Source organism: Lissotriton helveticus, chromosome 8, assembly GCF_964261635.1.
Source record: "Lissotriton helveticus chromosome 8, aLisHel1.1, whole genome shotgun sequence".
Classification (NCBI taxonomy): Eukaryota; Metazoa; Chordata; class Amphibia; order Caudata; family Salamandridae; genus Lissotriton; species Lissotriton helveticus.
This window is the reverse complement of record NC_136069.1, coordinates 367877126-367949214: the sequence shown is the minus strand read 5'-3', so window position 1 is coordinate 367949214 and position 72089 is coordinate 367877126.

The window sequence follows — 72089 nt, the reverse complement described above, 5'->3', positions numbered from 1 at the left end:
TGCACCCCAAGAACTTTGCTCGAGCTGAAAGACGGAGGTTGCACGAGAACCCACCTGCTGCTACACCAAGCACATCAACTGCGGCAGCATTTTCAGCAAGCAGTCCACACCCACATATTGATTCTGACTTTGCTAAAGTTAAAAGTCTTTGCATTTATTGCGATAAACTTTTGTGTTATGGGGAACAGTCTATAGACCTGATGAAACGCAAGATGCAGGATCATTGCTGTCCTCGACATTAGTTGTTCTTTTTTTCATTCTTTTGTTCCGCTTGGAATTTGTTGAGAAAACACAAAAAAAATACAAAACAAAAAAAACAGTTCTTTTTAGAACTACCTTCACTGGTCAAAGAAAGAACTATATTTCTATGTTAGTGTGTAAAAGTTTGTCAGAATGAATGTGTAGTTCATAAATGAATGAATGAATATATTACTAGTGTATGGAGAATGTGAAAGTGCAGAGCTATAAGGAAGTGCTACAGCATAAATCTATAAGGTGTTTACCTATAGTATACTGTAGTATGTGCGAAGCACTTGAATGTAACATATGTACATAAATATGTTAGAAGTCTATGCTTCAATTTGCGTTGCTGGTGAAACTGCCTGGGTGAATTTGTATGTGTTAGGGGCGGATTTACAATCCCATTGTGCCTCTTTTACACAGCCATTGCGTCACTTTTGAGACACAGCGGTGGTGCAAAAGATGTGCCATGGTGTGTGCTATTAACAATGTGATGCATCTGGAGGGTGCATTACATTGTAAAGCCCTGCTCCAGAAGAGGGTTTCCTGTGCAGAAGGGGGTGCAGCAACGCCTCCTAAAAGTGACTGAGTGAAATGTATAACATTTCATTCAGTCACTTTTGAGGTTATGCTGCGTCAAAACCTTGCACATGCTTGAAGCAGGTCTAAGGATTGATACAGCTTTGTGAGCATAGGGCCCCAGAGCATTGTTGGAGTTGTGTTACACTTGCAACCGAAGTCAAGCAATAATTAATCCAAAAATTACTTTGCAATTTAGTTTTGTTATTATTTTATAATAAGAATATGAAACATAATCTAAAAAATTAAATACATATCAATATTTATATTAAAAATATAAGAAATTAGTATAAAAAGAAAGACATAATAATTAATACATTTATAACTTATCATTTACAAAACCTCTGAAATTCACTGAAAAAACCATAGGTTTCACAAACGTTATAGTTAGGAATTAGCATTTAAAAAACCTTGCAAATTCATTAAAAAAACCATAGGTTTCACACACGTTATAATTAGGAATTAGCATTTAAAAAACCATGCAAATTCATTGAAAAAACCCTAGTTTTCACACGTTATAGTTAGCTGAACATTTCTCTCATACAAAACCTTTGAAATTCCTCCGTTATAGTTAGCTCAGCTAACTGTAACTTGCGTGCCCGCAATGCACTGCTGATGACGTCACATATAACATCACTCATGACATGGTCAGTGACATCACTCATGACATTACTGATGACATCTCAAATGACATCACTGATGACATCACTGATGATATCATCCTTGTGAAAGAATGGCAGACCTCCTTTTGGCGTAATATAATCTTTGATACACACCTTCAAAAATAGAAAGTAAAAAAAAAAAAAAATGGAGATACCAATACCACTTACCAACAACCTATTCAGTAATTCTGCCATCTACATACCCATGCACTCATTCACCAACAGTTCTATATAGTCACTTATACATGTACTCACTCATCATATGTACTCATATACTTATAAATACTGTTACACACCGACAGTCATCCATACAGTTACTCACACACATACTCACACATGCAAATAAACAATCAAACATCCATTTGTTTGCATATACAGCTATGCACACACCACTAAACTTACTTTTACAGAAACATACACATACCTACTCTTCTAAACAATCAGTGAATGAAGCACATACTTATTTATACAGGAACTTTTTGAATCTGTCACTGTCATATATCCTTACTTATATACATCAATACTCACACATACGTTTTTAAAACATATGTACTTACTCATAAAGACACTATTGAGGCAGTCATTCACTCACTAGCACACCCATACACACATTCATCCACCCGTGCAGTCCTGCACACATGCTGTCTTCAAAACACATACAACAGTGAGTCAGTCATTCATGCATCTGTGCCCTAAATAATACCCGCCACCAAACCATACAGGCACTCATTCTGATACTCAAAAAACCAACGAATAACCCATATAGACACTTGTGTAGCTACTCACCAACCCATGCAGCCACTTATGCACAAAGTGAGACACTGATACAGATATTTACATATTTAAACATTACTCGCTAATACATGTATTCACTAAGATACACTTAATAAGTCAGTTATACAATGAAATTTACAAAAAAAACATCCATTTAGACACTTATTTGCCCATTTATTCTTCCATTGGCCTTTAGATATACATATATAAAGTATTTTTTTTTTCAGAAAGACACACATTCAGTGGATGATGTCATCAGTGATGTCATTTGAGATGTCATCAGTGATGTCATGAGTGATGTCACTGACCATGTCATGAGTGATGTTATATGTGACGTCATCAGCAGTGCATTGCGGGCGCGCAAGTTATAGCTAGCTGAGCTAACTATAACGGAGTAATTTCAAAGGTTTTGTATGAGAGAAATGTTCAGCTAACCATAACGTGTGAAAACTAGGATTTTTTCAATGAATTTGCGTGGTTTTTTAAATGCTAATTCCTAACTATAACGTGTGTGAAACTTATGGTTTATTCAATTAATATATATTTATATATATATATATATATATATATATATATATATATATATATATATATATATATATATATATATATATATATATATATATATATATATATATATATATATATATATATCCAACCCTGTTTGCCTGGAAGAAAGAGGAGCCCACGAGCAAGGTCAAGATTTCAGCATTTAATTCTTTGTGGGAGCGCAGCTTGCGAAATGGATGCAAAAACAGCAAGTTCAATGAAAGTCAGCCTGACGCGTTTCGTATTGCTACTTCTTCAGAGGCACTGACTCAGGCTTCAAGGCAGACATATTTTAGGCAAAACCACGACAGTAGTACCCACCCCAGTGGGCGTGGCCGGTCGCAGGGCCTCATGGTACCTGTAGTGTGATGTCCTGTCCTCCTTCAGTGAGTAGTCTGCCTTGGAGCACACCGTTGAATGAACAGCTACGGTGTTGTGATGTGACACTGCATACCCCACTGTGGTTTCATCCCTTCATTCAAAGATGTGCTCCAAGGCAGACTACTCACTGAAGGAGGACAGGACATCACACTACAGGTACCATGAGGCCCTGCGACCGGCCACGCCCACTGGGGCGGGTACTACTGCTGTGGTTGTGTCTAAAATATGTCTGCCTTGAAGCCCGAGTCAGTGCCTCTGAAGAAGTAGCAATACGAAACGCGTCAGGCTGACTTTCATTGAACTTGCTGTTTTTGCATCCATTTCGCAAGTTCATAGAACTTGCTGTTTTTGCATCCATTTCGCAAGCTGCGCTCCCACAAAGAATTAAATGCTGAAATCTTCACCTTGCTCGTGGGCTCCTCTTTCTTCCAGGCAAACAGGGTTGGATATTTTAGCGGCGTGCCTGAGCCACGGAGGTTAGCCCTGGGCTGTTTCAGCCCCCCACGGAGACGCCTAACAACGCCACCGATTTGGGAGCATGGAGCGTTTGTTGGGGGATTATGGACAGCTGCGGTGTTGTGATGTGACACTGCATACCCCACTGTGGTTTCATCCCTTCATTCAACGATGTGCTCCAAGGCAGACTACTCACTGAAGGAGGACAGGACATCACACTACAGGTACCATGAGGCCCTGCGACCGGCCACGCCCACTAGGGCGGGTACTACTGCCGTGGTTGTGCCTAAAATATGTCTGCCTTGAAGCCCGAGTCAGTGCCTCTGAAGAAGTAGCAATACGAAACGCGTCAGGCTGACTTTCATTGAACTTGCTGTTTTTGCATCCATTTCGCAAGCTGCGCTCCCACAAAGAATTAAATGCTGAAATCTTCACCTTGCTCGTGGGCTCCTCTTTCTTCCAGGCAAACAGGGTTGGATATTTTAGCGGAGTGCCTGAGGCTGTTTCAGCCCCCCACGGAGACGCTTAACAACGCCACCGATTTGGGAGCAAGGAGCGTTTGTTGGGGGATTATGGACAGCTGCGGTGTTGTGATGTGACACTGCATACCCCACTGTGGTTTCATCCCTTCATTCAACGATGTGCTCCAAGGCAGACTACTCACTGAAGGAGGACAGGACATCACACTACAGGTACCATGAGGCCCTGCGACCGGCCACGCCCACTGGGGCGGGTACTACTGCCGTTGTTGTGCCTAAAATATGTCTGCCTTGAAGCCCGAGTCAGTGCCTCTGAAGAAGTAGCAATGCGAAACGCGTCAGGCTGACTTTCATTGAACTTGCTGTTTTTGCATCCATTTCGCAAGCTGCGCTCCCACAAAGAATTAAATGCTGAAATCTTCACCCTGCTCGTGGGCTCCTCTTTCTTCCAGGCAAACAGGGTTGGATATATATATATATATATATATATATATATATATATATATATATATATATATATATATATATATATATATATATATATATATATATATATATATATATATATATATATATATATATATATATATATTACCTACTGGCGGTCGCCAGTAGGTATATATAGTTAGGATTTTTTCTCTATGGGTTTTTTGAAAATTCTATGTCTAATAACTTTGGCGTTTGTGGACGGAATTGGCTGAAATTTTCAGGAAAATGACACATTTTGTTTCTGAGCAGCCCTTGAAAATTTGGGGGGGGTTCGTCAAGGGGGGGCTGAGAAAAAAGGGGGGTCCCAAAACGTGTTTTTAACATTGAGTTTTCCATAGGGCGGTTGGCCTCACTTTTAGCCCGAACGGCTGAATGGATTTGCACGAAACTTGGCAAAATTGTAGGGACTGGTAGCCCGATGTGCCTTTTGTAGGTCTCAATATATGTGCTACAGTGGATTTTGAGAAATTAACGTTTAAAAAAAGATATATATCTGTAACAGCGGACCGGGCAGCGCTCCAGGACGCGTACTTTTCGCGCAACGGAGCTTTGTGAAGCGAAGCTGATTGGTTCTCCGGCGTCTGTCAACATTCCAAACAGTCCGTAGCGGCCGCCATCTTGTCTCTCGGTAGGATCGAGAGACAAGAGGAGGCCAAAGCGAAGGGGCAAATGACCATAAGGGGGCATAGTACATTGTCGCTCACCCCCTAGGTTTGATGTGGAGGTTTTAAAAGGGCCCCGCGGGGCAAAAAAAAAAAAAAATAATAATAATCGAACAGCTGAATGGATTTGCACGAAACTTGGCAAAATTGTAGGGACTGGTAGCCCGATGTGCCTTTGCTAGATCTCAATATATGTGCTCCAGTGGATTTTGAGAAATTAACGTTCAAAAAAAGATATATATCTGTAACAGCGCACCGCTTCGCGTACTTTTCGCATTACGGAGCTTTGCGAAGCGAAGCTGATTGGCTCTCCGGTGTCTGTAAACATTCCAAACAGTCCGTAGCGGCCGCCATCTTGTCTCTCGGTAGGATCGAACAGCTGAATGGATTTGCACGAAACTTGGCAAAATTGTAGGGACTGGTAGCCCGATGTGCCTTTGCTAGGTCTCAATATATGTGCTTCAGTGCATTTTGAGAAATTAACGTTCAGAAACAAGATATATATCTGTAACAGCGCTCCGCCACGCGGAGATAATATTATATGTGTATTACCTAGCTGTTGCTAACACCAGTTAGCGACGGCTAGTAGAAGATAGCGACCATCTTGGGCCCCACTTTGCATGTGAGTGATATTTATCACTAATGACATGCAAAGTGGGCATGCCAAGATGTTAGCGACTGGAAACAGTCGCTAACATCGCTATCTCCTATTATCAACTTTTGGAAATATTCGAGATAAGCGCGAATATCTCCAAAAGCTACCACCTGCCCTGAGCAGTTCTTAGCCATGTTATCCAATGGGAGGTGGATAACATGGCTAAGAGCATTAGCTCGGTAATGCATGAATATCGCTGAGTTTTCAGCGATATTAATGCATTGCGGTCGTTTTTTATCGTATTTCCGATAAACCTTGATAATAGCAAGGTTTATCTGCGATAATTTCTGACGGTAAAAAAATCGTTGCTAAGCATCGTTAGGGATAAATATCGCTTAACTTTGGTAATATGCCCCAACGTCTGTTAACGTTCGATTCGAAGGAAATCAGGAAGTGTTGAAAAACATTGTCTGCGCCATCTTGTCTTTTTTCAAATGCCACACTTTTGTCGTGCACGGCAGCCATTTTAGATGCCTTGACCAGACCCACTCTGTGCACGCTGTCGATCCTTAGCATGGCTCCCCACCCTCGCAAGCATCTCCCCCAGGCAGTGGTCACCCCCGCTCTCTGTCTTATGCATGGGTAATAAACCTCCCCCCATCTGCGCTGCTCTTCCCTGAGAATCACACCCTGTGCCCGCCCGACACCTCCCTTTCGCCCTATTCACTACCGCACCCTCTGATACTCCTTTTCCTCTGTGTCCGATTGTCCAGGCTGGTCCTAGGGTATCAGCTAGCCCTGCAGATGTAGTTTATGGCCACAGCTGTAAAGAATCACCCCTCTTCAAAGGAGTTATAGTAGATCAAGGCCCACACTCGATGAGATCCGTCACAGCAGAAGCGTTGCTATTATCTGAAAACCATCCTGTATTGTGATTGGGGAGGGGACCGAGCCTGAAGCGGAAGATTCCAGGGATGACTCTTTGTACATCAAAGTTTTTACAATTATGTGTCACATTAAAAATATATAGCACTCCGACAAAGTAGTAAGATTATAAAACTTTAATAATTTATAAATATATACAAGAAAACAAAAATAGTAATAACATATAAACATTTTTAGGGAAAAACAACGAAGTAGCGGTCGGCCGTGCGAATAGTCCCAACGCAGCACAACGTCCAGATTTCCGGCGTGGGGCGTCGCGGGGGGTGGGTCATCAGTAGCAAACTGTTGTGCGAATAGTTCCAAGGCAGCAGAACGCGCTGAAATCTAGATGACACTAAAGTGATGTCTAGTAAGTTGCCACCCAGCAAATAACGGCATGGGGCGTCGCGGGGGGTGGGTCATCAGTAGCAAACTGTTGCGCGAATAGTTCCAAGGCAGCAGAACGATGGCACCAAGGTGATGTCCAGTAAGTTGCCGCACTGGTTTTGGTATCCTACAATGCTGCTCCGAATAACGGCGCGGGGCGCCCCGGGGGAGGCGGTGAACGGGCCTGTCCAGGTGGAGTGTCATCTGTTGTAGTGGGGCGCCCCTTTACCGTTTCAGTTGCCATTCCGTCCGTTTTTGGTCCACTGTGTCAAAAGCCGCAATTCAGCTGAGTTGCGCCCACTCTTGCAGTGCAGCGATAGGCGGCTGTCACAGGACTCTCAAAATGGCGGCAGGCTGTTTCCTTTTTGGGCCTGGTCCACTGAAATGGCCCTGGGACACCTTGGAAATCGGACGCTTGTCTGCTAGGTCTTGGACCCCATTCTCGAAAGCGTCCCCTCCGCCTTGAGAATTCATCAAAAGTTTTGGGGGCTCCGACTCCTGCAGGCTTCTGGTGGGGAGCGGCTGCCATGATTGCTCGCGGAATGACCACGACTGAGCTACGAGATGGTGGTGCTTTCATGCTGACGCCAGCTTCAGTCTGAAACATCCAGAAACAAGGTGGGGCTTTCATCGTTTGGGAAAAAAAAAAAAGTTTTCATCCTATGAAAAGTGTTGTTTTTAGGTCACATGATCATGCCTTCCATCATTAGGAAACCAAAAGTAAAATGAACCAATGAAAAGTTTTATAAACAAGTCACATGACCTGTTATGCGGCATAGGGTGTAAAATGCGGAGAAAATACGTTGGCACGTGAGGCGGCGTCAATGTGGAGGCTTTAAAAGGGCCCCGCGGGGCAAAAAAACAAAAAAAAAATTTTGTTTTTTTTGCGTGGGTAGCGCCCGGTACGCGTACCGGGAAGCGGTCGGAGGAGCGTACTATGAGGAGAAAAGAAAGACAGGGTATAAACATTTTGGCAATTTTGTTATAAATGGAAGGTAGTTCTGAAAAGAACTGTTTTTTTATTCTTTTTCTTTTTTTTCTTTTTTTTAATGAATTTTCTGAACAATTTTTTGATTTTTTTTTGGATTTTTGAAAACTATTTTGTGTTTTTTTTGTGTTTTGTAAGGGGGAAATAACAAAAAAGCAGGGTTAGAACATGTCTCAACAGGAGCAAAAAAAAATAAAAAGGATTCATTGTTTTCTCATCTTGTAGCATTTATGATTTTCTCCAGCTCGGTTAATCAAAGTAATACTCTTCTCTCCATAAGCAATAGTTCCTCCACAATATATACAAACTATTTTGTAGTGTGCAAAAGGAGCTTGAATATTGGGGATTATTTCTCGGCCTTCTGGTCCGGCGAATGAGCTTTGACCCCTGTTGGTGCTGGGGATGACATCTGGGGGGTTGGCAGCAAGATCCCTTACTTGTGCTTGGGAAAGATTATTGGGATGCCATCGCTCCATGTGGCGAATCATTGTATGATTGCCAAAGCTGTATTTCTTGTTGGGGTTGCCACGAGAAAGTATATTTTTGCAAATCAAACAAGACACCTGGGGTGCATTGACCTTCTTTTGTCCAGGTGGAATTTTAAAGAATTGCCATATGTAGTGGTCTTTAATATGGCTCTGCCTTGGTGTTTCTGGCAGGAACTGCCTTACTTGCTCTTCCTCCTCCTCCTCCTCTTCGTCCTCATTATCTTCCTCTCTACCAAAGTCCAGTGTTGGTGGTGGTCCTTTTGGTGGTGGTGGTGGTGGTGGTTGCTGAGAAGCACCAGCTGCAGCTATTACAGAAGCCATTGTGAAAAATAGGTCTTGCTCTCTGGAAATAGAAAGTAAGAATGAGGTAAAAAGAAGGAGGGGTTTTCATCATTTGAGAAAAAAAAATAGTTCTAAACCAATGAAAAGTGTTATTTTTAGGTCACATGACCAAGCCTAACAACATTATGAAACCAAAAGTGAAATGAACCAATGAAAAGTGTTATTAACAAGTCACATGACCTCTCACGCTTATGTTACGCGCTGCGGAACGCGCCCCGGATAGCTTCCGGGTCGCTGCGCTTCGCGCCTTGGTCCGCGCCCCGGAGCACTTCCGGGTGCGCTAACGCGGTACGTCATAAGACGCATTACGCGGTAACGCGATACGTCGCGCTTACGCGACGCGCCGCGGATCGCTTCCGGGGAGCTGCGTTTCGCGCCTCGGTCCGCGCCCAGGAGCACTTCCGGGTGCGCTAACGCGGCGCGTCATAAGACGCATTACACGACAACGTGATACGTCACGCTTCCGCGACGCGTCACGATAATGATTTCTAACGTGGCAGTTGCGCTAACGGAACGTTTACCGGTTCGCGGACCGGGTCGCGGCATCAAATTGAGCTAACGGGAAGCTTCTTACATCATTAGGAAACCAAAAGTGAAATGAACCAATGAAAAGTGTTATTACCAAGTCACATGACCTGCTGTGTTTACGTTACGCGCTTTGCAGGGCCTCCCGGTTTGCTTCCAGAAACCTGTGCTTTGCGACTCGGTAAGCGTACCAGTTCGCTAACGTAGCACGTCATATGACGTATCACACGACAACGCGAAACGTCATGCGGACGGGAGGCGTGATGATGTTGTTTTCTAACGCGGCAGTTGCGGTAAAGAAACGTTTATATGCTCGCGGTCTATTTCGCGGCATCAAGGTCAGCTAACGGGAAGCTTCCCGATTCGCGAAGCGGGAACGAAGAAAAAAAAATATTAAAAAAAAAAGTTATTAATAAACATATAAAATATATTTTTGGATTTAAAGAAGAATACATTTTACAGGTATAGATATTAGCTTTTAAAAAACCAATGAAATTCACTGAAAAAACCATAGGTTATAGACCATATATAGTTAGGAATTAGCATTTACAAAACCTTGAAAATTCACTGAAAAAACCATAGGTTATAGACCATATATAGTTAGGAATTAGCATTTACAAAACCTTATTTTACTCACACAAAACCATTGAAATTCCATATATAGTTAGTTGCACTAACTATATATCGCGCACCCGCAATCCACTGCTGATGATGTCACATATTACATCATTCATGACATGGTCAGTGACATCACTGATGACATCACTGATGACATCTCAAATGACATCACTGATGACATCACTGATGACATCTCATTTGACATCAATGACCACATCACTGATGATATCATTCATGTGACAATACAATGCATCTCCTCACATTTTAATATAACCTCTGTTTCACCCAGTGTTAAAAAGAGTATAATTTTTGAAACCATTGACACACCAATACTAGTTACTACATACGCACTCACTGATTGCTACGTCTACACACACCTTCACTCATTCACCCATACAATCATTCATACATACAATCACTCATCTTTACAACACTATCATATGCACTCATACACCTATACAGACACTCACAGTCTGCCACTCATCCATGGAGTTACTCACACACCTAGTCAGTCCTGTAAAGAATCAATCACACTTCCATTTTCTTGTCTATACAGTTAAACATAGAGCACCTTACATTTTCAAACATATACTAACACATACTTACTTTCTTATACAATCATTGATACAAGTACACATTGATCTGCACAGAGTCACACACCTCCCAGCCAGCCACACACACACTCAGTCTCCCATACAAATACTTGGACAATCAATCAATAACCCATATAGTTAATCATATAGCTACTGATCAACACATGCAGCAGTTTACAGAACAACAGACATAATGATGCACAAATTAAGACAGTTTAGTCACTAACCCATGCACTCAGTGAGACACATTTAATCACTCACTCATACATTCAGTCATGCACCTACTAAATCCTTCGTCCAGACACTTATACATCTACTCATTCTTCAATATGTAAAACATATTTAAACTTTACAAAAACACACAGTCACTGGATGATGTCATCAGTGATCTCATCAGTGATGTCATTTGAGATGTCATCAGTGATGTCATCAGTGATGTCACTGACCATGTCATGAATGATGTAATATGTGACATCATCAGCAGTGGATTGCGGGTGCGCGATGTATAGTTAGTGCAACTAACTATATATGGAATTTCAATGGTTTTGTGTGAGTAAAATAAGGTTTTGTAAATGCTAATTCCTAACTATATATGGTCTATAACCTATGGTTTTTTCAGTGAATTTTCAAGGTTTTGTAAATGCTAATTCCTAACTATATATGGTCTATAACCTATGGTTTTTTCAGTGAATATATATATATATATATATATATATATATATATATATATATATATATATATATATATATATATATATATATATATATATATATATATATATATTACCTACTGGCGGTCGCCAGTAGGTATATATAGTTAGGATTTTTTCTCTATGGGTTTTTTGAAAATTCTATGTCTAATAACTTTGGCGTTTGTGGACGGAATTGGCTGACATTTTCAGGAAAATGGCACATTTTGTTTCTGAGCAGCCCTTGAAAATTTGGGGGGGGTTCGTCCAGTGGGGGCCGAGAAAAAAGGGGGGTCCCAAAACGTGTTTTTAACATTGAGTTTTCCATAGGGCGGTTGGCCTCACTTTTAGCCCGAACGGCTGAATGGATTTGCACGAAACTTGGCAAAATTGTAGGGACTGGTAGCCCGATGTGCCTTTTGTAGGTCTCAATATATGTGCTCCAGTGGATTTTGAGAAATTAACGTTTAAAAAAAGATATATATCTGTAACAGCGGACCGGGCAGCGCTCTGGTTCGCGGACTTTTCGCGCAACGGAGCTTTGTGAAGCGAAGCTGATTGGTTCTCCGGCGTCTGTCAACATTCCAAACAGTCCGTAGCGGCCGCCATCTTGTCTCTCGGTAGGATCGAGAGACAAGAGGAGGTCAAAACAAAGGGGGAAATAACTATAAGGGGGCATAGTAGATCCTCGCTGACCCCCTAGGTTTGATGTGGAGGTTTTAAAAGGGCCCCGCGGGGCAAAAAAAAATAATAATAATAATAATTGAACGGCTGAATGGATTTGCACGAAACTTGGCAAAATATTAGGGACTGGTAGCCCGATGTGCCTTTGCTAGGTCTCAATATATGTGCTCCAGTGGATTTTGAGAAATTAACGTTCAAAAAAAGATATATATCTGTAACAGCGCTCCGCTTCGCGTAACGGAGGTTTGCGAAGCTGATTGGTCATTCTGTCACTGGGCTATAGTTGGGCTACATCTGGCTGATATTTGGGCTACATTTGTTTTTTTGTGTGTCTGGCGGCCATCTTTGGGCTACATTGGGCTACATTGGGCTTCATTGGGCTACATTCGGCTAATTAGCAAATAGCTCATCGCAAACTAGGAATGGTAAAGAATCGCTATTTATTCCTTAAAGTTCGCTATTTAGGAAATGCAAAAAACTTTGATGATATATATGGCGGTTCATCTCTAACAAGATAAGAAGCATAGGGATACATTTATGATGACTGGCGCATCACCAGGGATGTGTTAGTCATTCTGTGCCGCTGTTCCGTCACCTATGGTGTGCTGCATTTACAATGCGGCGCATCATGGGGCAAAAACAGCACAGATGCGTGATGTATCTGTGCCGTAAAGGTGGCGCATTGCTGGAGTTGTATCGCAAGTGTGATGAAGCTCCAGCAAGGGTCGGGGGTGCCCCTGTCGCAGGGTTTCTGTTCTCACACAGAACTGTGGACAGAGGATTGGAACCTCGGCGAATGCATTGCTGGAGTTGTATCGCAAGTGTGATGAAGCTCCAGCAAGGGTCGGGGGTGCCCCTGTCGCAGGGTTTCTGTTGTCACACAGAACTGTGGACAGAGGATTGGAACCTCGGCGAATTAGGGTGTCCCAAAACTCACGTTAGTAATCAAAAACTACTTAGCAAGCTAGGTACAGTGTCACATTGGATATAACAAACTCTCAATGTTTAGACAATCCAGAATATGAACTTATAGTACCTCAGGATACGTGGAACTCATGAACAGTCGGTCGTTATAGATTTCTTAGAAACCAGAACATGGAGTTAAGAAGAACAGATGTGTATTTGAAATGTTTATTTACTAATGCCGTCTTCTCAGGCGTAGTACCTTAGATAATAAAAGTACACATATTATCAGTAGCAAAATTACCAGCATAGTTACTAGTACATAAAAAGTGAATGGTGATAGTATGTTAACATGCTGTAAATGAATAAGAGTTAGCAACACTTATAAGCAGCCGCGGGCCGTGGAGGGAGTTACGGTGAGGCAGGGAGGCGGGGAGGGGGAGAAGCAGGGTGGAGAATACAAGTACACATATTATCAGTAGCAAAATTACCAGCATAGTTACTAGTACATAAAAAGCGAATGGTGACAGTATGTTAACATGCTGTAAATGAATAAGAGTTAGCAACACTTATAAGCAGCCGCGGGCCGTGGAGGGAGTTACGGTGGGGCAGGGAGGCGGGGAGGGGGAGGGGCAAGGTAGAGAGGGCTCCACCCTGCTTCTCCCCCTCCCCGCCTCCCTGCCCCATCGTAACTCCCTCCACGGCCCGCGGCTGCTTATATCTCACCCTCCCTAATACACATATTATATTATTTGCTAAGAAGGTCTCTTTGTGTTGGTTTAGGGCGTGCCCATACTTTAGTGTCTTAGATTTGAAGGAATCACATCACCATACACCAGCTCTCTCTTCATGTGAACCGCATCAACTGTTGTGTATGTGTGTTCGGCAAAGCAATATAAAACCCGCCTCATGCCCAGAATTGGCAGAAGTTGCACTTATGTTATGAGTATGAAGTCGTGGAGATCAGACCTCATAACAATTCTGTATCGTGTTGTTCTTGAAACTTTAGCACTCGCTGTACAGATATAGTTTAACAAGTAAAGCAGATAGTAGACCAATAACATATTATTCTCATGTAAACCACGATGAACTACTAGGTGGAAAGCTAAAGCAACAACTAAGTGTCGTGTGCAGAAGTTGCAAAAAAGGAAAAATGGCGTTTAAACCGGTAATGAGCCCATGCTAACTTAACACGGTGTAAAGATATCCAGGACCTAGATGACACCTCCTCATGATCCGGAAACGAACTGAATAAGATAATAGAAGTGCCATCTCATGAGAGCAGATTGCAAGTTTATATGTGGACGGTCCGCAAGGTAAAGCATTAAAAACTAGGAAAATTTAATGCTAAAGAAAAATAAAACAGCCAAGTACTTTATCGAGTCTTAAGCCAATAGGCAAGGTAAATAATAAAAACTTGACAAATAAGTCAATGAATTGTCAATGAAATGCTAGTACTCAGCATATCAAACATGAAAAAGGTCTATGACATAACTGTGTATGCAAAATAAGCTGCAACAGCCTCCAATAGGAAGTCACCGTCTTCATCCGAAAACAGTTCAGCCATCCAATTTAAAAGCGGAAAAGAACATACGTGCTCTCCCAGCACCGGATCCTCTATCACCATCAGAGGACAGCTCGGCGGGTTTTCAAGAAAGCTCTCTTCCAAGAAAGACTGTGCTGCCGCCAGTAAATTCCAGGGACCAAGTAGTCCATGCATCAATGCCACAGCCATAATCCTTTCGCCAGGACAAACCAACTCGTGAGTAATGATAGGAGTCATCAGCTGATTAAAGTCGACGTCAGGAGAAACCGGTCCGCAGAGACACAAATCAATGGCCCAATCGAAATCACAGGTCAGGCAGTGAAATACAGGCTGGACACAGGTGAAGTAGGAGAACCGAAAAGATAATCCATATGCCGTGCTTAATATCGCCAACGGCATTGTGCCATAATATTCTAGCATGCGATTGCGGAACAGTGTCAGCAGCTGCAGGGTCGGAGGTTGCATAGGAGGGACATCCATATTTAAAAATGTAAAAAAGCACAAGAGCGTCCGCTGGTAATGCAAGTAAAAATGCCAATCCACGAACCAGAGTGCAGAAAATACAATGAAAGGAAGCAGGGATGACTCCAAAGATTTTCTCAAATGAAGTCACGAGACCACTGGTAACAACTTTAAAAAAGTGTGTCAGGGACTTTGTGGAGGATGCGTTAAAGATAGTCGGAAACATGTTGCTGAAATTGAAAGGCAAATCTTAATTGAAAAGGGTGTGCACCTCTGTACGGGTGTTCGCTATGTGAAGTACGAAAGTTTCACGGGCCGAACTCAAGGCCACCTCTCTCTGAGACAAAAGAGCTCTTATTCTTGCCATGCCGTTGAAACGTGTCCCAAGGTTGGTATTTGTGGCCAGATTGAAAACTCCCTATGTTCATGTGTGGGAGGAAATAGAACATTTCTGCAGCAAATAACCCGTTCACTTACTGTTACGATAAAAGGAATACTTTTAATTAACTCAGAACAATCTTCATTATTGAGCATCAAATAACTACCATTTTCCAACAACTTGAACGTGGGGATGATAGCAGGAACTGGCGTGCCTTGCAACACGCAAGCCATATTTGGTCGGTGTTTGTTGCATGAACCGTGTAACTGTATGTGCCTACACATTAGTGAATGATCTGGCGTCTCAGTGCATTCCTCTCCATTCAGATAAACTTCTTGATCATCTTTGAAACATCTGTATGTGTATGGAAGCGACCAGACCTCATGAAGAAAAGCACTACCTAAAGGTTCATAACGACCTATTGGTATATATTTCATACAATTTGAAAACTTATATAAAGCAAAAGGCAGCGTTATTAAACCGTGGATAAGGCATGTTGTCAAAAAACCCGCAATCCTCTGCTGATGATGTCACTGAGCATGTCATGAATGATGTAATATGTGACATCATCAGCAGTGGATTACGGGTAATAGTATCTCTAGTTTACTCCCCTATAGCTGTCTTTATTTTAACATAAGTGTGTGTTTCCCTCCCTTATACTTACTGTTTTTGGTTCGCTTCCAGTTCGCGTACCGGCGAGCGAACTAGGAAGCGAACTAAGAGAAATAGAGGTTGGCACAGTTCCAAATATTGTACCAATTTTTTAATAACGGGGAGGTAGTTCTGAAAAGAACTTTTTTTTTTATTTTTCTGAACATTTTTTTACTGTTTTTGAATTTTTCGGAACAGTTTTATATTTTTTGGGGTTTTTCTTGGAGGGGGCAATGAAAACGATTCATTGTAAAGGGCTCAACAGGAGCAACAAAACAAAAAAAAGAAGTATTTATTATTTTGGGCGTTTCGGACAAACTTGCATATGATAGTCAATAGCTCTGTTGATCAGAGTGATGCTTCTTTCTCCGTAGGAAATGAATCCATCGCAAAATACGCAGGTGTGTTTTACTTCACCAAATCTCATTTGTATATTTGGCACCATCTCCCTGCCCTCTGGTCCCGTTACTTCCGGTACAACAGATCTTCTGGCCATAATAGGGAGATTATCTAGGTCGTTCCGAAACTGTGCAGCACTGTAGTTGTTAGGATGCCACCTAGTCATATGGCGATGCATTGTGTAGTTTCCGAAACTGTATTTTTTGTCGGTCCCTCTGGACAGTCTATCTTGACATATAAGGCAAGTTACGTATCTTGCATTTACTTTTTTCTGACCTTTGGGAATTTTAAAAAATTGCCAAATGAAGTTTTCTTTCCGGTGAGACGTCCTGGGCTGCTCAGGCAAAAACTGCCTCTCTTCGTGCTCGTCCTGCTGTTCCTCTTCTTCTTCTTCTTCTTGAATTATAACTTGAGCAGGTGGTCCACTCTTCCTTGGATGTGGTGGAGGTGGCGGGGAAGCACCAGCTGAAGCTACTAAAGAAGCCATTGCTCAGTGATCACAAAGGGTCTTTCTCTCACAATGATGAAAGTCAGAGTGAGGAAAGAAGGAGGGATTTTCATCATTTGGGAAAAACAAGAGTTCTCAACCAATCAAAAGTGTTCATTTTAGATTATATGACCTAGTCTTACATCATTAGGAAACCAAAAGTGAAATGAACCAATGAAAAGTGTTATTACCAAGTCACATGACTTGCTGTGTTTACGTTAAGCGCTTTGCAGGGCCTCCCGGTTTGCTTCCAGAAACCTGCGCTTTGCGACTCGCTTCGCGTACCAGTTCGCTAACGTAGTACGTCATATGACGTATCACGCGACAACGTGAAACGTCATGCGGACGGGAGGCGTCACGATGTTGTTTTGTAACGCGGCACTTGCGGTAAAGAAACGTTTACCGGCTCGCGGTCTATTTCGCGGCATCAAGGTCAGCTAACGGGAAGCTTCCCTATTTGCGAAGCGGGAACGAAGAAAAAAAAATATTTAAAAAAAAAATTATTCATAAACATATAAAATATATTTTTGGATTTAAAGAAGAATACATTTTACAGCTACAGATATTAGCTGTTAAAAAACCAATGAAATTCACAGAAAAAAACCATAGGTTATAGAGCATATATAGTTAGGAATTAGCATTTACAAAACCTTGAAAATTCACTGAAAAAACCATAGGTTATAGACCATATATAGTTAGGAATTAGCATTTAAAAAACCTTATTTTACTCACACAAAACCATTGAAATTCCATATATAGTTAGTTGCACTAACTATATATCGCGCACCCGCAATCCACTGCTGATCATGTCACATATTACATCATTCATGACATGGTCAGTGACATCACTGATGACATCACTGATGACATCTCAAATGACATCACTGATGACATCACTGATGACATCTCATTTGACATCATTCTTGTGCTAATACGATAAACCTCTTCAGACTCTAATATAACCTTAGATACACTCAGTGTATACAGACACTCACACACTGCCACTCATCCATGGAGTTACTCACACACCCAGTCAGTCATGCAAAGAAACAATCTCACCTCCATTTCTTCAACTATACAGTTAAACACACCTTACTTATTGAAACATATACTAACACATATTTACTCTCTTATACAATCCCTGATACAAGTTCACAATGATCGATACAACCACTCACTCATTCAGTGGCTCTCATGCACAGTTATTTATATATGCCAACTCTCACATGTACTGTGTTTTACATATGTACTTACTATGACATGTAGCATTGAGATATCCATTCACTCATCAATACACTCATGCACACAGTCAACTGCCCATGTAGCTGTTTCCACATGCACTCTTGAACTCATACACCTAGTGAATAAACTGCTCACACATCTATGCATAGAGTCTCACACCTTCCAGCCACCCCCACACAAACTCAATCTCCCATAGAAATACTTGGGCAACCAATTAATAACACATATAGCCTCTCGTATAGCTAATGATCAACACATGCAGCAGTTTACAGAACAACAGACATAATGATGCACAAATTAAGACAGTTTAGTCACTAACCCATGCATTCAGTGAGACACATTTAATCACTCACTCATACAGTCAGTCATGCACCTACTAAATCCTTCATCCAGACACTTATACATCCACTCAAGACATATTTTAACTTTACAGAAAAATACAGTCACTGGATGTTGTCATCAGTGATGTCATCAGTGATGTCATTTGAGATGTCATCAGTGATGTCATCAGTGATGTCACTGACCATGTCATGAATGATGTAATATGTGACATGATCAGCAGTGGATTGCGGGTGCGCGATATATAGTTAGTGCAACTAACTATATATGGAATTTCAATGGTTTTGTGTGAGTAAAATAAGGTTTTTTAAATGCTAATTCCTAACTATATATGGTCTATAACCTATGGTTTTTTCAGTGAATATATATATATATATATACATATCAAAAATATTGGTTCACTCATAATGAGGGCCTGAATACCCATGTTTTTCACATAAAAAACTGCTCTTTGTCTGCCATAGTGTACATAGTAAGGCTTGGAAGAAAAAAATCGAAATACACCTGCATTTTTTTTTCTCTGTACATATACCGCTAGTTCATTAAGTATAATGCGAGGCTGGCAATAGCGGCATGTGATGTAACATCGTATATTGTTAAATACTGTGGACATTTTTTTTACTTTGTTTGAGGTGGAAAGGGCCGAAGTATTACATCACCTTTGCTTATGTAGGCTTGTTGGAAAATATAGTATTATTTAAAAAAAATCATTTTAACTTACACATTAGGTAATTAAAGTACACAAGTAGTGTACAATTGATCAGTCCTAGCACAGATCTAACATAACTGTTTTTAGTGCCTCAGCCTCATCTGTCCTACTCGTTCATTTAGCACTAATTCCTGGCAAGTACCCCCATGCGTAGGTCTTAGCCCCCACCTCTACTACCTTTTCTGTGCAGATATCTATGCTGGACTGCGGTGATCTCCACACAAGAACGGATACGTTTTTTTGTCGTAAATATGGGAGGGATGGGGGAGTGGTGTGAAAATGGGGAATACTTACTATAAATCAGAATGGATTTAGGGAGAAGTAAGGAGGGCTCTAAGGAGGGACAAAGACACATGTACAAAAGAGTAGCACCATTGCTATTCACTAACTGCACTTCTAAAGTTACTACAGCCAAATAGGACCCCAAACCGCAGTAAATGGGCCCATCTCAGCCTTGGAGAAAATTCCGCACCATACACGGCCAACAGCTGGTACTGCAAACCCTTTCCATAAAAATCAACAGAGCCAACAAATAACTGAAGAAATATGTTGTAACACCAAAATTAGCAAAAGTTTTAATTGTATTTGTAATTACATAGTGCTTACCACCCCTGACAAGTCATTGAAGTCCTTTGCAGAGAGTAGCACGCTACTCCAGAACCCAAGAGTTACACAGTTAGTAGAATACATGCAGGGGTGACAAGTCCTTTGTGGCACACCTAATCCCTCTATTTTGCGGCTGTATGGGAGGAATAAAAAAAGTCTAACTGCCAACTGCACCTAGTCATGTGACTCAGGAACAGGCTGCAGGTACCAAAGAGTTAGGGCAGGAAAATGCAGACTTTCTAAAAGTAGCTTTTTCAAAATTTTAACTTAAAGTACAACTTTACCATTAAAGAGAGTTTATAATTGAAATTTCTCAGACACCAAACAGGAAATATTTACCTGTTCCTAATCAAACATTAGCGTTTATTAAATGTAATAAGGCAGCCCAATGTTTTCCTATTCGAGCGGTAAGCCTCACAGTAGCGGAAACAAATTCAGGAACTTTTCACTACCAGTGCATGCAAAACCTAAAATGACATGTCCTACCTTTTAATTACAATGCACCCTGCTCTTTGAGCTACATAAGGCTACCTATGGCCTACCATAGGGGTGCATTATATGAAATAAAAGAGGAGTTTAATGCTTGACAAGGTTTTTTTGCCAAGCTGAATTGGCAGTTTGAAACTGCATTCAGGCTGCAGTGGCAGAACTAGGATATGTTTTGAAGGGTTACTAAGGTGAGTTGCGCAATAGGTGCTGCAGGCCTACTAGTAGCATTTAATTTACAGGCCCTCGGTATGCGCATTACCACCTTACTAGGTACTTATAAATAAATTAAATATGTCAATGAGGTGGAAGGCAATTTTACCATGTTTTAGGGAGTGAGCACAAGCACCTTAGCACTGGTTAGCAGTAGTAAAATGCACAGAGACCTAAATTCAACAATAAGGAACTGCAGCAAAAAGTGGAGGCAAAGGCAAAATATTTGGGGGAAGACCACTCTAAGGCTGACAGGTCTAACAATGTAAAAGAAAAATCTACCTGTTTGCTTTTGATGTGTGTCTAAATTGCACCTCGGCAATAATCCAAACTGCAGTGCCATAGGTAAACATTGTAATAAGTGCAGCACAGTAGGTCACTTCCAAATTGTTTGCAGGGGTTGGAAAGTTTTGCTTAGAGTCAACAATGTCATCATTCAATCTTTATTTCGGCCGTTGGCCATCAAAGATATACAATAAAACATATATAAATCACTATAAAATCAACATGCATAATCAATCAATGCATACTCATACAGTATAAAACTTTAGAATTGCGTGCTAATAAAATTACATTTAAACTGTAGACCTTAGCATTAGAAGGGAGCCTGCATCTTCAAAATACGGGTGCGATTGTGCCAGACATTGGTAAGGAATTTTGCTAATACAAACACAGTTAGGCTTGAGACATCGGTTTTTAAAATTCTATACATTGGGAGATACTCCCTACAACCCAGTTTCCTGATCAATGGTAGGAGCCAGTATTTCCTCGCTGCTTTATACACTGGGCAAAACAGGACCACGTGTAGCTCGCTTTCCTCCGCACCTGCGCAGGCCGGGCACTGCTTTGTGGAAGGGGGTGTTGACCAGGAGCTGGTAAAAGATCGTAGGGGCTGTGTGCCATATCTCCATTGGAGAAACAGCTTCCTGGCCAACATGGGAGAAATAACGTCTAAAACCCTCTCCAGCCTGTACGAATCCTTGCTTTGGGAAAATACAGAGGTTAATGACCCTTCACCCTGGCTGTCTAGGGCCATGGCTAGTTTTTGTTCATGGTAAGCGATGGCCAGAGCTCTCTTTGAGATGTTTAATGAGGCATTAGCGGGGTTGGACCAGAGGTCGGGAAACCCCAGGATCATACAGGATTTCTGGATATATTTAATCCAGGGGATCAATAGCGCTTTCGGGTGGGTTAATAGCTCCATCAATTCCGCCCTATAGGCAAGAAGGTCTTTGCTACTCCATAGCCTTCGCCAAAAGGCTATGGGTCTCAAACCTAGTTCGTCAGCTATTGGTCGCAGACCCAGATCTAGCCTCAGGGGGAGGAGTGGGGTGCTTGATGGAAGTGCAACTATCTGCCTAATAAAATTATTCTCAGTTAAGGACAAACTGCGGCAAGATGTATGTCCCCACAGTTCCGCACCATACATGGTAGCCCCCCTGGCCTGTGCCTTATAGATCTGGATGAGCGGCCCCAGCGGACGGTATGTGGAGCCGTTCATCATCCGCGTGATACCCCCTGTGGTCTGTACCAATTTAAGATTTGCCCTGCTCTGGTGTGATCCCCAAGACATAGTTTCATTGAGAGTTACACCAAGATATTCGAAGGTGGAAACTCTCTCAAGCCGTGAGGCTCCCAATAATGGGTTTGGCCGCAATTTTTGCCTTGGGTTCAGGACCATAAACTTGGTTTTAGCCGCGTTGATTTCCAGGCCCCTGTCAGTGCAAAAGGACACGAATGAATCGAGGATCCTCTGTATCCCCATTGGGGTTTTGGACAGCAGCAGGGTGTCGTCTGCAAACATGATTGCAGGCACCCTGCTGCCGTTCAATTTGGGGGCGTCAGTATATTCAGTGGCATTTAGATGGGCGATTACCCCGTTGACAAAGAGGCAGAACAGGGTTGGTGCCAGCACACAACCCTGCCTAACCCCTCGGTCAACGGGGAATCTATCCGTCAGTGCCCCGGACCTCCCGCACCTCACTCGAGCATAGTTGTTGTGGTGTAACCTCTGCAAAGTTGTCAGGATATCCGTTGGAACGCCCATCTCAGCCAAAACGCTCCAAAGTTTCCCTCTGGGCACCAGGTCGAAGGCGGCCCGCAGATCCACAAAAATTGTGTATAGGCTGCCGCCCTCGAATATCGCTGCCCTCCAGTAAATAATATTCAATCGAAAAACCTGGTCCACTGTGGAGACTCCCTTTCTAAATCCCGCCTGATACGGGCTAAGAACACCCAGCTCTTCTGCCCAATCCTGAAGCCGGTTCAACAATACCCTACCAAACAGCTTCTGCGATACGTCGATTAAACTGATTGGTCTGTAGTTGGCTGGAAGAAGAGGCGAGCCCTTTTTGAATATGGGGACCACCTCCGCCCCCAGCCAAGTACTGGGGATTTCCATGCCGCTGAGAACTCCATTGAACAGGGTGACAAGGTAGGGGGCCCAGATGTTGGGCTCCTGTTTGAACAGGTCCCCGGGTAGGCCGTCCAAACCTGGCGCCTTTCCCGCGGTGAGTCCTGCAATTGCAGCCTTGACCTCGTCCAATCTTATTGGATCCCCCTCGTAGTCGGGCCAACCAACTCCAGAGTCGTTAGTAAGTTCTCCCGGCTCAGAGCTATAAAGGGATTGAAAGTGTGCCTGCCACACCTCTGGTGCAATATTTGGCTCGATTGCCGAAGGGAGATTCCCCGACCCCCCGTTTACTATTCTCCAGAACATTCGATAATCTTTTGTTGCTAAGGACTTAGTAAGCTCTTCCCATTGGTTCTCCTCCCATTCGGTTTTGGCGTGGGCGATTAGTTTTTTATATGCCCGTCTCCTTTCTCTTAACTGCTCTCCACCTAGACCCTCCTTGATGGATCTAAGGAGTTCCCCCTTTGCCCTTCTACAGGCTGTGTTATACCATGAGGATTTGTATGGCTGCCCCCTCCTTGGGTTCTGTGCATTGCTGAAGAGGGTGGGGGCCGCAGCCTTTGCAAGGTCCTCATGGGCCTGATATAATTTGGCCTGTGAGTCTCTATTGCCCACCCCGGTCGCTAGATCTCCCACAGTTTCTAGAATGTGAATCAGTCCTGCATAAAGCCTCGGGAGTTTCTCCTCACTCGAGGCCAGTTGTTCCCACCTGATTCTTCTCCTGTTGTTTTCCAGTAGAAGTTTAGGTTTGCTCCCTTCCCCAGGCACTATACAGGTGTGAAGGCCCGGGTGAATGAGGTCCAGTTCAAGGGCATTGTGATCGCTGTCTAGCCTTTCCATAACCCTAAAATCCCGAATAGCTGGCCAGTTCGCTATCTGTACCAGGACATAATCCAAGCGAGATTCTCTTCCTACTCTGTTATAGGTGGTTCTGCTTGGTATGTCAGATCTAATACGCCCGTTACAGGCTCTAATTCCAAACCTTAGGGTAAGAGCTGTGATCTGCAATGCTACAGGTGTCCATGCCTTCGGAGGGGGAGCTTCTACCGAAGGCACTGACCACCTGACCTAGTCTTCTATTGGAAAGCCCTCTAAAAGGCCTGGCAGTGGCTCAAAATGGGAGTTTAGATCCCCTCCCACTACATAGGGTAGATCTCCTGGTATTTCGGACAGATAATCCGAGAGTTCATCTATGGTGGGCGATTCCCTGGCAATTCCAACTGGCCTAGAGTAGATGTTTATTAGAGCGAGTTTCGCTTGATTTGGCCAGGACAGTAGAACCACAAGGATATCGTCGGAGGGGGTCGGTAACCGTGCGGCCTCACAGCCTAGGTGGGACGCCACCCAGGTTGTGAGCCCGCCAGAAGGGCGTCCTTTGCCCTCCCACCTGGCCGGGATGTAAAATGACTGATAGCCTTGGTGCCCATAGTCTTCCCTTGCCCAGGTTTCCTGGAACATGCAAACGTCCCCAGTCTCAATGTAAGTTCCCCAATCTTTAGCAGCCAGCTTATTAGCTAATCCGGCCAAGTTCCACCAGATTAGTCTCAAATGTCCAATGACGGTAGTTGCCGGGGTGGAAGGGCAAGAGGGGGCAATTCCAGGTGTTACGCCAGTTGTTACATCGGGGGCATTGTCAACAGTGAATCGAGATGGCTCAGGGGAATCACAGGGGCCATTATCCAGGGTCGCAAGATTATTGAGGGACAGTCAATCAACCCCATCAAGCCCGCTCAAGCAGTTAAACCGGTTGAAATGGAAATAGGGTGTTTCAGGTAGCTGGTAGTTTGAATGTCGGACATATTCTTTGTGTCTGGGTCTCCGTTCCACCCTTGTCCAATTGCCTTGCGGCAGGTCATAGTGCATGCGAATGGGTGGAAAAAAGAAGGAGACTGGCAGGGTCTGTATGGTGGAGTCCAATGATCTATTTGAACCCGCGCAAATATGCAAAACAGTACCAGGGTCCCTGAAGGTCACCATTATGCAGTCCCCTAATATTGTTTTCCTCGTATTCCCCAGCCATGGCACCCTTCTGACCATAATAATCTCATTATTAAAGTGTGGAGGTAGGGGTCTATTCCAATTCAGCCATTTAATGACTTTCTTCTTGAGGGATTGGAGGTCTTCGTTTTCACCCCTTTGTAAAGGGGGGGCACCCGCTAAAACCACCATAAGGCTATTAGCCTCCGGTGGCAGATCTGGTCTCCGTGGTCTTTGGGCGGGCTGGCCAGGAGGGGAGGAGGAATTACTAGCAGTGGGAGGCAACCCAAGATTTGTGCCTGACTCTAGACTGTGGGGGGCAGGGTCTATTATCTGAGGGGGTATGATATTTAAGGTGCTACGTGGGGTCCGAACAGGGATAGCCATAAGTGGCTGCAAAGGGGGGGCAGTGGCAGTGCCCTTCAGAGCTCCTACATTAAGGCCCCGTGAATCTCCTACATTAGAGGGAGGGTTTTGTTTGTTGGGGAGGTTTCCTAGAGGTGGATTGGGCCCCATATTTCTAGTCTGCTTACTAACCGAGGTGTTCAGAGTGGTTAAAGTTGCCTCTAGGATAGTAAGCCTGATCTCGACTTTTTTCAAGCTTTCACTAATGGGCACCAAGAGTGAACGGAGTAAGAATTCTATACTCCCTAAAGATGTAATGGGGGGAGCTGTATTGGACGGGTTAACCCCTAAATCACTGTTAGTAACAACAGTGATAGTACTTATGTCCTTGGGAAGGGTATCGATATGTTCATTCTCTCTGGCCCTGACGGGGGTGGGTGCAGGCTTGTGTTTTTTGCCAAAGTCTGAGTGGGATATTTTGGTTTTCCCCTGTCCCCCCCTCGTCTTCCTTCTGCGCTTCTTTGGCGGGGGGGCGATGCAGTTCCGCCACTACAATTTGCTTGGGCTTAGTTTTCTTGGTTTTATCTGGGGGAGGAGTTTGGGTGACCAAATCAACAGTCATGTTGGTAGAATTTGAGGGTGGAATAGCCTCCGTAATGTGTTCGGACGGTGTACCGGGTTTGGTAATGCTATCTCTTAATAGTAGGGGGACACCATCTTGAGTTGAGGGGTCCTGGCTATCATTAGGGGTGCCTTCCTCTTGGGAGATGGGGTAGGGAATTATCTCGCTGAGGGGTCTACTTCTCATAATTTCAATGGAGCGACGACGCTCTGCCCTTCGCTTCTCTAAGGAGTTTTCTTTTCCCCCTTCGCCCTTTGCAGATTTAAAATAGTTATCCAAAGTCCCAGTGTTACTTCCCCCCACCCTTGATAGAGTTTCACATGGTGCCGGTGAGGGCATAGCCTTGGCCTAATCCTTGGTCCAGTTAGTATCAGGAAGGTGCAGGTGTCAGAGAATGGGCCCAGCCCAGCCTCCTTCGGCCCCTGACGGCCACAGACGGTCCCGCCCTTGTCCCGGGCTTCTCCCGGGCGCGCTTCTGCGCGCTCCCGCGCAGCGGAGTCTTAGTCCACTTAAATAGTAATTGGGTCCAATAGAGGTGAGGCTTTCAATCCCCGGTGCTCAGGGGGGCGGGGCTAGCAGGGAGAGCGGGCCAGGTGTATTCTATCGGCCGGCAGGGACTCCTGGAACATCGAGTCCCTGCGCGCTCGCAGCCCTGCTCGGCCCTTTCTGCACCCTGGTAAGTCCTTTCAAAACCTCGGGGTCTTTGTGGCGCAGCGGGTCCCGCGGAGCGGGAGCCGCGAGGTGTAGGATAAAATCCGGCCTTAGGTGGAATCCGGGGTTGGTGCAGGAAACACACAAGCAGCCCAGGGACAGCAAACCAGCACGAAAAGCACAGAGTCCCGTAAAACAAGAAATGAGGTGAGGCTTTCAATCCCCCGGTGCTCAGGGGGGCGGGGCTAGCAGGGAGAGCGGGCCAGGTGTATTCTATCGGCCGGCAGGGACTCCTGGAACATCGAGTCCCTGCGCGCTCGCAGCCCTGCTCGGCCCTTTCTGCACCCTGGTAAGTCCTTTCAAAACCTTGGGGTCTTTGTGGCGAATCGGGTCTCGCGGAGCGGGAGCCGCGAGGTGTAGGATAAAATCCGGCCTTAGGTGGAATCCGGGGTTGGTGCAGGAAACACACAAGCAGCCCAGGGACAGCAAACCAGCACGAAAAGCACAGAGTCCCCAATGTAGATGTTGATTATTGTGTCACTGATTTGTCTGATGTAGTTCTCAACGTTCACACAAGTCCCTGTTTAGACAAGAAATATATTATTCTTTCACCAGGTAAAGTTAAAGGTCCTTGTGGGAGGTCTGTGTTGGTAAGGTCATCCGGAACATGGCGTCTGACTCTGGTACCCTATTACCATTTTGGCGGATCTGGTATTTCATCTTAACTGGGGCAAGACTTTTCCTCTCAATATACTGAGCATTATTCCTAAAGCTCTTGGTGTGCAAGATATTGATTTATGCTCATCGAAGTATATGCAAAATATTAAGTACTGAAGCACACACAAGAAGTCCATTCAATTGAAAAGTAATCCGTATTATAAAGCCCATCAAGTTCTTTTTCGTTTTTGTGAATTGTTTATTCCATTTGGAGCTTCCACAATATCTGGTATGTACAAGCAGAAGCAGTCAACACATGTTTTGTTCATTGACCTTTTTCAAGGCTGAGAGTCCCATAATAAGGACAATGTCCAAGGCAGTCCAAAAAACACAGGGGAGATCTCGTCAGAATCTTGGGAGCAAATAGAGATGTAGGGCCCCAATGGACGACATAGTCTCCAAAATGGCCAAGATGGTGGTGTATGTCTCCAATAACTGTGGAAGCTGTGTGTTCCACTTACCTCAAACGCTCAATAGTGCATCAAGGAATCGCATCTCCCGCTGAATAAATAACCGAGACGTATATAATGGGAAAAGGTCCAAAGCAGCATACACTGATATGAGGCAAACTTGCACCCAAACGCTCTAGCGAGCTTGTCAGCCCATATAGAGTGGCACTGCAGAGTTCCAGTGCCCTTTTCAGGCTTATCATGGCAGGCTTGCTCGCTGTAACATTTGGATGCAAGTTACCTCGTAAGGGATTATTCCGCTTTGGACCTTTTTCTAGTAGAAAACATGCTTCCTTTCTTCCTTGTGGATTAGTTGTGGTAAGTATCTTAAGTTTGGGCTCTCAAGTTCTCATGCACAGGTGTTTTTGACTAGGGGCTGAACAATGGAAGTGGATTAGATAATGCAAGTTGTGAATTGTTATTGAGAGTAGTGGACATGTGCACCTGTTAGTTGAGTGAAGTGGATAAAAGGGAGGTGGGAGTTTGAAAAGGATGTTTGAGAGTTTATAACAGTGAAACAGGTTTGAGATGAGTCAGATCGAGGAAGGATGAGACAAAGTTTAAAGTTTTTTTAAACAAATTACTGAAATTAACATATGCATGTATAGTTTCATACACATACATCAAAATTGGTGTGATATGCATCCACACAAATACATATATATACATGACACTTAGTAAAGTTTTAGTACCAGACATAAACCCCTCCATATGTACACCACTATGTACAAAGGAGCAGCAATATTTATATTGTCTGATATGTACTTGTATGTTGTGGCTAAGTATATATTTCCCCTTCCCTATATTAATGTATATGCTTATAAATGGAATTGTACCAAGCACAATTTCAATTTTTGTTAAGATTTTCATTCTTAAAATAAACTCTGTTTAATATTAGAACCAAGGGAATTATTATTTTATTTACTATTTAAATTTTTCTCTTAAAAGCAAATGCTGTAAAGTTATATACCCAGGATTACAGCACTTGCAACACACCTTGTAATGAAAGGAGCGAATGTTCTCAACTCCACCACCCACTTCCACTGAAACAAATTTCAACACCAATCAATCACAGCCAAGCTGAGTCCAAAGGTTATGGACTGACACACCAAACAACTTTTGCTGCATTTACTATGTTAGTGATTGTGTTTGTTGGTTTGCCCTTCATTTTAAGGAGTATCGATTTGAGGAGACATGGAGTTTACAGGCAAAGGGGGAGAGGAGTTGGCCTAACGGCTAGGGCGGTCGACCTCGAATCTGGTGAACTGGGTTTGAGTCTTGGCAATGTCGCTGAACATCCTGTGATTCTGGGCAAATCACTTAATCTCCCTGTGCCTAATAAAGATGAATGTGTCCTCATGTAACGCAACTGGTGCTATGTAAAGCGCTCCGATACTTGATTCGGGTCAAGTTCGTGCTACATAAAACTCTATTAAAAAAAAAAATGTAAAAGGCTCAACATCTTGGGGATGTCTAGGAAGCAGTAATTGCCAGATACCGCATCTGATGTGATCCTTGATATGGCTGCAGACTGGGAGCAGAAGTCTGATTCACCTACAGCCCTCTCTCACAAGGGAAGCAAATCTGTGACCTTGGCCAATATCTCTCTTGCGCTAGGTGCCATTGACTGCACACATGTGACACTTTAGACACCTCACCACATAGCATATGTTTTCCGCTACAGACAATGCTGGCACTTCATCAACATGCAAGCTGTCTGCAATGCCAGGAGCTGCTTAGATGATGGGTACCCTGCCTTTCCTGTGACCTCACAGAACAACTACATCTTCCGACAGTCACCTTTTTCATGTCACTTGGTTGCTGAGGATTTCCGATGACATGCAGCTCATTGGTAAGTAAAAACCCACTCCAGCTTCATGTGCATCTGGAAATGCTATCCTTAAAACACTCAATCATCACTACAGGGCAATATACACACATGCCCTTCACATTCACTCTTTGCTTGTAGGTATGATGTATTACATGTACAATAGAGGCCACTTTATAAGCTTACAAACTTTGCTGCAAGAGATACCAGGTATGCTCTCTCTCCACATATGCTCGCACCCTACATGTATATCAGCTACTATTGAACACATTTTTGGGATCCTCAAGTTGTTATTTAGGTATCTTGACTGTGTAGGGGGTGGTGCTTGAGTGCTTCCCAGAAGTTGTGTGCAAGATTGTTGTATTGTGTCGTACAATATTGCCATGCTGCGGGGCAATAGATCTTGACCTGATCTGAGCCCACATCCAGGTACCCGTAGTGGAGTACAGAATAGAGGTCAGGGTGTTTAGGTGTGGAGTTGGCTAGTTAACTATTTTTGTCTTCAGCTGCTAGGTTGGTTGCTGCATTCCTTATAAATGTCTGTTTTTTACTTTTAGAGAGGTTCACGGTAACAGGCCTCGTTATCTAAGAGACAGAATCCAAATGTTCCACCCTACTGGAACACTTTTATCCGCAAATAAGTTCCAATTGACAGTCCCAAGAATTCACCAGGCTCATTTAGGGGGTCGAGCCTTTTTGTTTTTAGCCCCCCGGCTCTACAATGCCTTACTTTTAAAATTCCATGAACTACCGAACACATTAACTTTTGATTCCCTAATGCATATGCGAGAAGCCTTTCCTAAATGCGAACTGTGCATTTAGGAAACGCTAATTAGCATCAACTTCAAGTTGATGCTAATATGTGCATACTTTGAAAAATTTACAAAACTGTATATTTCAAAGTGCCATGTGGTGCGCACATGCCTAGGGCATAGGTGTGCCTTACATGTACAGCTTTTTCTGTTAGGGGCGCCTCACGGTGGCCTAAGGGCCCCGGGCACCCTTGCATTACCTAATTTCCAAATACCAATCAAGTAATCGCAATTTAGGCAATGCAGAACCATTCCCACCTATTGGCCTTAAGGCCCATAGGAAAGAATGGAGTTGCAAATGCAAATAGCGATTCCCTAATTGCATTTGCGATTCTTAAGGAATCGCAATTAATGAATCGCTATATGCAGCCTGGTTTGATGCATTACATTGTGCGCTTACCGAATAGCGATTTCTTAAAAATCGCTATTTGGTAATCGCAGAATGCAACTTTTGATGCATGTGCCCCAAGAAGAGTTAGCAGCTTAGCACATATATCGGTGAACGTGACAGATGATGTTGCATGACAAGTTCAGAACAAATAGTTTGAAATATTTAGCATTTGAAACTTAAGTTTAAAAAATAGTAAATGCATAACCTGAAACAAATATTGAGAATGAAAAGAGTTAAAACCATTTCAAAACGTTATTAATGGCATTATGCTTATCGGTAGGCTAACATAGAAGAAGATGAAAATGCTTTTAAGTACTCAAGGAAAAGGATAACTTTAAAAATGTTCTGCTTTACTTTTGAAAGGTGTGCTTGTGTTTTTCTGTTATGTTTGGTATTCCAGAAGATTAGCACTTGAACACAAGAAGGGACGAGGAAGTGGCCCATTCTCAGCTTTGTTGGCTAGAATCAAGAAGGACATGGGTAAGAAGAAGCAGACGAGGTGCTTTAGGATAGCGCCGCCCACCTTCTATCTGCAGTGATAATTCCAAGAAAAGATTAAAAGTTCATAAAATGAGAGAGTGCACATTACAAAAAAAAATCCAATTTCGCCTTTTAACATTCGGAACAATTATTCTATCTATTCACTCTCAAACTAAATGGCAATTCCATATAATATGTTTCTTACTTTTAGCTTTAACAAGTAGACTTTTGTAACTTAGATTTGTAGTGGGACCTTTATGAAGTATGTTAATTGAGTTGGTATCAAGTGTCGATGTGATACATTTATGTGACCCTCTTCATCAACTAGCAGAGAAATCCCATCACAGATCTACAAACCCATTCCAAATCATAGAGTTCGGGCACTCAGTGGAGATCTTTGTGAAACATTTGCACACCCAGAGTACACAAGTAGTTTCAGCACAATTAACTGCTGTTTTTTTTAACTAAATATGCTACATTATATGCAGGATTACGTGTTCCTAAATACTACCACCTGTTACAGTAAAGTGATTAAAGTCACAAGGTAATTAAATGAAAACCCATGAAAGGCAACAAGGCTATATCCTATCTTAATGCATAGCAGGCCAAGGATCTATCTACTTTGATATAATGTACACAAAGGCTCTATCACAATGCAGAGTTCCTCCATCCTCCATCTTATTTCAAAACATAGAGCCTGATTTATACTTTGGTGGATGGGTACTACATCTCAAAAATGATAGATATCCTGTCTATGTTATTGAGAGTGTCATAGGATATAATGCACTTGTAATAAGATGGAGGGGTTATCCGCCATATTTGTGATGGAGTAACCTGTCCACCAAACTATAAATCAGATTAGGCTACAAGAGCTACCCGTAAACCCATGAGGCATGGGTATACATGCTTAGACGAAATAATGGCACTCTTAGGTATCACTTAGAAAAATCAATACATTATTTGAATGGCTAGATAGCTTCAGTTCATGCATGCTGTCTGCATGGAATCACGCTTCAGATCACAACAACATGTATCATATTGATTAATATGCAAAACACAAAAGCATCAACAAATGACATCCACTGATCTTAGTAAAATAATGTGTAGACTGTCCCCATTGAACCATAGAAAAGAGAGAAAACAAGTTATTTTACAATAACGCATGTGACTGTGTGTTTCTCATAACAAACTACCATTTAAAATCGTCAATAGTAGTCCATTTGCCTTCTACAGACGCAATGGTATTTGTTTGTTTGTTATAGTTGCCAACGACGTTTCGACCCAGAATAAAATGACCTGATCTTATCAGTACATAAATGATAAGGGAAACATCTTAGAACTACAAACTGCTGAAGTTTTGAGTAAATGACAACAGTCACTGTTCTGCATGGAGTAACAGGTTCACCTCACCCTCTGTGTTCCTCTTGCCATTTGGAGCCGCTACACACGGTCCTTCCCATACACGTTGGAGCACAAGAGACCTTCCACATAGGTTCAAACCTCAGGGGGTTAAATCCTTTGCTCCCCGAGATAGTTCCAAATGTTTGGACATTTCACTAGGGAGACTATAACAAAAATTGACAGATTGTTGCAGCCTTCACTAGTTTGTGGTTGTAAGAGTTCCCTTTATCATTTATGCATACTGCACAGAACCCACTACAAAGAACATGGCATAGGCAGACTGGGTGCAGAGTACGGTCAAAGGCCACGATCAATGCTATTTAGGGCACACCCTGTGGGCTCTGTGGTCATTGGGGCTGGGTGGAATCCATCCCTAAATGTCATATCCTTTGCACTTAGCATGCCAGGCATAGTCAAAGACCACGTCCAGTAGTGTCCGGGGTCATGGGAACTAGGCACAGAGGACAGCCAAAGGCCACCGTTTCCACTAAGCACATACTGTTCATGTCCACAGGTGGTGCTTTATGGATACTTCAGGCAGCAGTCCTAGTAAAATAAAAGCAAACTAAATGAAAAAAGCTTTGTTATAAGGAGCTTACGTTTGTTTAAATAATCCTTCATTACGAGTCGCATAAAATTTGAATTGGTTTTGTCAGACCAGACAAAACCTAACTCCAGTGTGTCGGAATTTATCAGCTCCAATAACAAACTCCCAATTAGGAGATTGTCCCCCAAAAAGGAGGAATAAAATGCAGATTGTGGTAGTTAACACACAAAAATCTGCATATATAAGATTGCATGTAAGAAATTGGATTATTCATTGAAGGGGTGAGAACTCATTTCAAATAACAATCACAACCCTTGTCAGGGTGAACCACAAAAGTCACTAAATAAACCTGCGCTTGACCCTCTGGTAGCTTGGCACAGAAGCAGTCATTCTTACCTTAGAAGCTATGTATAAAGTATTTATGAAGCACTGAAACAGTGATGAAGTGAAAACACAACACATGAAAAATCCCAAACCTATTTAGAAGAATACAGTGTAGTTTATTAAATGAAATGACATAAAAATGTAAAAAATTCAATTAGTAGCACTGGAGTTACGATTTTTTTAAAGTCTTAGATATAACCAACTGCACGTATTAGTTTGTGCCAGATCAGACAAAGTCACAAGTCAGGCCAACAGCGGTGCAGCGGGGCCAGATACAGGACCAGTGCGGTCCCACTGAATGTTTTAAGAAGAAGCAGACGAGGTGCTTTAGGATAGCGCCACCCACCTTCTATCTGCAGTGATAATTCCAAGAAAAGATTGTAACAGAGTAAAGTTTATAGATGCAAGATGTAACTACAATCTTGCTATGAGCAAAGCCAGAAGGAACTGGAACAAAAAGATCTGGTGCAACATGCTCGCACCTGACAAAATAAAAGATAATTGGTCCTTCTGGTGCATAGCAGCGCAGGCCCACAGAGATAGGATAAAAGGATTTCACCACTATATTCAAATTGAAGAGTGGGTGACCCATTTTTTCCACATTATATGATCGAATAAAAATCAGTGATTCTACTTTGCGCTCTGACCAGGTATTATCTTGTGCGGATATGCCTGCAACTGATCTAGAAGTAGATGATCAAATAGTTTTTTCCCTTGAAGACACTGGAAAAGCTATTGCCCTGCTCCAATCAGCCAAGGTCCCAGGGACAGATAAACTCCCTGGCGACATATATAAAACAGAGCCCCAGATTTGGACTTGTTATGTAAATCTACTATCCAACGCCATCTCAGCTGGTGGGGAAATCCCTCACTCATGAAGGGGGGTGGAGATAATTCCGATTTACAAGAAGGTTGATGACTGCGCCCTCTCCAACTACTGGTCAATAGGTCTAATTGACAACTTGCAAAAAATATTCGCGGGGCAGATTTTAGATAGACTACTAGAAAGGTTGGAAGATGAGCAAATTTGATCTCCTCTTCAGGCAGGATTCTGCTCAAAGACTAGTACCCTTGACCAGGCTTTCAGATTCGCCATTCTCTATTGGAGTATGCCCGACTTTCACAACAAAAGCTCCATGTTGCTTTTGTCAATCGTAGAGCTCCATCCAATCTCATTCCAAGAGAACACTTGTGGGGAGTATGGGCAAAAATGGGTGTCCCAAGAAATCTGCTTTAACACATCATAAAGCTCCACACTAAGAACTATGCCCAAGTGCTGGGAAATAAAGGCTAGCTAACAGACTGCATACCCAATAAGCATGGAGTGCACTAAGGGTGCGTACTTGACCCAACATGATTCACTCACTACGTCTGCCTGAACGATGTGGTGAAAGCACTCCTGGATTGCAGGAATGATTCATCCATTTTGAATAATAGAAAGGTTCTTATCCTTCTCTTTGTAGATGATTCTCTGCTATCATCTCAAAAACAATTATGGGGCTCCATTCCTCATTGATACATTTCTGGACTTTTGTATGACCACGTTAATCAAGAAAGGGAGAGAAAGGTACGTAGTGGACCTTGCCTCCTGTATGAGATAAATCAATCAAAAGAAATCCACTAGAATTAAGATAGAATGCTTTTAGCATGCATAAGTAAACCTTTAGGGATTTTTGGCTCAATTGCAGTGTTAGGTTTCAGGGATGGATGTATTCATGCAATTGAGATTTTCCATTGGCATCCAACTCTCAATCAGTCCCTCAATATTTTGACATCCGTAACCCTGACAACCAGGGATGCAGTCCACTGTGTAGATACTTCATGAGTAGAGCTCCTTCTGCATCTCATTTAATTTACATATTGAATTAGGTAGGCAGAGGCTCTTCGCTGTTTCACCATCACTGATTATTTTTCTGCGGGTCATGTGTTAAGTGCTCCTTTTCCTTCAGCACTTCGGTTGTTTCATCTATGTAGCCCTGGCAACCAAGACTGTATTTAATATATCAGCAGTGACGTGATTGATACGCCTTCTGCGCTTATATTATTTTCACTTTTTTTGCTAAATGTGTACGCCAAGTAATTACTGTTTTCGACCTCTCGATCTTCTCCTCCCCTCTTTATCTTACATGAAGGTTCTTATTCTACCTAAGGATGGAAGAAAATGTTCTTTCATCTTTTACTGCATTCGGATTTCTCCACCTGCGTCTCCCAGTTGTAACTATTGCAGCCTGAAGACACTGTCACATACTGCCCATGCTCACAACACATCTTTTTCGCACAATATATTGCATCCCTTGTTTGCTGTTACATTAAATTTTGCACCTCATGTAGAGCTCTAGGGATGGAGTATGTACCCTCGGCATGGCAGAGGACTTTACTAACCCCACCCGAGCTTACTCCACCCACCTGTATTTAGAGAAGTTCACCAGCCCAGCTGACATTTCTTGGAATGGCAGGAACCCCTGTCACCACGACTCCCGCCAATGTGTTGAGTGAAGGATGGCTGTGTCAACATGACAGAGCCATACAGCAAAACTTCCTCATTTGTTTTTTTCAAAAACAAAATTCCAAAACAGGATTTCCTTTTTGAATAAATAAATAAATGATCCCCCCCTTGCCATGGGAGACTTTTCCCACGGCGTGGGAGTCATTTACAAGTTTTCACTATCCCTTTCCACCAGGTTTTACCTGGAGGTAACAGACAATGAAAACTGCCCATTTGACTGCCCACTCTTAATAGGGCGGGCGATAAATGTCAAAACCTCCCACGAACCCTACCCTGTCGGGCTGTCAGAGGAGTATATAGACAGGGGAAACTGAGTAGTCTCCGATGCTGACATACTTTAATTCCACCCAACTCCAAATGAGGCGTTTGGCAGAAAGGATACTCTGTTGCCTTTGCAACAGAGTACCCTCTCTACTAAACTCTAAATCGGGCCCTCTGTTAAGAATGTGTTCTAATTAGAGATGGGGGAGAAGATATTTAGTGGAATCCAAATATGTAAACTCCACCCATTTTATAAAATGGAGGACGGTTTCTAATTAGGCGGCATAGCAGGTAAATAGAGCTGCTGTGTTAAACCAACTCACGTGTGTATTGTAATCAACAGATATAATTTTAAAGCACCACTCATGTAAGGAGGGACCCAATAATGACAACAGCGACATTGGAAAACTCTGCTTCTGTGCCACTATTGACACCAAGAAGCTCTCTTGAGGGTGTCCTGTTATGGGCATAACCATTATGCTTTATAGTAACATGGAGTCTGGATTGGTGATATCTCTGGTCCAGCATTTCCCAAACTGAGAGTTGCAAGTTGATTATTGGTGGGTCAGGAAAGTCCAAACGCTAAACGAAGATGTCTTTAAATTCTGTGTTTATCTTCTCACATTTCCAGGTGCTTCAAAGACTGAGGTCAAATATCAGGTTATGTCTTCTGACAAATTGGTGCTTCTTCTTTTAACATGAGGATTGGTGTTTAATTGTTTTTTCTCTGACTGCAAAGTGAGAGGAGTGCAAAGTGAATGATGTGACAATCTTTCTGGATGCCATAGAGTGTGAAAGGAAAGGCTGTATGATGCCATTTGTTTGCCTAACCCAACAAAATGCAAATACCTGTAAATGAACTGTATGATTTCAACAGTTAGGAAAGCAAAAAATAAAGCACATTTCTTTTTTTCTAATTCTAAATTGTGCTGGAAACAGGGATTTTAATAGGATCAAAACAAATCAAGACACTTTAGTTGGAGATGCAGTAATGATAAATATTCAAAGAAACCCAATGTTAACTCCTTATCATTTGTGTTCCATATAGTTTTATCAATAAAACTGTGCCTTTATAACTATGAAAAATTAGTGGCCATTTCAAATCTGTAGCCATTGTATCTGTAAATAATAATGCAGGGCTACATGATGCTTAAGTTACATTAAAAAATCGCCCGGCATCATCTCCATTAAAAGGCGGTGGGTCGCAAACGTTTTTTGTTCTATAAATTGGGTTATGGTCTTAAAAAAGGTTGGAAAGCACTACTCTAGCCTAATTGTGACACTTTACAGTGTAACAATACTGAAGGTGAGTGGAGCTTTTGACTTATGGACTACCAGGTAGGCTAGGGAGTTTCCTGCTACCACTTAATTGTCCATCAAAGTGAGAGCAGGTCACCAGTGTTATTTCGAAGTTAATCTGGAGGTTGTGATTTGGCTTTGTTAATTGCATGTTACTATCCCTCTAGCATGATATTAATTTCGCAAGCCCATCTGTACTCATCCAGTATGCAATGTGTGTTTATAGTGCATCCTATCCACATGACCATATTTTGGGTGCACAGTTCTATTTCCATAGCTGCCTAATGTGTGTTAACCACAGCCAGGCCTGGCTTTTAGTCAGCAACCTTTTGCATGCTGGGTCGTTTGAGTCCATACTTATAACAGTAAAACTGCAATTACAAACACTTGTATCTTTCATTCCGCTGGTTGGTTGTTAATGAGGAAGCCTTTAGTACAAAGACCTTGGCCTCAGTATCCTCCAGATCTTCTCTCATGAATTGTTGCACTGTTGATCTCAGATCACTTGATTTCAGAGTGTCCAGAAGGCCCAGAATGAAAATCTTATTCGCTTTGTTCTCCAAAAGCTTTATCTTGGCCTCCAGATTTATCATGGATGAAATAGCTCAGCTCTCAAATTTGTGCTATCTTTAATTAGTCTTTTCCTAGCCAGCCATCATTATCTCTATAGAAACAACTCACTCATTGAGGGATCTTACTTCTTTCTCCACTCCTGCAATGAGGCATTTGATCTAATCCATGGTTCCTTCAACCAAGGCCGGTCCCTTATTTATCCTCATAGTTGTTCCATGAACTTTATTTGTTGTGGCCATTATTGGCTCTTCCTCCTGTGTGAGGGTCACCATTGAGCTAGAAGACAGGCTGTCATCTTCCTCTCGAAGTCCCTTAACAGACTAAGCCCTCGGTGTGAAAAAAAGTATTTTTGGGAATTAGTGCCATTATGATTATTCTCTTTTGGATCCATGGAGTCTTGGGAACCTGTGCCACTTTCCTCAATGGAGCTTCACACTGAATGTTACTGAGCAGGGAAGACCAGAATAATTGCCATCTAGCAGTCACTTGCTTTGCCCTGCATGGTCTTTAATTCCACACCATACCAGCCTGTCCACATCTTTCTCCACCGCCTAACCCAGGTATTTTGGAGGGATCACCACATTCCTCCTGGGGTCACCAGGATTTCACCCAGGAACACCTGCACACCAGTGGTGCCTGGCCTCTGAACACTGTCATTGCCATGGTAATTTGGGGAACAACCAGTGTCAGTGGCTTGTTGGGCTCTCTGTAGTGTAGGGCACCCTGTGAGCCACCCAGCTGAGTGTCCCAGGATATATGCTCCCTAGCCACCAAAGTGAAAGCTCAGCTCCAACTGCAGACAGCTATCTGCAGTTCTGAGGCTAGAATTGCAACAGAAGTCTAAAGAACCTACCCATCATGGAGACCCCATGCTCCATTGCCAAACACCACCATCTTTGACACTGCTTAAAGATTCTGAAGAATTCTGACCGGTGTCACTAGCCAAATATGTGTCAAAATGCACAGTTTTGCCAGAACATTTAATGGGGGAAGCACTCTCAACACATCCGTCTAAAAAGGTCTTTAAATCCTATCTAGTTTTGACCAGTTTTACTGGTTTAGTGTTCTTTAAAAAGACGGTATTTCTAAAAGGTTTACCTAAAATCCTAACCAGATATTCCTCAATTTTTTACTAAAGTTGCCTTTACATGCTATTCAGTTTTGCAAGTTTTGATAGTCTAATAAGCTCTAAAATATGCAAACTTCTACAGATTTTCCAAAAACTCTGTGGAGGAGGAGCACTCAACCTACTATACATTTCTATTTGAGCTCTATCCATTTCTGACCAATGTTACTGGTCTAGTGTACTTTAAAATTCATAGTTTACCTTACAATTTTCCCCACAAATTCTCTGGCAGGATGAGCACCAAACCCAATATAAACTTCAATTTGAACTGTAGCCATTTCTGAACAATGTTACGGTACATCACAACAATATTGTATTTTAAATATTGTGCAACAAAAATCTTGTGCCACAATATTGACTACCGAAATATTGTGAAGATTAATATATATATGGATGAGTAAAGATTTAGTTTAAGTTTGAGTTTTAAATTATTTTTAAAGCGCACGTACACCTGGCGGTTTCATGGCGCTACAGTATACCGGTTCCTTAAGAAGCAGAGCGGGGGGTGACAAGGGGGAGTTTATTGAGAGAAAGCTTTAGAAAATAGAAAGGTTTTGAGCCTTTTTCTAAAAAGAGAGTATTGGGAAGAGCATCTGAGGTAGGGTGGGAGAGAGTTCCAGAAAGTGGGAGCCAGTGTGGAAAATTTAGAGCCCCCCCATTTTTTCCGGCGAAAGCGGGGAACTGTCAAAAGATGTTGAGAGGAAGAGCGGAGTTCCCTGGCGGGAGCATAGGCATTGATCGCTGAAGAAATGAAAGCAGGAGAGGAGCCTAGCTGAGCCTGGAAGGTGAGGCAACCCACCTTAAACTGGGAGCGCTCACGAATGGGGAGCCAGTGTAAGGATTTTAGGAGGGGGGGTGACGTGATGGGATTTGGACAAATTGTGAACCAATCGGGCGGCTTGGTTCTGTACTAGCTGTAGTCGTCGTATGCAATAGGCTGGCATGCCGTGGTATTGGGCGTTGCCATAATCCAATCGAGAGATGACCATAGCTAGTACAATTAGTTTTAAGGCGGTGAAGGAAAAGAAGCGGGAGACCTTGCGGATAGTGCGTAGACAAAGAAAAGAAGAGTAGACCACCGAGCTCACCTGGGAGTGCAAAGTAAGTTGGTCGTTGAGTTTGAAACCAAGCGTTTTGACAGAGGGAGAAGGGGATGGAGGGGGCCCAAGGGAGGGGGGGCAGAAAAGGGGGGACCAGGGACTGGAGCAACCACCTGTCAAAACCAGCTCTGTTTTATCTGGGTTTAGTTTCAGGTGGTTGAAATTCATCCAGTCCCGGATAAAGACCATGGTGGATTGGAAATTAGATATCGAGTCAGAAGATTGAGAGAGAGAGAAGATGAGCTGGAGGTCATCCGCATAATTGTATACGGAGACCTCCCTTTCCTGAAGGGCAAAGATGAGGGGTGCTATGTACAAGTTGAAAAGTAGTGGAGAAAGGAAAGAGCCCTGAGGGACCCCGCATAAGACCTTCCGTGGTTCGGCCGAGAAGTCGCCCAGGCGTACCGCTTGGGTGCGATCACTCAGAAAGGAGGACAGCCAAACCAAGGCCGAGCCGTCGCCGCCCGCCGCCCCGACACGGGAAAGTAAGATGGAATGGTCCACCGTGTCAAAGGCGGCGGACAAGTCGAGTAGGATCAGGGCCTGGGGGATGTTTGCGTCCGATCCCTCTCTGAGGTCGTCCAGTACCGATAGCACTACTGACTCGGTGGAGTGAGCTGGGCGAAAACCGGCCTGACGAGGGGCTAAAATTCGGTTTTCTTCCACATAGGTGGTAAGTGCTCTAGTCACGTGTCGCTCCAGAACTTTCCCAAGGAAGGGGACTAGAGAAATGGGGCGATAATTGGCGGGAGCAGAAAGGTCCGCGCCAGGCTTTTTAAGAATAGGGAGGATAATAGCATTTTTAAGAGAGGGGGTAACAACGCCCCGAGACAGGGAGCAGTTGAGAAAAGTGAGCGGGGGTAGCGGGCAGTTGGTGAAAATATGACAGAGAATATGGGCAGGACACGGGTCAAGTGGGGAGCCGGATTTAACCAGTGGGAGAAGGGAAAGAAGGGATTCTTCCGTTAGAAGAGGAAATGAGTCTAGACGAGCCTCAGAGGAGGGGCGGGGCAGATTAAGAAAGGAGGAAGAAGGGGGGGGGATGTTTGCTCAGATTTTTGCGATTTTATCCAGGAAGTAGGTATTCAAGGAGTTGCAAAGGGATTGTGACGGGGAAGGTTTGAGGGTGGTTCTGTCGGAGTAAGCTAGTTTGTTAACAATCGAGAAAATTTCTCTAGGCTTATTCTCAGCGACTAGGACTTTAGAAGAAAAGTAGGCCGTTTTGGTGGTCAGAATAGATTTTTTATATTGTGACAGAAGGGAGGTGTAGTGGGCTTTAAGGATGGGACAATATTGTCGTCTCCAGACTCGTTCGGCGTGGCGGACTGTAAGCTTTAGCGCCTTCATTCCTCGTTAAACCAGTGGTTGGAATCGTTCGTACGTCTGGAGGGGACTCGCCTGAGCGGGGCGAAGGAGTCACAGCCTGATGTTAGCCAGGAATTGATGGAATTGGCTTGTTCTGAAATGGACTGACCAAATAGGTCAGGGCTGGAAGAGGAGAGAGAGGTGGCTAAAGAGGCCACATCCACCCGGCCCCAGGAGCGTACCCAGATGTTTTTGGGGTGGGAGGGTTTGGTGGGTGGGCCAAGTTGTGAAGTAAAAGAAATCAGGGAGTGGTCAGACCAGGGGCAGGGGGAAATGGATAGAGACGCAATGGGGCAGTTGAGGGACCAGATCTGGTCAAGGATGTGTCCCTGAGTGTGCGTAGGAGAGAAGACATGTGGGATAAAATTGAGAGAGCATAGAGTATCGGAAAATTCTTTAGAGGTGGACCATTCCGCTGAATCAGAGGGCCAAAAGTTGAAGTCACCCAGCACCATAATAGAGGAGTTGTTAATTGCTAGGGTGGCCACAAGCTCTTGAAACCCGACAAGGAACGTTTGAGAGGGTTGGGGGGGCGGTACATAAGCAAACAAGTGAGGGGTATATTAAAGGAGAGAGATCGAACAACTAGGAAATCTGCGGTACCGATAGAAGGGAGGCTGAAAAGGGAAATCCTTCCGAGCGATCAGGGCGACGCCCCCGCCCGGTCTGCCAGAAGGCCGATCTGCACGGAGAGCGTAATAGGAGGAGGGAAGAGATGCCAATAGAGCAGGAAGGGAACTATCACGGAACCAGGTCTCCGTGAGAAACAAGAGATCCGGTTTATGGAGATCAAGGAGAACAGAAAGTTCGTGGTAATGCTTAACTGCAGAGCGCGTATTAAGATAGTAGATAGAGAGAGAGGTAAGTGTGGGACCGGCTGGGGAATCGAGGCAGGAGATGGGAGGGGGAGACAAGGAGTAGGTCAAAGCGGAAAGAAAGGGAGGAGGGGTAGAAGCTGTCAGCCCCAAGCTATTGACGTGGTTAATCACAGAGGCCTCAGCTTGCCAAGGGCCTTGGAGACCATGAAGCTGCGCCGATGAGTATTGTTGCCGTCGGGCGTGGTGGGGTGGCCTAGGCCCTAGGCGTGATCGGTCGTGGACGGGCGCAGACGGGCTTGCCTTAGGCACGCCTTCGGCACGCAAACGTCGCGCCCGCTGTGCTCGTCCGCTGCGCGTTCGATGAAGGCACATATTTTATAGTGTGCTAGGGGGTGGAATGGGGCGTGGCCTCAGTAAGGGGGCGTGGTCTCTGCGCTCGTCAAAGTGGCGTGAGGGGGTGAGGAGTGAACGGTGTCCTGCCGCAGCAGCGTTAAGTCGGCTGCGCGGGGAACCGTGACCAGATGGTGAGTGAAGTTTAAAAAGCACAAAACACAGGGGGAATAATAACAATTTCAATATTTTTAAAATAGTCAAATGTCACTCCCGGCTTCCGCCTCAGGAGGTCTCAGTATGGCTGGCTTACTATTCTTAACTTTATATATATGCATCTTGAAGATTTATATATAGGTACGTAGAGGTCGAGTTAAGAATGGTTAATCTATACTTACCTATATGCGCTTACCTTCACCATATTATGGTAATCTATTTCTAAGAGAGCTTTAGTTGTGGGTTCAGCTTGTAGCTCCGTCTGCTGAAGTTAAGCAGCTCGGTGTCGGCCTCAAATTGTTCACTGATGGCACTGATACTAATCAGACTTGATGATGCTGGAGACAGCCAGATGTATGTTTCTCCACCATCACTCAAGCAGCTTGGAGGCCCTTCCATAGAAGGGTCTGCTAGATCCTCCAGATCAAGCTGACAGCAAATGATGGCACTGCATTATTTACATGCACTGATTTTAGTGCCATATCCTACGCAGAACCTGGCTCAAAGAAGACATGTGGATTTGCTCTATATATATATATTTAAATTTTTCTAACGGTATGACTATCACAGTATAGCCCCCTAACTGACTCGAGAAAGCACTGCTTCTGGAATCAATTTAAAGGTGAATAGAACTGAGACCATACTAAAGGTCTGGTTAGTGTGAATTCATCTCACTTTCTAACTGCACGGATTTACCCTCTTGAGTTCTGGTTATAATTGTAAATGTTTGTCTAAAACTAATGAACATGATAAAACAGCATGACATACCCATACATGCCGATCCGTTGAATCCAAAATGCTGCTTATTACCATTGTGAAGGATCAGAGTGGAGGGATATCATGGTCCCACCGTCCCACTCAACAACGGAAATAAATAGCATATTAACCTCTGTGCATCTGCATATATACTGTATATCTGAAAGAGACTTCCCTACTTGCCACTCTGGCGCCACCAGTACATCTTAAAGAGGTAGAACATTTTGAAACTGCTCCACACTTTTGAGGAATTGAGCGAGATAAAAGTCCAGGATCTAGTTACCGGGGAGTTTATTCCAGGCTACATCTCAGGAAAACAGATCACACGGACTTGCTGGATAACTAATGCATGTCTAAACAAAATTTGGGCCATGACAGAAAAATTGGAAACTTGGGAATTCATTTAAAAACATCAGTAAAAAAGAAATAGTCATACATCTTTAAAAATTCGAAATTCAAATAGCGAAACGAGTTAGATTATTCGATGTTTGCCCCATTATGGCAAACAAAGCAGATAGATTCACTTGCTACAAATACAGTAGATAATTTAGAAATCAGGGTAATAAATTACCCAGAAATGTCAAGGCAAATATGCCTTCCTGCATCTGAGGTACCAAACACTGGGCCACAACTCTTGAGCAACATGGTGCAACAGGAAGCAAAAAACAACAGTTGGCAATAGTGGTCCTGGTAAAAATACTTCCCAGAATCATAGATCTCCCTAGACAGTTTTCTGATCTGGTCCTGGAATATTGTGGGTCTACTCCAGATAGACAGTCAAACCTAGGTGGTAAAAAAATGCAGCGCTATTAAATAATATGTTTTTAGAAATCGTGGTGTGCAAATAGTAGCTGTTAAACTTGGCATCTTTGGCATAGTTTTCCCTGACTTTTTGCCTCTACCTCCTTTATTTTTGAGTAAGGGAATGATGCTGTGCTGGATATTATTTTGTGCTGGCTTAGATGCTTCGGGCACTTTGCCACTGCTGATCAGTATCAAAGTACAAGGTCTCCCTGTGTTAATTGCTATTACAAGTGATTCTCCCTGATTTATCCATTACAAGACCGGAGGCTACCATTATGCAAATACTTTTATTTGCTGCCCAAACATGCAGCCCTTTAAAGAATATCATTACATCACAATAAAATAGAACTTTAACAACATAACAACTCTGTTGAGCAGGCTCCTATCTTCCTCTTTTGTTCGCTGCTCTGACACAGATAAGTACTATTTTTTCTAGCATACCATCTTGACTTTATTTATAGATATTTTGGTATGTTTTAGATGTATTTTATGGCTCTACTATTATTAGATAACTACTGTTTACTTATTTATTTCAATTTATTGTAGAGTCTGCTTTAATATTGTTTAATTTAACTTGTTTAACATCATTGTAGATAACATTCCCCAGTCCAATTTATGGTCGGGATTAGCCTTTCATTCCTGTTTGCTTTATGAGATCGGGAGAAATTAATTCATGGTAAATATTTAAGTATTTCTAACATTGATTTGTGTAACTGATTTGAGAACTTTCTAAACATCGAGTGAAGACCTCTCGAGTGAGGACCCCTAAGAGATTAGAAGCGCTTCTCTTGTTCATAATAAAAAACAATATAAAAAAAGAGAAAATATGGAAACGCTGACATATATGTTTGATTTCCAGCGTCTCTTAGCAACATAGAGACGCGGGTACGTGCTAGCTTGACGACGGGCCTTGCGCATGCCCATTATGCTCCCTTGAAGCCTCACGCGTCTCCTAGCAACTAGCTGGGGGACGCGGAAATGTAGAACATCCTCGCACGACCATCCTCGCGCTTCAATATGCGGAGATTTTTTTGAATACTGTCCTGGTCTCCATAGTTACACCTTTCTCAAGAGTGTAACGGAGACGGAGAGTACAGACCTTTTACGGAGCCTAAATCGGAAAACTAACCGAAAAAGAATAATATTTACAGAATTAGTACTAGAAGAAGATCGCCATCTACTGGCTTCTAACAGAATCGGTACAGGAGTTTCTCCTTTTAAGATAAGTGAAGAACTCGCTATTACAATGAAAGTCTTTTCTTGAAATTATTCTAAGGATACTTCCTTTATAATTAACCCTTGAGAAGGTTATTTAAACTTAAAATCTATATGGAGTACATAATTTACCTTAGTCGTCATGGAAGACAACACCAATGATGCAAATGTTTCCCCTAAGGAACCTTTGCCTGACAACATTAGAAACCTCTTTAGAGAGGAATTTAGATCTTCTATTAGAGAGGCTGTTGACGCTGTTCTCGCAAAGAGAAAGAGAGTTTCACCTACGGAGGAGAATTACTTCTCACTCTCGGATGGGGAATCTCCTTCAACATCTGCAGGGCAGAAAAAAGGAAAAGTACTCCAAAAGAGAAATTATTTTATTGAAGCATCCAACAATGCATACGAGATTGGTGGCCCTCGCGCCACAAGAGTTATTGGTGCTCCTTGCAGCACAATAGATAGACCTCAATTACTTGAAGCAGGGAGAAGAGGTGTCCCTAGCGGCACAAAAGAAGGCGGTACCCTCTACGGGACAAATGATTTTAATGATTATTTTGAAAGTCAACCAACAGACTATGACAATTTTGACGCATTTATCTTTGATCCTCAAGACTCATTTGAAGATATTGACGAAGATCTAGAAAACCCTTTTACTTCTACCTCAGTCAAAGACCCATTTGGTGGGGAAATGTTTAATCCCACTACAATCCGTCATCCCCGTAGCACCGAATGGTGGCCTATGGATCATGTTGGTAAATATCTATCACAATGGGTTAGAAAACCCCTTGATATCAATACCCGTAATCTTTTAAGGAACAAATGCCCTCGTTCCTCTTCGGAGGACAAGATTTGTAATACACCTAATCTTGATCCTGACCTAATCACCTTTCTGTTCAAATCTGGAAGGGATCCTAGAAAAGGAATCGAAAGATGTCTTAAACAAGCTCAAGTTAAGCTACTTGATGTAATGGGACCACTCTCTAAAATTCTGGATATGACCGAGGAAGCTAAAGCTAATGATTCACCTATAGACATCGAAGTGCTACGAGGATGGTCACAACGTGCTATTTGCCTTATTGGCAATGCTAACGCAAATTTAATCACTGAACGTAGAAAGTCTGTTCTCCTAAGGATGAACGCGAAACTAGCTGATCTCTCAGCTAGTGAAGATATGTCCAACACAAAAGGGCTCTTATTCGGAGACAACTTCGTTAAAACACTCGGGAAGTATGTCTCCATCTTTAATGCCTTTAGTAGGGCACAGTCAAATATACGTAGAGTCTTTGGAACTCGATCACTTTTTGGAAGGGCTGACAGAAGGGGACAATCTGTCAGCCGCACCTCATTCCGGTCCCAGTTTTATCAAGACAACAGAGGCTATCGTCCCTATAGAGGTTTCCGTGGAAACTCAAACTTCTATCCACAAAGAGGAAGGGGCTCAAGATCCCGTGGTGGCAGACCTCGATCATCCAATCAAGGAAACTACGGTAAGGACAACCGCTTCTATCCCCTTAAAGGTGGCAGGAAGATTGAGACACTTCGAAAAGAATTGGCTTCGAGTCACTCAAGATCCATGGGTTTTGGAGACTGTTGTGGGATTCAAAATAGAATTTTGGGAGGAACCTTTGCAGGAAAGAGCTCCCAGAGAACTCATTTTAGACAAGGAAAATTCGAAATTAATAGAGACAGAGATATCCCAAATGTTAGAGAAAGGAGCTATTATAAAAATTCCACTTTCAGAGTTAACGAAAAGCTTTCTAAGTTCTATCTTTCTAGTCAAAAAGAAAGACAAGGGTTGGCGACCTGTTATAGATTAAAAAAATTTAAACAATTTTCTAATCTACAGACATTTCAAGATGGAGGGTATCCATCTTTTGAGGGACATTCTTCAGAGCAAAGACTGGCTAGTGAAATTGGATCTGAAAGATGCCTATTTCACCATTCCCATGCACGAGGAATGTCGCAGATATCTCCGATTTACTTGGAAAGGAATTCTCTATCAGTTCCAATTTCTCCCCTTCGGCCTATCTTCAGCCCCTTGGTCTTTCACCAAGGTTCTTCGTCCGGTGGTCAGTTACCTAAGAGAAAGGGGGATTCGTCATATAATTTATTTAGACGATATCCTCATCATGTCTCAAGACAAGACAGAAATTTTGGAACACTTAGATATCACTATGAACCTCCTTCGGGACTTGGGTTTTATCATAAATTTGGAAAAATCTATTTTAACCCCAACTCAAGAAATAGAATTCTTGGGTTTCAAAGTCAATACTATTCTATCCAACCTGATCCTTCCCCACCAAAAGGTTACCAAGATCAGGAAACACGTTTCCTACGTCCTTTCAAAAGATATTGTCCGTCTGAAAGACCTAGCCAGGGTTTTTGGTCTCCTTTCATCCTCTATACAGGCAATTTCTCTGGGCCCACTTCATTACAGGGGCTTGCAGAGATTAAAAGCTCAAAGCCTGAGGAAGGGTCTCTGGTACAAGATTCCCTTCCCCTTTCAGAAGACGCTCGAGAAGACCTGCATTGGTGGTTAAACAACCTCCAAGCTTGGAATGGAAAAGCTATATTTGGAAATGTACCAGATTTTATCCTAGAATCAGATGCGAGCAACCGTGGTTGGGGTGCTAGTCTGAACAACTTAGAAACCGGTGGGAGATGGTCCTTTTTAGAACAATCCCTCCACATAAACTCTTTAGAAATGTTGGCAGCCTTAAATGCCCTTATGAGCTTCAGAGAAGTTCTGAAGAACTCCAATACTTTAATCCGTCTGGACAATTTTTCAGCCATCTCTTACATAAATCGAATGGGTGGCACGAAATCCAAAAATCTCTCGGATATCGCAAAGAAAACATGGTATTTCTGTTGGGAACACAAAATCACCCTCAGAGCAGATTATATTCCCGGTTCGTTAACCACTTCGACGCTAATGACAAAGCCAGCTCGTCATGGGCGTTACCTGCCCTGCGCTCATGACGAGCTGGCTTTGTCACAAACAAGCCATTTGCTCCTCCACCAGCGCAGGGCAGGTAAACGCGGTAGCGCTGAAGGTGTTAAATCTGAGGGCAGACTGGAATTCACGTTTTCTTCACGATTCCAGCGATTGGATGCTGAATCCCAAATTCTTTCATCTAATTCAGGAAGTTATGGGTCCAATTCTGATAGATTTGTTTGCCAGCCGATTGACGAACCAAGTTCCGAAATACTTCAGTTGGAGGCCAGACCCAAATGCGTCAGGAGTAGATGCCTTTCTCCAACCTTGGGAAGGGACGAAGGGCTACTCCTTCCCTCCCTTCTCAATGATTCAGAGATTATTGTGGAAAGTGAGACTCGGATCATGCAACATAATTCTGGTGACTCCTTTCTGGAAATCCCAAGTATGGTTTCCCGGTGTAATGGAATTGGCAGTAGACTTCCCATGGTTGATCACATCATGTTCGGGCCTACCTACAAGCCCCAGACGGAGAAGAACATCCTTTAGTCTTGGAGGGCAAAATGAACCTTCTTATCTGGAGGATTTCAGGGATTCAGAGAGATATTCTGAGCTTTCAGGAGAAGCTAAAAGCTTACTGGAAGAATCATGGGCCCCTGGGACCAGTAAAAGATACAGAGGAATATGGAAGAAATGGTCTGGTTGGTGCCTTGAAAGAGATTTGGATCCCGTTCAATGTCCTTTACATTTTGTAGTTAATTACCTCGCACAACTTTTTGAGTCAGGTCTTTCTTTTAGAACCATCAACTGCTACAGATCAGCTATCTCTTCAGGTCATTGTTTGATAAATAACTTTGCCATCGGTAGTAAACCACTCATCAAAAGGGTCATGAAGGGCATTAGACTAAGGAGACCTCCTAGGGCTCGTTATGAATCTCTTTGGGATGTTAATCTTATCTTTAATCTTTTCATGACCTGGCCTGTCAATGGGTTACTTTCCCTTAAAAGGATTTCAATGAAATTAGCAACCTTATTATGTTTAATATCCTTCAGGAGGGTGTCTGATATTAAAGCTCTTGAACTTTCCTATAGATTTTATTCTTCTGAAGGTGTTCATTTCGATATCTGGAAAATAACTAAAACGATGTCAGAATCTATTTTATACCCCTTTTTTCATGAATGTGAAAAATTATGTATTGTTAATTGCATGAAGTGTTATGAAAATAAGATTTAATTTTTTAGACCTGCTGGCTGTGATCAACTTCTTTTATCTTATGTTAGACCTTTTAGGCCTGTATCATCAGCTACTTTAGCGAGATGGATCCGTCTGATTATGCATGAAGCAGGTGTGGATCTATCTAGGTTTGGTGCTCACTCTTCTAGAGGTGCAATGGCTAGCAAAGTATTTTGGGCTGGGGGTTCTCTGCCCAAAATACTTAAAGCTGCGGATTGGTCTAATGCAAGTACCTTCTCGAAGTTTTACTTGAGACCGATAGAACATGTTAGCGGTGCAGCTTTGCATGGCTTTAAACATGCATAATGGTAGCCTCCGGTCTTGTAATGAAATGACGATTCTCCAATTAATATGAAGAGAGAATCTTGATTTCATTAAAGACATACGGAGGCTAACATTATCCCACCCTCCTCTTCCTGAGAGGTTTGGGTTGATTGATGTCAAATGTTTTTCTTTTTATATCTGAAAAATGTGATTATTGTCTTGCCTTTTTTTACCATATGGCATTTTCTTGATCCTTCTCAGATAACAATCTTAAGGAATAACTTTTTGCTGAAATTTCTTCACTGTTCTCCTGTGTCATCGCAGCCCACGAGGAAGATAGGAGCCTGCTCAACAGAGTTGTTATGTTGTTAAAGTTCTATTTTATTGTGATGTAATGATATTCTTTAAAGGGCTGCATGTTTGGGCAGCAAATAAAAGTATTTGCATAATGTTAGCCTCCGTATGTCTTTAATGAAATCAAGATTCTCTCTTCATATTAATTGGAGAATCGTCATTCTCCCTGATTGGCACATTCGATTTACTGTTAAGCCCCTAATAAAGTGCACTCAATGTGACAGGGCCTGTAAATCAAATCCTACTGGTGGGCCTGCAGCACTGATTGTGCAACCCACATGAGTAGCCTTGAAAAGGTATCTCAGACATGCCACTGCAGTGTCTGCGCGCAGTTTTGACTGCCATGTCGACCTGGCAAGTGCACCCACGTGCCAGGCCCGAACCTTCCCTTTTCTTACATATAGGACACCCCTCAGGTAGGCCCAAGTTACCTCAATGGGCAGGGTGCAGTGTAGGTAAAAGGTAGGACATGTACTGGTATATGTGACATATCCTGATAGTGAAATACTGCCAATTTCGTTTTTCACTATTGAAAAGCTATCTGTCCTAGAGGATAAAATGGGAGTTAATTTGTAATATCATACAAATATAACTTCCCATTCGGACAATAAAGAGAAATAAAGTTTAGGCTCTCTGAACTCAGAATTTATTACCACAACTTTTAGTAAAACATTTTTTAAATTATGTGTTTGAAAATGCCACTAGAAAGTAGGCATTTTCTTGTTTAACCATTCTGTGTGCCTATGCATGTTTGTGGATTGACTGTCTGGTTTTGGAGTGGCAGGGGCTGGGGGCATGCATTCACTGTAGACAGCCACTGGGGGCGGGGGGGTTGAGGTGTGCCTGCCCCTTCCTGGATTACTCAGAGCTGAGCTGATTTGGGCTTGGCTGCATTTAGAGTAGTGGGAGGAGTTTTCCTTGGACCTGTATAGGCCCCTCTCTTGCACAATCCTGTCTCCACCCCTTGTGGTCATACTGCACCAGTGAGGACAGAACTGGTTTGGACTGGGATCAGGGACCCTTGCACATAGAAGAACAAAGACAAAATGAGGTATATATAGTAGACCTTCAAACCCAAAACGTTAGATCACTTCTTGACGACTCAAGAGGAACCTTTGCCAAGTAGAAGAGCTGGAGAGCTGTGAGGGGGAGTACTTCCCCTTTGCTGTGTGCTGTGTGCTGTGTTGGCCTGCAGCGCTTTTTCTGCCAAGGAAAGCACAAAGACTGGAACTTTGCTGTGAACCTGCTTGAGGAAGAATCTCCAAGTGCCTATGTGTGCTGGCCTCTTGTTCAGGGACAGAAAGACTTGCGCCACAGCTCTCCTGAACTCTACTGCTGAGAGTTCTGACAAGCAAGGAGGTGCCTATTCCAGCTTTTGGCCTCTGGAGGTTGTTACTGCTGTTGGGAGCTGGAAGAACCTGAAGAAACTGAAGAAACCAACACATTGCCCTTCTTGCAGCTGTTTTTCCGATGCAGCACCGCCGTAGATCTGGCCTTGATCCTCACCTGAAGACAACTGACTATGAGTTGGAAGTCCACCTGGTATCCTGATGTCGGTGGGGATCAGAGCTGAAGAAATTGGTGGACTGCGAGCGGGAGGCGATTTGCCGGGGGAGCCCCATCAGTTTCGGAAGATACCGATACTGCTTGCATGGGATACCATTAGTTCACTTTGCAGAGTATGGACAGAGGGGGCTGAGTGCTGGTGGATGATTCTCATTCAGAATGGTCTATGCGGGCTTCGAACGCTGGAGCGCTGAGTCCAGCCTCGAGTGGCGCCCCCTGCTGGTCATCAGATCTCTTTATTTAACTGCTCTGCCTATTCAGACCGTCTTGGGTAGGGGCTCCTGGGGTCTGTGCATGGTGAATATTTTGAGAGGGGGTGGCACTGCTTTTCCACATCCATTTTGCGTTCAACATACTGCTGTGGTCTTCTGGGCCCTTACTTAGGGGGACGCACTGCCTTGCAAGAGCATGTTGATTTTGTTATCACCTCGAACTGTATATCTATTATGCTAACTGATCACAGTTGCCCTGCTCTGAGTTACGCCTGCCGGCATTGTTAGTTCTTTTTCACATTGGTTTGTTGTGATGTGCTGGAAAAACTAAATATAAATATTTTTTTTTTAAATTAAAAGGAAGAGCTCACGAAATTAATCAATTAAAAGGCAAACTCAAAAAAGAAATGTATGCCTACGCAAGGAAAGGCAAGCACAGAAAGTGGCTGGAACTCTTGGAAGCTATAAGAAGTAAAGATGTGCACAAAATCTGGTCTTTAGCAAGCCATGGTACGCACATCTATAAGCAGAGTTGTGGCTTCCTCATTACATACAGGTGTTGGGAAGCATTTATATCTGAACCTTAATGAAAAGAAGTCACCACCCCACCCAAAGTACACACCATACAAACATCAATCAGACAGTTATTAAATTTTTTATGAGAAAACAGTGACACTGATAAAAAGCTGTAAGGTATCCTGCTGACCTGTCTCAAAAAGAAATTCCCAGAGTAGTCATAAAAGAAGATAACGCAAAGTGGGGCAACCTGTTGACAACTCTGTATAATTTTATGATCTTTAAAAAACAAATCTTATCATTAGCGAAAGGATTAATTTTAATGGCAAACATAAACATGGATGAGATCGGACCCAAGTAATAACCCTACAGGATACAGAAGGGAGAGTTTTTGGCAAATGTCTTCTTAACGATTCTGTCTGACTGACCCAAGGAAATTAACATAATACAATTCCACCAAACCGGGTTTTAGGTCCGGATGCCCTACAATTGATAAGGTCCTAGCTATAGCCGCCCTAGCATAGCAAGAAGGGCAATATTAATCAATAGAAATGCCTTATTTGTCTATTATATTCACTTGTCCATAGCATTTAACAGGCTAAACAGCTGTGGACGGATGGGTTCGATTTATGTCTATGCCGCCAAGACAATGGTCCGCCCACCCAATTTATGCGGGTGGACCTTAGGTTTAATCACAGGTGAGACAGCTCTGTGTCTGCTATGATTAAACCCCTCTGATGGCCTTATGGTGTAGGCTGTTGACATTCCTTCACCATACTATAAACCGCATTTAGAGGAAGCACGGGGATGGCAGTTCCTGGCAATACTTTAGAAATGACCGCCAGCTTGGTGGTCATATCTAAATTTCGGCAGGCAGCATTTCTATTAGGGAAATGGACTAATTGTAGTCAGCCGCAAAACGCTGGATTTTACAATGCGGAGTACGCAGTTTGAAGTAATTTAGGCTTGTGACAGCACTGAAGCTCAGCTTTTAGTAATAAAAAAATGTAAAAAAAATGAAATACTCCATTTTATGAAAACATGGGTTTAAAGATTATTTTTTCTTCATTTGCAGTTTTCTATGGCAGTTACTAGACCCATATGTTGATTTAGGTATTCACGTAAGGCCAAATTGCCAGTTCCAGGCTACATGAGCTAAACCTCATAAAATACGAAAATACTCATACTCTAATTGGCAACTTTTGGCTTCATAAACTACTTGGAGTAGTGCAAAACTGCACAATTAATCGAACAAATTATCCCATAGTAAATGCACAATACAAGCTAAATAGTGGAGGTTATAGTTGGAATAATATGTGGTGGGCCCCAAATATGAATATTGGGATGAAACTTAATGAATAAGTGGCCGATGTCCTGCAGTTTGTTCTTTCATCCCAACTTCAGCCCTGACCCATTTCAGAAGTTCCTATTCTGCATGAGGCCCCACCACCACTAAAGCATAGTGAATGATGGATTGACTACTAAGGTCCCACCACGCAGCATGACAGACATGCCATTGTGACAGCTACCTGCAGAAAACCACTCTGGAACAAGCCTGTGCACCATTGGGTGGTTACTTGCGGTTGACCATGGCATCGAGATGGAGAGCCTGGTCAGGCCCGGACTGGCCGTTGCGGGCACCGGGCAATCCCCCGGTGCGCTGCTGAAAACCCCGCTGTTGATCTTCAGTCCCTGACTGATCGCCCGATTAAGTGACATGTTGAAGATTTGCGTTTGCAATGACATTTGTACACTACTGCTATGAAGTATGTTGGACTCATTTGCCAAGCCCAGCATATTTCCATTACAATGTGTAATGAGCAAGTCTATATCCACTGGGCAGCTCTGCATGAACATACCAATGCTGTGAAAAACATATGCAGAAATGAGCCCATAGAGGTAAATATAGTGGCCCAAGGGCTGCTGGCATGTTAGAAACATTTGCACCACACGCTCTGTAAAAGACAGAGAAAAATGGTGCTAGGTTTTCCCATGAAAAAGACAATTCATATAGGACTTTAATTACTACAGGGGGAGGAGACTCGAGATCGTATTTTGAAGGGGAGCAGGCTGCCCCCTACGGCCTGGGATGCCGCTCAACTACACATTATAGGGGGATACACAGGGAATAGGGCCCGGTACCTCGGTACCCAGTACACCAACGATCCATTAGAGGAGGAGGAGGGATGGAGATAACTGTAAAATGACATCAGTCCTTGATGTCAGACGATATAGAGGAGTGCTGCTCAGCCAACAGGTGCCCAGTTTTCGCATCTTCCTTTACTAGTTATGTGTTTATTGATAACTGTATTGCTGTTACTTATATATCTAAAAATAGGGATGAGCAGCTTTTTAAACATTTTGCATGTCACACATGCTTTGGCATACAACTGTTACATGTTTAAAAACACAATTATGTGCTACATATATGCGATATATGCTTCTACTGTATATTGCTGCTATGTGTAACCCGAAAAAAAAACAGGTAAAAAAAACCTTTAGGACGTTCACAGTTGCACAGTGTGCTGATTGCTTCCTATATATCACAGCATCTCTGACTGGGCAAGGCCTTGAGGTAACAAAGCTCCCAAAAGAGAGCTGATGTCCCTTGGAATCCCCTGTGCCTACTTTAGTGCAGTGCATGAGGAGAGAGTAGCAGAGAAAGATTCAGACAGGGCATTAAGTGAGCCAGGCCCATGCGAGTCTCAGACTTAGTAGTACATCAAAATTGACATTGAAACGGGTACCTATCGGGTCCCAAACAATTGTCCTTAACTATACTGATAAAAATACTAATTGATTTCTGAACAATGAGTGTAAAATATGTTAAGGTAATCCATGTCAGACATTTAGGGGCCGATTATGATAGCGGTTAATCCGCATCCTCTGGGCCGGCGGAAGCCACCGCCGGGCCGGAGGATGCGGATTAACCGCTGCGGACTGAAGAAATACCCCCCGTCAGATTAGGATGGCGGGGGGCTGTTTTTTATGTCCGCAGCTTTTCCGCCGCCGTCGCCTTCCGACCGCGGCGGAAAAGCTCTAACATGGCTGGCGGTGTCTATCAGACACCGCCAGGCATATTAGGATGGCTGCGGTTGTATGCCTTTCCACGGCGGCATTTCCGCCGTGGAAAGGCATACGGTCTTTTGTTAAGGGGCCCGTTGCGGGCCTCCAGGGGTGAAGGGGGGTGAGGGTTGCACATGGGGGGTACCTATGGTACCCCCCTGCCTTTGCGTGCACGAAGCGGCAGGCACCACGCGGTGCAAAGGTCAACATGCATTTTTTTAACCTTGCGGCGGGTGCTGCTTGAAGCAGCATCCGCCGCAATGTTAAAGGTAGGGGATGTGACCGCCACCCTGGCGGTCACATCCTAATTGCCATGGAGGGATCGCCGCTGCCCTTGCGGACGGTCCCTCTTCCTCGGGGGTGGCGGACGGACGCAGGTCCGTCCGCCATCCTAATAGGGCCCTTAGTTTCTGTTCATATTTCACCTGTTTTACTTAATTTTGCATTCCCTAAGAATACGAACTATTTCCAAGATGTTGTATTATCCCCCTGTAGCATATTACTCTAGTTTAGTGCTTTATCTTAAACAGCTAACAATAATTGGCAAAGCCAAATGGCCTGGCTCTTTTAAATGTATGCCACTTGTACTGTTATATACCTGGATCCAATAACAGAAAGCTCATGGAGGCACTAAAATACTGGTTGGTTGGCATACAATGGGAATCAATTAAAATTAGTTTACATGTTTAAACCACGCCCTTAACTATACAGCCACACCCCTTTTAGAGGCTCCCCACCCATACTCACTTTTTTCATCCCACTTAAAGCCCTGGATAAAGATGTTGCAAGAGGATAAGGAATGACATAGATAAAACAAGGGTGGAAGCCCTTGTAGATGAAAAAGGTAACCGTGGTGCTGATTTCTGGTATCTGTGTTGAAGACAGGGCTGAAAACGTGTGCGTGGGGCAATTGGGTCTTCCATGGAATATCTACTTTTGTCGTTAAGGACTTCCTGAAAACAATAAGGAGCCCCCTTCGTTTTCCTGCTGGGCATTTGGTCAAACGGACTGCTGTTTCTCCTACGGGTTTATTTTGCTGTTCCAGAGCCCGCCCCTCACGGCCCCCGCTTCGCAGGAGCCGCTCGTGAAGAGACTTGAGGGTTCAACACACATCGAGGCAATCGGCAGGACTGCGCGGACCAGCCTGCTGCACGGCTGGTCATCTGCCGCAGCTGGTCCTCTTCCCGCCCCCGCCTCCTGCCTGATAAAAGTTTGGTGGAGCAAGCGCCTTACCGAGCCCCCTTCGTTTTCCTGCTGGGCATTTGGTCAAACGGACTGCTGTTTCTCCTACGGATTTTTTTTGCTGTTCCAGAGCCCACCCCTCGTGGCCCCCGCTTCGCGGGAGCCGCTCGTGAAGAGACTTGAGGGTTCAACTCACATCGAGGCAATCGGCGGGACTGCGAGGACCAGCCTGATGCGCGGCTGGTCATCTGCCGCAGCTGGTCCTCTTCCCGACCTCGTCTCCTGCCTGATAAAAGTTTGGTGGAGCAAGCGCCTTACGGAGCCCCCTTCGTTTTCCTGCTGGGCATTTGGTCAAACGGACTGCTGTTTCTCCTACGGATTTATTTTGCTGTTCCAGAGCCCACCCCTCGTGACCCCCGCTTCGCGGGAGCCGCTCGTGAAGAGACTTGAGGGTTCAACACACATCGAGGCAATCGGCGGGACTGCGAGGACCAGCCTGCTGCGCGGCTGGTCATCTGCCGCAGCTGGTCCTCTTCCCGCCCCGCCTCCTGCCTGATAAAAGTTTTGTGGAGCAAGCGCCTTACGGAGCCCCCTTCGTTTTCCTGCTGGGCATTTGGTCAAACGGACTGCTGTTTCTCCTACGGATTTATTTTGCTGTTCCAGAGCCAAATCCCTAGCGGCCCCCACTTCGTGGGAGCCGCTCGTGAAGAGACTTGAGGGTTCAACACACATCGAGGCAATCGGCGGGACTGCGAGGACCAGCCTGCTGCGCGGCTGGTCATCTGCCGCAGCTGGTCCTCTTCCCGCCCCCGCCTCCTGCCTGATAAAAGTTTGGTGGAGCAAGCGCCTTAAGGAGCCCCCTTCATTTTCCTGCTGGGCATTTGGTCAAACGGACTGCTGTTTCTCCTACGGGTTTATTTTGCTGTTCCAGAGCCCACCCCTCGCGACCCCCGCTTCGTGGGTGCCGCTCGTGAAGAGACTTGAGGGTTCAACACACATCGAGGCAATCGGCGGGACTGCGAGTACCAGCCTGCTAAGCGGCTGGTTATCTGCCGCAGCTGGTCCTCTTCCCGCCCCCGCCTCCTGCCTGATAAAAGTTTGGTGGAGCAAGCGCCTTACGGAGCCCCCTTCGTTTTCCTGCTGGGCATTTGGTCAAACGGACTGCTGTTTCTCCTACGGATTTATTTTGCTGTTCCAGAGCCCACCCCTCGCGGCCCCCGCTTCGCGGGAGCCGCTCGTGAAGAGACTTGAGGGTTCAACACACATCGAGGTAATCTGCGGGACTGCGAGGACCAGCCTGCTGCGCGGCTGGTCATCTACCGCAGCTGGTCCTCTTCCCGCCCCCGCCTCCTGCCTGATTAAAAGCCAATCCAGATCGCGCGCACCCGGGACGCGCGCGGGACACAGCCCGGGGCGAAGCCCGGGCAAAGGGCGGGCCCTCTGTGGCCCTCCGAGGCCTGTAGGGACTGGACTGGGCCAGGAACCCTGAATCACCTTCCTTCCAAAGACTTGGGAATAGCAAGTATATCCCTTTTTGTCGCGCCCTATTATTGATTTTTTACTGGTACCCTTTTATTTATTTTTTATTTTTCTCTCTTATTGTATGTTAATTTGTATTTATTGTGGGTCCTAGTAACATTGAGTACCTTGTTCACCTGTACTCTCTTTTATTAGTAATCTGATTTTGTATTTTACTGTTAGCCTGTTATTTTCTGTTAAAGGCTATGTCTACCCGTGAGACCCGAAGCAAGGCCGCGGCGGGTGCTTTAAAATTGACAGGTGCACTGAATAATTTTATCCTCCGTACTAATTCCCTAATCGACCAGGGAATAGTACTCATGGAAAGTAGGGTGTCCCGGGACCTCGCGCAAGCCAAAAGGTCGTCCTTAGGTAATATAGCCTCTGCGCGCACCCCAATTAAAGCTTTAAGCATTTCTGAATCCCATCCTATGCAGGTCGATGCTGTGATTCACACCACTTCTAGTACCCATTCAGCCCTTTTGGACCCTCCTCCCTCGACCTCTTTAATATCGACCTCTTCGGATAATAATTTAGTATCTCTACCAGCTGTTGTTCACCATGAGAACACCGATACCCAAAGGGGTATACTGGAAGGTGCAATTCCCAAATCCAAACGAATAACCACCAAGGTCAATGGTGACAATACAGCCAAACAAGATACGGTAGGATGCCTTAATGATGTGGCTAGCGCTAGTGGTAGCACTGAGGAGGGGAAGGATTACTTGGGTCACCATACAGGGAGAGAAGAGGCACAGTATGTATCCCACCCTCTACCAATGGGTATCCCAGATGATAGAGCCTCGAATAGCAGTTTGGCTCGTATTCTTGATGATAGTAACCTTGATGAAACTTCAGAGGATCTAGAGGATAATTATGGCCCACTCATAAGTACCCTATCTGATCTTATTAAGTCTCTACTCTCGCCCTTGGAGAATAGACTCCAGGGCATAGAACATCAGCTCCAGGCTCTTCATCAGGAATTAAAATCCCGGAATAGTAACCACGTCCAAAGGGTACCTAATGTATCGGCCCCCGCTCGTAGTCTCCCGCCCACGATCAAGAATCAATCTGTAGGGAAAAACCCTACCCCCAAGACACGCCCCCCTAAAACTCCCACTCCTAAGGGTAATAAAGTTTGCGCTAATCAGCCAGCCACCAATGCGCCCATTAAACCCCAGAATGTAGCCGGCCCTATTACTTCAGTCCCCAAACCCTCTTTACCCCATCCCGAGAAATCTAAGATACGTCGGAACATTAGCCTACCTCCTGACGCCTGTCCCTATGTGATAGTTTTAACAGGTGTCCCTGAGCTTGCCCCTGCAACACTTGAATCCTTCTGGGCACTCAAAAAAAAAGTATGTCATTGGCTAGACAGAAATATTCCTCCTCCCCCTAACATTAACAGCAAAATGCTTATGGTGGAGAGAGCACCGTGGGTGGGTGAGAATAATAAAAGTCTACAGGGGGACTGTGTTGTGGTCACATTTGAGGACCCGCGATTGGTGGAGCATATTTGCTCTGGGCCCCCATGTAACAACAACTCCACGATTACGGTTAAACCCCTGTCATATTTCTACATGCCTTCGGAACATTATGACAATAGGTGGAGCTGGTTGAGGGCTTCTCATCATGTGAGGGGGGGATGAGGTGTGAGCCCTTGAGGGATCAGAATACACTCAACTGGGGCGGGGGGATGATGGAGGTTGGAACATAGTACGAAGAAGAGCAGGGAGGTCTACTCCAGGTGGTAACCAGTTTAATGGGGAATGGCTTGGCCCACAGCTCAATCATCCCCTAATCCCCTGTTACAATCGTTACAGTGGATTGGAAGCAGTCGACTGACTCTCAAATCAGTCTTCCAGACAAATTGGAAAGAGGGAGGTGGCAGTCGCCCTAGGGGATGGAACTGAAATCGGCAGGGATGGCTTAGCCAGTTTGGGAATTATTATCCCAAGTTTGGGGGAAAAGGAACCTAGTACTCCAGTCACAATCAAGGAATTAACTGTAGCTCCTATCTCCATTAATATTCTGTCTTGGAATATAGCAGGGCTAAAAAAAATCTTGCTAACCCTGAGTGGAACGATTTTATTAACACATTCCACATATGTATGTTCCAAGAAACATGGTGCCTGACCCCGCAATATAAAAATGGGTACTCCACTTATTTCATCCCAGCAGTTACGGTGGGGAAAGGTCGCCCTTCAGGTGGCCTGCATATTTGGGTCAAGGTGAATCTGAACTGTGTCGTCACCACCCACAAAGTCCATTCCAACGACATTTTGCATATCTCCCTAAAAAGCCCGTCTGGGGGTACTATTTTCGAACTCTTTTGTGTCTATGCTAGAGGCATACAAGGTGGTTTAATCTTGCCCACAATAGAGCTGCTAGATGTGAGGTTATCAGATCTTCCTACTAGGTCTAAAATACTAGTGGGGGAGATTTTAATTGCACATTTGAACCCCTGGACGATGAAGAGGTATTAGGTTTTAGCTTAGAGGACTGGAGGCAAACTATACCTCCCTTAGCCCTTGCTCCTATTAAGAAATGGACAGCCAGAGCAATCCAGTTGAATGCTCTGACCCTAGAACATAATCTACGGGCTCTTAATGGGCGGACTGTCTCAGATCGCGATGGGGCAATGACTTATAATAGGATAGGTTGCCCGTCTCGAATTGATTATATCTTCCTGGACATTCAATCTTGGGCAAGTCTAGTCGATATGGAGGTTAGGCAATCATCGGACAGTGATCACAACCCATTATACATGGAAATCCACTGGGTAAATGGGGTCGCCAAGAGTGGAGGTCCAGAGATGATTACTAAAGAGGTTTTTCCTTCCAATTGTAATCGGAAGCTAAAATGGAATGTGGTTAGGTGTGAAGAGGGGAAACTTAACAGCATTAAAGAGTTAGTTTTAGCTGAAACTTCTAGTCTTGCAGCCGTTGCCTTAGCAGCGCCTCATCCCCCCAGATCAAACTTGCCAGTCTTGTATAAGAACCTAACGGACAAAATAGGAGAGTTTTTCCTTAAGAGGTCACAGGGGATCTCCATGTCAAACCAAAAACCCCCTAAGGGTAACCCCTGGTACACGGCAAGGTGTAGAGGAAAGAGGAAGGCCATTACGCTAGCTATAAAAAGCAAGGATCCCATAGCAGTGAGATTAGCCAGAAAGGAGTATCACAGAAGCATAACCTCAGCTAAGAAGGATTGGGAGGAGGAGCATTGGCAGCAGCTTAAGACTGCAGCCTGTGGGAAAAACTCTATTTTGTTTTGGAAGTTGATCAATGCCCTTGATAGAAGGGGGGCAGAGCCGATTTTAAATCACATAAATGAACACCAATGGTATTCCGATTTCTTAAAATTGTATTGCGAGGATAGTGTTCAAGGTCAATTAATACCTCCAGCTATGGAAATTCAGATCGAGCCCAGTATGGAGATAGGAAGCAAGGAAGAGCCATTCTCCCCGCGGGAAGTCCAGGATGCTATTTTAAAAATATTACCAGGGAAGGCGGCCGGCCCAGATGGCCTGCCGGGGGATTTACTACTGCATGACCCCAAAATATGGGCAGACCTTATAGCCTGTTTAATGAACTTAATTCAGCACAGCCACCCTGTCCCAGAATCCTGGAAGGGTGCGGAGGTTATCACTATATACAAAAAAGGTGATAGGAGGACCCTGCCAACTACAGACCAATAAGTTTAATCAATACCATTCAAAAGATAGTTGGCAGGGTCATCATAAACCGAATAGAGACATGGCTAATAGATGACAGCATTTTGACCCACTTCCAGGCGGGGTTTAGGCGTAATGTTGGTGCGGTGGATCAGGTATTTCGGTTCTGTGCAGTCTATTGGAAGTCAGTGTCCATCATCAAGGGTAGCCTGTACTTGGCTTTCATAGACTTGAAAACAGCATTCGATGTTATTCCACGTGCCAAACTCTGGGGGGTCCTATTGGACATGGGTTTCCCTAGGTACTTGTTGCAATTTATCATCAAGCTCCACGAAGATAATTATGCAAGGATTCGGTGGGGGAGTCAGGGCCAATTGACAGGGAGGGTACCAGTCAATAGAGGGGTGCGGCAGGGATGTGTGATGGCTCCGACACTGTTCTCCTTCTTTATAAATGGGGTGGTGGACCATTTGAGGGAGGACCCTGCGGATGCCCCTGTCCTTGCCGGGGAGAAAACCCCCACACTCCTCTTTGCGGATGATACCCTCCTGATGTCCAAGACCCCTAAGGGTCTCCAAAAATTGCTCGACCGCTTCAGCGTTTTTTGTAAAGACCGTGGGTTAACGGTTAACACCACGAAAACGAAGCTGATGGTATTATCTGCTAATAGAAATCTTAGGAAAGCTTATCTCTCCTTGAATGGAACTTCCCTAGAGGTGGTGGACGAATTAGACTACCTTGGGGTTAGGCTCTGTAATAACATGAGATGGGACTCCCATATATCAAAAATGGTCCTAAATCTTAAAAGGGTCTCTGGAGCCATATTAAAGAATCAGCACCTCTCTATCAGTAGACCAGTAGCCCCTGCCCTGGCAGTTTACGAGGGGAAAGCTTTAGCCTCGGCAGTTTATGGCTCCGAACTGTGGGGTGCCGAGAATACAAAGGCATTAGTAACCGCAGAAAACAGATTTATGAGAGACATAATTTCACTTCCTCCCTCGACCCCTCTGAAACCACTATTCCTTGATATGGGTACAAGATCAATTTCAGAAATAGTTCAACTCCGCCCTTTGCTATTCTGGGTGCGCCTTAGAAGGACCCCTGAACTAGCAAAATATGCTCTAGTGGTAGACGAGTTAATTATTTCGAATGTATCCAACAAAATAAAGTGGCTTAATAATTTAAAGAAGATGGTGGAGTCTATAGGTTTGGCTGAGTCTTGGGCCTCACAGTCCCCTCCCACTAAACAAATTGTTAAATTTTTTTACTGGGATTGGGTAGAGGCTAAGGACCTCAATAATACAAGCTGGGGACCTCTGACGAATAACTTTCTTGAACATAAAAATTCCAGAAAGTTAGAACCATTCCTGGACTTCATCCAGACTCCTCGAGATAGAACTATGTTCCTGAAACTAAGATACGGTACCCTCCCCCTCAAAATATTTACGGAAGGGTGGGAGGTCAGGAGGGTGCAAGACTTAAATTGCCCAGGTTGCCCATGTCTGGAAGAATCCCTTGGCCACTTTTTGTTTGCATGTAAGGCCTATAAGCAGGTTAGAGCAAAATGGTTGAAACCAGTGTGTAGGGAGTTGGCAGTTAGGGATCATAGATCAGCTCTGCGCATTATTTTAACCAACACTACCTCTATGTACATCGTTTGTGGGGTCGCTAAATATTTGGCTAGTGCTTGGTTTATCCGGTCAAGGCTGCTACCCAATGTCTGATCAGATCCACTCCAAGAATGTTTTTTTAACTCTGTGAAGACCCCCCTCTATTTTTTCTTAAATTGTTTGTAGTGATGATTTTTAATGAAATTGTAGTAATACTTGGTAAATTGTCTTATGTATTTTTTATGTCTGTACTTTTATGATATATATTTATCGAATAAAGTATTACAACAACAATAAGCGATGTTTTGAATCACTTTGCCTGATTAACTTCTGGTATCCGCCACTGCCTCTAGGCCTTCAAAGAAAGCAACATACCATAAGTGGATGGTGTGGTTTATCATAGATGCGTTTCTGTAGAAATATATTACATATCAAGTAATCTCTCACTCAGGATCCAACTCTATCGACTGAAGTGCTATCTGTGCACCGAAAGTGGTTTGGCGCTATATAAATGCAATTGCAAGACAGTGCACCTGCACAATCAGCCTGTTTTACTGTGTCTCTTGAAATGTCTAGTAAACAATGAGCACTGAACAATAATTAACAATTTCTTGAGAATTTTCTAGGTTACTGTGTAAGCCGTAGACATTCCTACCGGCACGTGATTGGCTCCCAGCAAAGCTGAGTTTCATTTGTAGATGTATTCCCTGTGTGAAGGTGAACCAACATTTACTTGCACAGGCTCGCAGCTGTAAAATGCTGGCTGGTGTCCAGAAATAAAGCTCAAAGAACAATAAAACAGCATTGCTGAACACAAAATTCAAACTTTATCCCACTCAGAAAAATTGCTGTTCAGTCTGTTCATAAAATCGTACTGTTGCTTTAAGGCTAAAGCTGGCAGGCTCAGATGCATCCAAAGTCCGATCTCTGACCTGGCCACATTTAAACACATCTACAGGGCTCTGGTCCCATTAATTATGGAAGGTCTCACCATAAGGGCTTCTTAGGACTCCTTTGACATGGTCTGGAAAAATCACATTGCTATCAGGAAGGTCATTGAGGGAAAGAGCCCACCACAGAATGTAGGGCAAAGAACTGATTGATTAGGCGCTACACCCAGGGAAATACTCCCCAAATCATCAAAGATCACAATGAACGAACACTTGTCAAGTGAAACTACAGATCTGTACTAAAAGATATGCAACTGAACATGTAATAATTTCTTCCCAAAAATTACTTTTTATTTTTTATTAATTAAAAATGTAGATACTTGAAACAGTTTTGCAAGGCAATGCTTAAAATCAAATTGTCATTTTCGTTGTGGCAATATCTGTGTTTGGAAAAACAACGCACCAGTACTAAATTGCAAAAAATCCAAGTCCTTTACTTCCCCTGCTTGCACAACCCCGTCTCTGCCTGTAAGAGATTTTTGATAAATTACTTGTGTGACTTCATAATTTTAATGATACATGTAGTCGTAACCAACGAATTAAGGATGTTGCACTTGAAACAACTTAATTACTTTGTTTAGATGTCTGATTAATAATTTAATAAAGTTATGCCACATTTTAACTCGAGAGATCATTTGTTTAAAATGAATGCAGTTTCTGGTGTTCAGTTCAACTTGGTCTTGTCATTCCTCCCACCCAATCATTTCTCCCCACAGTTTCTGCAGAGCACAGAGGGGCATATTATCAAGGGCAAGTATCGCCGCTTTCTCGGCGAATTGTGCAGAGAAAGCGGCGATACTGCTAGAGCCCTATTAACAAGGCCATTTTAAAGCCTGCCCCAAGCCCACTTTGCATGTCGGCGATAAACATCGCTAATGACATGCAAAGTGGGCGTTCCCACGTCCAACCACATGTAAAATGTGGTTGGAGGTGGGAACACCCTATTACCAAGGAAGGCGATGGGAGGAAAAGACCTGTGATAAACTCATTTATCGCAGGTCTCCCAACGCCTGCTCTGACCAAGCGTTAGGCATTGATAACATGGGGGTGTGGATTATAAAGCTGAATCCACCCACCCATATTATCAAGGCCCACATTAGCGCGTGAAAACAACGTTTGTTTTCATGCGCTAATGTGCTATATCGCCGACTATCGCCGGATTTCTATTCGCCTGCCTGATGCGAATTGATAATTGGGCGCTAAAACGGCGATGAAATCCGGCGATAGCCGGCGATACGGGAATGTGCGTTGTGCGTTTTCCAACGCACTCCTCGGTAATATGCCCCAGAGTGCTGTGATGCAAAGGGGGCGATTGCACTAGAAAGCATGTATTGTGAATAAAACTCTCCATTATGCACCTGATGTGTCATTTTGAAGAATTTCCACTGGAGGATGTGAAGGGTTATGGAAGAATATATTTCTAAGAGCTAATGTTTGAACAATGTTTCATATCATGTTTTACATCTCCAGAGTGTATTTGAGGAGGAAGTCAGTGGAAGATTTCTCTTACCTTATGAAACGGGGTAGTGTTAAGAAACCTTAAGAACTATATAGTTGTTTTTGATTTACCAATGCGACCTAACCATGATCATACCAAGTTGAATTTGCAGTTTTTTATTATTTTGTATGCATAAATTATGTATAGAAAGTCCTGCTTTTTAAGGTTCAGGAGTGGATATTAAATTTCCTCCAGAGACTCTGTACAATTATTTTGAGACACTTTTTCTCCCTTAGGATGCTGTCAGTACTATTTAAGAGTTAAATTTTTCAATATTTAATTGCCTAAATAGGGATTTTACTATGATTTATGATTCTGTATTTCGGTATTTGAGCCTTTGATGGCAGCTTTATGTAGTCATCCGTAACATGTTTACTCTGCTAAAACGTTGGTTCAATGATGGGGGAGGGTAGTCTTTTACCACTAGATCAACAAGAGATCCTAGAGCTGGACTGCCTAAGATAAAAATCAAGTTGCATAAAAGATTGGGGTTCAGATGATTATTGAGGTTCACTCCCACATACCCTTCCCAGCAAGCCCTACCTTATTGTCAGTCAAGCAATATTCCCCTACCAGTGGACCCAATATGGTAGCTTGTGAGGAAGGGGGCAAGATTTACTATTATTCAGGTGGGCGGTAGCAGCCGAAAGGAATAGTAATACTAAAAATGACTCCCTCCGAAGGCAGTGGTAGTGGGAAGGTCACGAATTACAGAAGGGCAGGAAGGTTGTGGTGGGCTGGGAAAGGCTGCCCCTTCCTTCTAGGCTCATGAGCCAAATACCCCGCCCTCTTTCCCAATTTCTATGTCTGTGGACCTTGAGTAGGATTTGGTGGTGCAGAACTGACAATGTGGTGGGAGGTGAGATACTGAACACTTTTCTAGCACTCCTGGCTTTCTACTGGTGAGAGGGGAAGCTCAGCAAGCTGCCGCTGATTCTGCTTATCAGGAAAAGAGGATCTCATCCATATAATTTGCATCTGCTCAAACCTTATGGACATAAGACGATCCCTACTCCGGGCCCTATGGAACCAAAAGGGCATAACTTGCAGGCAGGCTGTGATGCTGTGTTTTAACCCCAAGGAGACTCAGCTAAACTGTAGATTAACTAAATGATTTGACAAAGTGGCCAGAAGACTCATGAACCAGACATCTAGCTCACACTTAGCACCAGCCAACCCAAAGCCCTTGTTCTTTTATCCCTATGGTTTTTAACAAAAAATATGGTGATTTTTATGGCCTTAATAAGCAAGTCCATTTGCTCTTTTTATATCTTAACTGTAACCATGATTGCATTTTTATACATTTGTATGTTTTACAATGTGAGTTTTTATTAACTGTACAATAAACCTTACTTGCTTGCTGGTGAGAGGGGTAGCCCTGCCCTATCCCCTTTTACATGGACTAAATAAAGTACATTGACCCAGCTAGCGTATTGGGTCTATGCATGTTATTGCAGTATATTTCTTTGTTGACATCTTTGAATAATGACTCACGAAAGCTGCAGGAGCAAATTACAGCCTGCAGCTCTGTCTCTGTCTCGGTTTGAGCTGGTCATTGTTATACCGCAGTGAAGTAAGTTAATGGCTGCAATTATCATATTGTAATGTTGCTGATTGTGCAGTAAAGAATCAGGGTGTATTCCTGCGAGCTAGAATTTCAACCTTTTCTTCCAGGTACAGTATTCAAATGCAGTAGGGAATAGTTTAGTTACACTCCATCTAAGTAGTGATGACCCGAATATTGCACCCAAAACCAATGCTAAAACTAGGCAGTAAGTATGACGCTATGGGCTAGTTGTACGAAGCCTTTTGCAATTGCAAAAGATCCAGTTCACAGAATCAGGCCTTATATACAAAATTCAAATTTTGATTCAGTAACACATTACTAAATCGCAATTTAGGTTTGCAACCAAATACTGATTCAGTGTGCTTAGTGCATTCCTTCAAATACCGAATCTGATTTGTATGTATTAATGTTTTGTGACCCAAACAGGTTTACCAAACATTAACACTTTACCAACTACTAATATGCAATGGTAGGCCATTTGCAGACGGAAAGCGGTCCCCGAGGGACGCCTTCCCCGATGAGAATATTGAAAAAATATTTCTTAAGAGGAGGCAGTTGTCCCGTGGACGTAAAATGTTAGTTACATGTTTTTGGGGTAATTTATCCCTTTAAGGAAAACAGGCTGCATGTAAAATAAAGATACTGCTTTATTTAAAAGCAATCACCATCATGTTGGTCTGGTGACCTCAATAGGCCACCATTTCTGTGATGGCTGAAATTCATTCTGGGTCGCAATTTGTGACCTACTTCTTTAACATTAATGAGGTAGGTTGCATTGCACCCACTATGAATCGGGTTTTTGTGGCTGGCCTATTCATTCATAGTTTGGTTCTCAAAAACTGAATGGATTCAGTAGAAGTTAGTGGCCCAAACATCCTTTAACTTTCTGAACCCAATGAAAATAACACATTCTTTCAACACTTTCATCAAATATTTATTGGTGGGTATTTCAGTAACCCGTCCACACCTGTGGGTGTCTAAGTTGTGGCTTCAGAATTCCGGACACAAACTCACAGCTGTATATGGGAACCCTTTCTGGATTCCCCATTTTACATTCGCCATGGAAAAGTCTATTGCATGGCAGTGAAGATGTGTCTTGGTGTTTTGTGAGTCCTGCCATAGGGAGGAGGCTCCACCAGGGCAATGATGGATTTTTCTGTTTAAAGGAGGGCGGAGCAGACTTTATAAAATACCTCCTGAGCCTATAGATAAATTACAAAAACGTATGGCAATAAGACAGCAGACAGGAAGCTCTGCTGGTGAGAGGCCAGTCTTTCCACAATGTTTGCAGGCTTCAGTGGGAGGTTTTTTAACACAGGAGCAGAGAGCACGAGCAGTGTCTCCTTACTCATTCCTTAGGGAGTTTGTCAACACAACTAGAACTATCAGTCCAGCACCAGTGGTTTTGATAATTATTTACATAAGACTGGTAAGACGCTTTGGCGGATGCCACCAAGTAGTAGGGCGGGGGATAAAAAAATGAATTCAAATGTACTTACCTTGCTGCCGGCCGCTGCCTCACCTCCCACCACTTCTGCTTCACGAAGCAGGAAGCACACACAGGCTCCCCTAAGATAATCACAACACTGCTGTCACCATAACAGCAGCCTTGTGATTGGGCTGAGCGCCTTGGCTCGGTGCTCAGACGGGGACTCTGAGCCAGTGCATGTTCTCAAGCCAGATACAGCCTGGCTGAAGAACATGCAAAGTGTGCATCACAGTCAGTCATGCGCACTTAAGTGCCCCAACCACTCCTTCCCTGCTGGCTTTGACAACAGCACAGCCCGCCCGCCCCTTAAACCTGCCTGACAACGGAAAAATAAAAGAATAACATGGTGTTATTAGCAATTTATTTTTCCTTTTTCCACTGCTCAAAGAGCAGTGGGGTGGCGCTCCTCCGTCTTAGCTGAGGAGCCGCCGCTGGTAAGACAGATCGCATGTTCATCCCTGGGAAAGAAACAAAATGGAACAAATATGGCTCTTTAGATCTTCTCTGAGCAATCAAGAATGCTTCTTGGATTCTCAGTCCCATGAATAGTGTCAAAACCGAAAGAATAAGGAGACAGACCTACCCATCCTTGATCTTCATACGATCTTCTATGTGCATGGATGTCAGAGAGTGAATGATACTCACCATGGGCCTGCGTCTGTACAGGCCTGGCTTTAGTACTGGTGGTATAAGGTGCAACAATCTTCGTTGGTACATAGCTCCCACAACCTCCCGTTTCATGTATTTCCTGGCATTCCACCCTCCAATGGGGCCCCTTGTCTCTCTTTAGCCCCTCTCTCTCATTTATTTAATTTATAGCGCTCCTCATTCTAATGTAGAATTTCAGAGTACTGTAAATCACAAACATATTATATAGAGACAATGAGTCATACAAGTGTGGAAATAGATTTATGGGAACGTTTCTTCAGACAATGAGGATTACAAGGTGTAAGAGTCACATGCCAATCATACTGATAGGTATTATAAGTTAAGAGCGCGTGGTCTGTCCAGCTTGCAGGACAGTTATACAAATTTGGAGACGCACAGTTAAATCCATGGGTTCGTGGGGAAGATTGACAGGTTCCACTCCCCTCTGGTAGGGCACATATCTACAACCTGTTTCTGCCCTGGGCAGCTTCCATAATTGGGACCTTATTGGGATCTCTACACATGCGGATGTTATGCAGGGCACTACCCTTAAGTCCTTTCAGCATTTGCAAACCGACAACAACCTACATAAATCTCAGTTTCATCATTATTTGCAACTACGACATGCCTTAGACCCCTATATCCGTAAGTCGGAGTCTCTACCAGAATTTCACCTACTGGAAGGCCACCTGCTGCTGGGGGACATATGGCTCACAAAATTAAACAAATCTATCAGGCGCTCAATACTCACACTAAGACCACCATCTACAAAACCAGAGCGGCATGGAAGGTCGATCTGCCGACCCTCACTGATGATGATTGGACGGAGGCCTTGGATAGTACTCGATATGCGGCGATGTCTTCATGTTACCAACTTATTCAGTTCAAGTACCTCCACCGGGTATGTTACACTCGTTGTAGGCTGTGGAAATTGGGTGTTATTCAGTCTCCTCAATGTCTTCGCTGCACTAGTGATGAATGCTCTTTTCTTCATACTGTGTGGAGTTGTACCGGGATTCAGCCGTTCTGGACTCGGGTGACGTCTTGCCTAGGTCAGGTATTTATTGGCATGGACCATCCCGCTCGACCCCTGATTGGTGCTCCTTCATAGCACGGATAACATCGGGGGGAACCGTTACAAGCAGCACCTCTTGTGCCTGGGTCTTACCCTAGCCAAGAGGGATATCGTGCAGCATTGGAAAGCTATTTCCCCACCCAGTATTGTAGGTTATAAAAAGGCAATGGACAGGTATATGTTTGTAGAAATTTTAGTTTTTCAGGCAAGAGGGTGCCCACAGAAGCACAGGAAAATCTGGGCCCGTTGGGCCACATATAGAGGTACTGATTTGCCCCCCATGTCGTATTCAGATTCCCATGATCGCATTGAACGATTGGTGGTCAGAAACTCACTTGTATAGTCCAATGACTTTGACTTCTGATGGTCAGGTATTTGTTAATAACATGCAATTGAAATTCTCCGGGTGTGTTTGGTGTCATATGTTCCTGGGATGATGTGATGTCTCGGTGGATCAACTGTATGATTGATACCACAATCTACATTAGGGCTGAGTTACCCCCCGCCAGCTGGTATGAGAAGATGTGGCTGGTCAAGGTTTCCAAAAGACAGATGTCCTGAATTGGTGCGGTGACCGACTATATAACCCTGATGAATCTGCCAGAAAACAGATAAGGCAGTGAAACATGTTGGTTACAGGTAGTGGTATGCGACAGTAAGCTACCAGCCTTTTTATTTCACCAGCACACACCAGATTTAGTAATAAAGTTGTACAATTGGTGTGGCTGTTGATTTTAATCACTTTGTTTGGTTGGTCATATTTTAGCACCTTGCACTCTTTTGCTTTTGGATATTATTTTCTTTTTGAAAAGGA